The sequence below is a fragment of the Urtica dioica genome, chromosome 12 (genome assembly GCF_054948205.1).
Source record: "Urtica dioica subsp. dioica isolate 48M chromosome 12, U.dioica_male_clone48M_v1_H2, whole genome shotgun sequence".
In the NCBI taxonomy this organism is placed as follows: domain Eukaryota; kingdom Viridiplantae; phylum Streptophyta; class Magnoliopsida; order Rosales; family Urticaceae; genus Urtica; species Urtica dioica.
The window spans coordinates 16,675,313-16,747,401 of record NC_142767.1 but is presented as its reverse complement, the minus strand read 5'-3'; the positions used below and the strand labels follow the sequence as shown (position 1 = coordinate 16,747,401).

The window sequence follows — 72,089 nt, the reverse complement described above, 5'->3', positions numbered from 1 at the left end:
CTCACGGGTGCTGAAAACAACGAGCACTTTACCTCCCAAGAGATAACGGTGGAATGAGAAGAGTTTTGTACCAACAGAATTTCTCCGGTGAACCAAGACTGTAATAGAACCGACTACAAAAAAAAAACACAAGGCAATTTCGGAGAGGAAAGTTGAGAGAGGAATTCGTTTATGTGTTCGGAATGGGAGCTAAAGCCTTCTATTTATAGCCCCAAGGTCTGAATCGTTACAACATTTGAACCACCCAAAATTGTCCAGTCATTATGACTTTTAGACGCATTAAAGCTCATTAGTACGTAGTGATTAACCCATGCAGACGTTCATAAAGTTTTAACATTTAAATGTAAATCGCATCATTAAATTTGCACGGTTACAACACCCTTTGTTTTAATCTCCAAAGTAACTGAAGAGTCATTTGTGGAATAAAACCTTTCAGAAGTGATTTGTGCAATAAAAAGTAAAGGAACGCCACAAACAAGCCCAAGCTCAGCTTGGCACGGTCGATCGGAAGGCGGCGGCGTGCACGCGTGGTGGACTTGGGCTTCCCTAAGCCACTGCCCCTCTACAAAATTGGGTCACCCTTGGAAACTCAAACCCTTTTGCACAAATAGCTATATAAGATCACACATTTGTTCATTCTCACTCCATGTGATACTCTTGCATTTCACTTTCTACATACAACTAATATGTTTACATAATCAATGTGTTTCTTTAAGTATACTTTGAGTATCGATTTTTCATACATTGTAGCACCGATTTTGCCACATATATACTCAATATTATACCCATTTTCGCAAGGAATAATAATACGCTATAGAATTAAACAATTCCGTTAAGTGGACACCACTCAAATCTTTTCCAAAAATCAGTAGTTCACATGGATAATAAATACTCGCTAATATCTATAATCCACAATTTATTCTAACAATCTCCCACATGAATGAAATTGCATGATGACAAAAAAAAGACTCGACACGATTCAATATGGTGATATGTTCTACGTCGATACCAGTATATGATAGGTAGGCAAAAAACTTAACTTTCCCTCGTGAAAATATGTCATGTTTACCGACGACTTAGTATGCGATGTCCTTTAACTGTTAGCCGTTTGTACATAAACGATAATTATATATCTCACTGATATCTTCCAACCACAGGCTTAGTCTTGTAGTTATGTTCATTTCGACCATGAACATTTGCCTAGTTTTGCAAGATGTTCTAGAGAATTAAGGTCCATTAATTCTCTTTTGAAGCGGCCCCACTTCTCTCTCACATAGGTGATTCTCTTCACCAAAGAGTAATCCTGCATAACTCATCCGAAATCTCAAGGATCCGATTTCACATTATAATTAAAAATACAATGCTTAGCCTCGTACGGATGTCACTGCTTTATCATATGAATATGACCGAGTTTTTCCCCACAGTGACTTCATTTCGTCTCAGCAATTAAGTTGTCCATTTGAACAAAGTTCTTGAGATCTCCAGTCATCATGGTTGGATTTCCTTATCAAAACTTTATTTCATGGGCTTTAGTCACATTCTTATTTACATCTTATCTACATGATCCTTATTTAATTTTTTTATTAGCGGATCCGCAATATTATCTTTGGACCGTACATAGTCAATACTAATGACTCCATAAAAGATAAATTGTCTGATGGTATTATGTCGTCGACGTACATGTCTAGACTTATCATTGTATATAACACTTTGTGCTCCATCAATTACAAATTGGTTATCACGATATATACATTTTGCAGCCACAAGCTTTTGTCCAGTTTGGAATATCCTCTATGAAGTTTCTCAGCCATTCAGTCCATTCGCCACATTTATCCAAGGCAACAATTTCGTTGAGTAAACTATACTAAAATCTTTTCAAAAAATCAGCAGCTCACACGGATAATAAATACTTTTTTATTATCCCTAATCTCCACTTTATTCCAACCAACTCTATACATTTAACAAATCCCATATGAAAAAAAAAACAATAAAATAACTAGGTTGATATTTTCCTCAATCTAGTAGCCTACTAATATCCTCAATTTAAACTCTATTTTTTGTCCGTGTTTTAAGCTTCAATCTAATTTTGGTGCAATATTCAAAATAGGGTTTAACCATGCCATCATGTGGTGTTTTGCGATCAACCCGGCAATGCATTTGAAAAAGGCGCATATAACATTTAAAAAAATTACATTTTATGTGAGAAATTCAAGTCAACTTTTGTGTATTATGCTGTGTACGTAGTAAAATGAATGAGATACTCTAATAAACCCTAATTCTTCTCTTGGTCTATTTCTCACATAATCCATTGATATTAATTGGGGTTTCTTTTTTTAATGAAATGCAACACGGTAGATGTCACTAGTACTAAACTCTTTACATTTGTTTAATTTCCCCTAGACGCTCATTAATTTTGAGAAATTTACAACTACGAAGAATTTATGACAAATTAGAATTTGTGTTATTCCAGTACATCATTTATAGATATTTAATTTATCTTTATTTTTGTTTGAGCATGTGTTTGAATCAAGATTTATAAATTATGAAAAATCGACATTTCAATAAAACAAAACAAGTGTGGAAAATAAAAAAGATATATTTTGATGGTAAAAGAATTTTTCGATGGAAAACCACTGATGAAAATTATGCCCGAAAAAATGTTATAGAATATATATGTGTGTATATATAATATTAATTTTTAAAGATAGAAGTTAACGATTTTTCATAAATTTTATAAAAAAAATTGTCAAAAAATTTGGAGCAGAAACAAAAAAAAAAATGTCTTTCTGATAACAATTTTTCAATAGAAAAATAGAAAATTTCGTGGGTTTATTAAATCTTGATTTAAAAACATTAGTTTGAAAATAACTTTGTTTTTGTTATTATAGAAATGGACACTTGATAGATTATGTGTTATTAATTTTTAGATTCGTAGAAGGACTAGTTGAGCTAATAGTAATATGCACAATTTTTTTTACCGTAGTCAGAAACGCGACACGTGTGGGACTGCAATCAAACGGTCCCATTTTAGTGGCACAATATCTCGTGCAAAAGGGACGCTAGATATGGTTATGTCATGCGTGTGCAAATTGCACATTATTGCATGTAAATAAAGAGAGCACCACAAAAAACAAAAAAGACTTCCAAGTTGGTATTTTATTTTTACTTTATTTTTATGTAGAATAATAATTTATGTAACAGTAACACACTTAAATTAAGGAAAATCAGTTTTATTTCCATTGCAATTAATTTTAACTGAGTGAATCGGGAACTGAAATTTAGTCGACGATACCGTCAATAAATCTTTAGTTTTTGGACGGAACCAGAATGGAAATTCCATTACAATACTGTTAAAATAATAATTAAAAAATAGCCAAAAAAAATAAAACCAAAAAAAAAATTACATTATGGTATCGATCCTGGAACGAAAAATTCCATTTAGATTTCTAGCGATCAAAACATAACTTCTGGTTTCGTCTCATTCTGATTACTCAAATTTATTGTCAACTATTGACTACAATACGCATACAAGTGAATCGAAGTACGGGAAAAGCCATTAAAATAATTATTCTGTTTGACATAACTTTATTTTAAAAAAAAATGTTTTTAAATTCAATTTTTGAAAAAAAATGTTTTTTTTCTTAAAATTAAGAAAATCTTGCTTTTTAATTTTTTTTTCTATATTTTGTAAAAATATTTTTTAACTTTTACTAAAAATTGTTTTTATCGAACTCTTTAAAATGGTTGGACTTTTAGAAAAAATTAAACCAAGTTTAATAAGTTAAGTGAACACGGTTACTATGTGATTAACCGTTTCTAACTTGAACTTCAGCCACTTGAAGTTGATTTTATTATAATGTTAGGCCGTTTTTGAAGAGAATGGAAATAATTTTTTTTTTTTCTGGAATGATTTAATTAGTTTCGTAGCTAACAAATATTAGAGGAGTGAGTCTTCTTCATTCAAGTTGAGCAGTCCGATTTTGGCATACAGAAAATTTTTGCCTACCCAACCGCTAAAGAGGCATATATTCTTTGTCCCACCAAAATAGTGACAGAAATAAAAACAATATGAAATTTATATACCAAATAAAACACGCAAAAAGTAAACATTCGACAGGGAAAGGGAAAGGAAAAGTGCCAAGCATTTGGGATTTGGAGATCTATAGCTTGCGTTTCGAATCTTCATTTATTTATTTATTATTTATATCATTTGCTATTTAATTGTGTGCGCTCAAGATGGAAACACATGCCACTATAGAGCTACCATGGAATCTTTTATTTTCTTTTCCTTTCTAACATACCACATACAAATATATGTTTTTCTTTCTGCATTTTATTCTCTCCCTTTCTTATATCCATTTTTATGCATTCTCAAAAGTTACAAAATCCTCTTTATTTATATCAAAATAATATTAATGTATCCCCAAGTTTCAACATTGATAAATTATATCAAAAAAATCTCCAATGTGTTATAGTAAAATTATATATATATATATATATATATATATATATATATATATATATCTCATCAAATGAAAATAGAATTTCTTACAAAATAGTTCTCAAAAGTTTTACATAGAGTTGAAAATGAAATTGGATCAATTCTTTCAGTGTTGGACATTTTTTTATATCCTAATCCGAATTTGCGTTTTAAAAACTTCGGTCAAATAACCGATTCAATTTAGTCCGAAATCGAAATTCAATTATTCAAATATTCGATTATCTAATTTCTTAAATTTAAATATCTAGTTTTAATACCCGATTTTGAAAAAGATTTTTTGTATGAATTAGTAATTTCAAACTTATAATGTAAAAATACTTATATACGCTTAATTATTTTCAAAATAATTAATCTAAGTTTCTAAAATTTTTGTGACGACCCGACTTTTCGGACCGTCTTACTTCTACTTGTTTTCTAAACTTTAATAAATTCTTATAGAAAAATTGGAGGAATTTTTTTTTTTTTAAAACACATCATACAAAGGTGAACCAAAATTTTAAAGATTTTAAAAAGAAACAAAAGCATTAAAGAAACATATAGATTGCATTTCAAAATATCTTGAGAAGTACTTAACGAAAACAGAAAATATGAGATACCGATTTTAAACCAAAGATAGTAGCAAAGTAAAACGTAATCCATAAAATAACTTTCAACGAACTAGAAAACCGTAACTTGTAGCGGAAAACATATTTCTTAATAAAGAAAACAAAACCATCAAATTTATTTCTTAATAACTTATAGCGGAAGACTTATTTCGTGAATGGAAACCATGACCCGCCCTCTCGCTATCGACGCCGCTAGTCCACCCTACTCAGTTCTTTGCGAGTTGTTTACCTACAACACAGACGCATATTTTTTTCAAAAAGATGAGCTTACGCTCAGCGAGAATAATATAAAGCTCACAAAATAAAGTAATGCAATGCATGAACCGTTTATTAGTATTTTGAAACTAATTGATGACTTGATCTTTCTTTTATTGATTCTATCAACTTTTAGTTCGGGGTGCCCCTAGGTAGTCGTACCAATTTCAGTGTACACTTTAGATACGAAGACGTGGGGGTTAGAAAGTCCCAGACTTCGTTCTATCTTTTAAACTTATTAGGGCCTCGGCCCGAGAAATTTCTCCATTAGAGCCTCGGCCCGGGAAACTTGACTAAAAAAATATAAACCATGTATATTCTCAAAAATCTACTTTAACTTAACGCTTCATAGTTGACCAAACATAAATCTAACTACTACAATCAATCACACAATAAAAAAGAAAAACATACTCCAACATATAAAGCTTTAAACAAACTATAAAATGAATTACAAATCATCATATTTATTTTTGAACTAATCTGTGTTGTAGTGAGATTATTCTCACCTGGATATCGGGAGTTACGATCGTAGATCGTCGAAGGAATTGTACGCTCTAAGAGAATTGGAACCTAATCGGAATAAACGACTATTGGGATCAACTGAGAAAAGTATTCAAGACATATTTTAGATTCTGGAAATTTTCATAAACGAGATTAGACGTGAAATTACTAAAATACCCTTGGCTATTAGGGTTTCGGGGGAAAAAAACTAACATTCTGGAAAATTCTGAAAAGATTCTAGAAAATCTGAAATAATATTTTAAAAATAAAACTCTGAATCGATAAAATTCAGAATTAGTTTTTAAATTTGAGAAAAGACAAAAATAACGAAATACTAAAAATATTATGATTTACTTTGGAAAATTACAAATTCATTGGTATTTCGGTGGATTGAGAAAAAGGATTAGGGAAAATAATAAGAAAGTAAAGCTAGGGTTTGAGATATATATACTATGCTGATAAAAACATCAATTCTAATTTTTCTTTTTCTTTTATCGACTAAAAAAAAAAAGCAAAAGAATCGGTCAACAGATTATATAAAATTTGTACGTGTATATTCTAACTGATTCTTTCTCCCTTTTTATTATTATTTTTTTCTTTTCTTAACAGATTATTATAATATATCTCTTCCTATATACATGTCTATGAAAAAATATCTAATATATATATATATATATATATATATATATATATATATATATATATATAAACAAGCAAACAAGCACTGTACTATGCGTCACATATGCATGTATAAATAATAATAACTAAAGTTTTATATACATATTTACCCACCAATTATACTAAAACACACATCCTACGTAAACACACACTTTAAACTTGAAATTTTATATATGATTATGAAATATCTAAAAAATTTAATAAGCTAGTTTTCGGGGTTTCACAATTTTAATCCACTGCACTTTCTGTATTAATCCACTATTCGATAAACCAGAAGAAGAAGATGTCAAAAAATTTAATCATTCTTTCAAAATATTTAATCAGCTCCGAAAACCAGAAGTATAAAAAGAAGAAATAGAAAAAGAAAATGTCAAAAAATTTAATCATGCTTTTAAAACATTTAATTCACTCTTCGATAAACCATAAGAAGAAGAAAAAGAAGATGTCAAAAAATTTAATCCTGCTTTCAAAAAATTTAATCCACTCTTCGATGAACCAAAAGAAGAAAAAGAAGAAGATTTACGACAACGAATATAAGCATCTTAGGGGCTTCATCAGAGAATTAGGGTTTAGGGTTGGTTTGTTTGGGTTGAGAAAAGAAATGGCAATGGTGTTACAAAGGTTGTTTTGGTATTTTTAAATTTTCGGGCTATTTTGTCTCAATTTTGCAAAGTTTAGTATACTTATAAATAGCTAGATAGTCGCATCACCCTTTCAAAATTTGGTTATCCGGTTGTTTAAAATCCGGATCTAGTTTTAAAATCAGTTTAAATTAAATAAACCAATGATCTAATTCTTAAAATTCATAACCACTTTTAAACTACTTTTTAAATTCACACATGGTTATCAAATCATAACAATGATAGAAATCTGAGTAAAAATGAGTCATACAATCCTAGCGTTATTTATTTGTATATAAAAAATTATCGATTAAATATCCGATATCCGATTTTATCAAAATTAAAATGGGCGTTATAGATTTGTAGTCAAAACTAAACTATAAAATTGGGATGTAGCCAACGTTTGCAAACGTTTAGGAAAATAACCAATGACAATTATATTTGACTTAAATATCCTTATATTAAACATGTTATAATTAAAAAAAATGTAAATAATTTAAAAAATTTGATAATTAATGACAATTAATGTACCAATGGTGACCTTCGGCGGAATTTTACAGTAGTAAATAGGATTTTTCATCCAATGCAATCTTTTTTTTGAAGCTCTTCTCGCCACGAATTCGTATGATTTGGAATCACTTAATTTTGAGTTCATATGAGGAAGATATGAATTTTTGAAATTTTGATGAGGAAAAAAAACTGTATGAGAGAAAAAGAGTGACGAATCACTGTAGCAAAAAAACAAAAATGCTGGATTGACAAAATGGAAAATTTAAATAGCTTATTCAAGTGTTATCTCATATGTTTGACTATTTTTTAATTATTTTTCAAACGTTGAATATATCTCAAACGTGATGTTTGAAATGTCATATTAAGTTACAAATTTCAATTGAACCAATTTTCTAAATTAGATCGGTTATCCGAATTCGATATTCGGACACAAATTTTTATTTTGGATTTGTTCGGTTATCGATTTATCCAATTTTTTATTTATTTTTGTGCAGCCTAATTTTACATCACAGTTTGAGTTAATTTTATTTTTACTTTTATCTTCTCTTACTAAATTATATTGCTTGGAGAAATTTGAACATGAATTTAATAAGTGGCATCATTAAATTACCTCACGCTATGATTTATCTTGAAGAACAAAATTAAAATACAATATCGTGGAAACTATGCGATATTTCAACGTTCTTCTCGACTGTGAAGTTGAAATTTTGTGGGTATTGTTGCACCACTTTCTGAATAAGCTTTTCACAAAAAGATATCGATGGGTTTTGACTTCAGTTTTTTTAATGGGCCATCAACTTTTCGTCCTTCAATTATTTTATACAAACTCCTCTATTATATATTAAATTATTTGTTCCACATATTCGCACTCTCGTCATAAAAAGTAAGTTATATTCCTTGGTGGATATATCACTATTCGGCTGAGATTAGACCATGTTCACATTCAAAGACTCATCATATGAATATTTGCTTGCAAATTGCAAGTGAATACACTTTTAAGTGATCAACAGTGTTTTTCCTACAATGTTTCTAGGAAATAATCGCCAATTTCTTTTCTAATAAAAATAGAAGCAAAATAAAAAAAGTTCCCTATATGATGAAAACGAGAGAAGACCGTATATTATGACTTTCCTGTTTTTGAAGTGCACATAAAACAAAATCTTTCAAAGAAATCCCTAACTAAAAAGCTTTAGATTTTAAATAGATAACTTAATTACAAAGACCTAAAAATTTACTATTTTTATTTATTTTAAAAAAACAAGATTTTACTATATAGTAGTCGTAGGGTTCTAAATCTCGATGACGACACTATTATATAGATACTTCTAGCTAAAATCAATGTAGGAATCGTTAATGCATTTTTTTATCAATATTCACGAGACACGTGTTGGAGTGCGAGCTTGCAGCGTGTATCGATTATGAGTTGCGGACGTCAATTCTCTTATGGATCTGAATAGATTGTAGCGGGTCGGGAATATCTCGTGGCGTTACAACCGTGATGGAGACCTTCGAGAACTCATCTGAGTGGTGTGGTTCGCCGTGATCTTCCTGTTTTGTTAGTTGAAAGAAAAAATGCAAATGGTGATATACAATGGAATGTTCCTCTTTCTAAGTGAAGAACATGAGAATTAGATTTCTCATGTTGTTGGACACCTTTTTAGAGGGAATGTAATGTGGCATAATTTCAGCATTTGTTTGTGAAAAGAAATATGAGAGAGAGAGAGAGAATAATTATTCTTCAATTATAGAGAGAAATGAAGTATATCATTCCTGTTTTGTGTTTTTCTAAATCAAATGTGAGAGATGTGGAGTAATTCTTGCATTATTTTGCGGGTATTGTTGAGTGAATTTTGAGAGAGAGAGGTTGTAGTAATTTGTTTCTCTTAGAATGGTCGTTCCTTTCTTCCAAAGTGTATGTAGTATTTATAGGAAGTTTGATTCTTGGGCTTAGCCTTGAGAGCCATTTTGTGGCTCAGCCCTCAGAGCCGTTTCGTGACTCGGCCCTTTGACCGTTGTGTGATTCAGCCTTCAAAACCGTTTTGTGACTCAGTCTTTAGAGTCAGGTTGTGGCTCAGCCTTCGGAGCCGTTCAGGGACTTACCATTCACAGCCGTTTGTGGCTTAGCCTTAAGAGCCGTTTTTGTAGTTCAGCCTTAATAGTTGTTTGCTTGTCTTTTTTTTATTAGAAGTGTCTTTTTTCACTTTTGAAAAATAACAGCATAACAGAAATCACAAGAGTCTATATGGCCTCTTTCACTTTGTAAAAGTATAAATTTTACTCATAAGTCATAACAACCTAATATTATATATATATATTTTCAGCCCTTTATTCACTAGCTAGAATTTTGACGAAGTAATATGCTCTTTATAAACTCGACAAAAGTCTAAAAGAGTAACGAGTATAGGATCATCTTTACAAGAAAGAAAATAACGCACCTTAAAAGATGATCGACATATAGCTTAAGTATTCGCTTGACGTTAATGACTAACTGTTTTTTAGAGCATAATTGCCAGTTGTCAGTGGTGATATATCCAAGACCCACGTTAGAATTAAGAATAAGTAAGGTGTCAATTTAGGTGATTGTGTTATGTTTTCCAAATAAGCAACGACTCTTGATAGAAGGCGATAGATATATTTTTTATAAAAAAAAAATAAGAAGAGAAAAAAAAGAGGTAGATGATGTAAAGATGAGAGAATCGAACTTGATTATGTGTCCCTTTGTTTCCACTAATCTCATTTCTATTTCAAAAAAGAAAGAAAGTCATATTAGTTTTTGTTTCCTCTATAATTAAACGACACAATGTGATTGAAACTGAATTAAGTGGAGACCCATACCTTCTTTTCATTTGTATATGAATTGGAGAGGAAGGTTGTGCCAAAAGCTTTTAATATTTTTTTTAGAAGTCACATTATTGGTTAAGACATGATATAAAAACAGTACAAGCGCATGTGGCACTTTGACCAAGACTACATGATTTAAGAAAAATCTTAAAGGGACATGCATTTTTACAGGCCATAGAGCCTGAATCCAAAACCTCTCAGACGAGATATGTGTGAGATTACCACTCGACCTAGCTAACTACTACCCAAAAGCTTTTAATTGGACAGGAAATTCTCAGTTAAGATATCTGTTAGACTAATAAAAATTATAACAACCATCCTGCGAATGAATTGGTAACTTTGTTTAAAAAAGAAAGCGGATTTGAAAGAACGGTTAACTGATGTTGAACATGTAATTTTTTTAGATTAATAAAAAGAAAAATATAAATATATAAGATAATAAAAAGATAAAGACTAAAGTACTCTTATATTATAATAATAATTTTAACGTCTTCCCGCAAACTCACGATGTTACAATGGTATGCAGCGAGAGTTTGACAATGAAAAACGAACGGAAGTATGGATTAGAGCGAGGAATCTTTGTAAAATCTCCAAATGAATCTTCAAAACCAATTTGAATCTCCAAACAAATAATGCAAAATTCTCAAACAACCAATGTGAATCTCCAAAAGTAAAGTTAAATTTTCAAACAATCAATGAGAGAAATCTCAAAAAGTAATGCGAAATTCTGAACAACCAATGTGAATCTCCAAAACTAATGTAAAATCTCCAAACAATCAATGCAGAAAATATCTAAAAGCAATGCGAAAATCTATATATGTCATAAGCTTTTTGTTGAGATTTGAAGACGATCCAACAGTTGACGGAGGCGTAAATTCAATTTAGGCGGTGTTGGTCGGAGTTGTTGTAAAAAGAAATTCGCAATTCATCTCTTTACTTGATATACCATCTTAGAATGCCCAAAACAGTATCTCCACCGTTCAAAATGGACGACTATGTATCATGAATATTATGTTCAAATTTCGTGACGATCAAATAGTGAACGAAACCAAAAATTTAATTTTAGGGCTTTGATATCATATGATAGCTTTGCATAAAAAGAAAAGGAGTTTTGAGAGAACGTAAAAGAGATGTTGAATACTTTAGAGTTCCATTATGAAGTCTTTTGAGAATTATACATCAAAAAATAATATAAATATTCAAAATAATAAAGAGCTAAAGATCAAAATACCATTACATTATAATAATTATACTAATATATATGGATAAGAACAAAGTACCGAACACAAACAAAACGAGCACAATGAATATTTTAGGCGAGATTGTATATGAATAAAGACATGTACTAAGTTAGGGGAGTGGTTTTGGGGGAGATTGTATATGATATGCCTACTTCTCGATGTCCACATATAATAAAAGAGAGAAACGTAAGTGTTGAAGGTGTTGAGTTAATCGAAAAAATAGTTAATGAGCTTCCTATTTTCTTTTCTTTTTTAGTTTGTCTGTCATAAGTTTAATTTTTTTTTTCGCTTGTATGTTGATCAAACTTAAATTCAATTATTAGCAAGTGGTAATCGTTGTGATTAGTATTGCTCTGATTCGTCATCATCTTATAATGATATATATGCTTTCTCCAACATGTATAGTTGAATTATGAGGTCATTGAAATGGACCACTAACGAGTCCACAAAGAAGAACAACAACTAGAAGAAAAAATAGAAATTACGCTAAAATACCCAAGACAAGACATCAATATCTTAAATTTCCACAACTCAAAACCAACTAACCAAAAAAAAAAAACACAAAGAGACCATAAAATCTCTTAAGGCCAAGGTTTGAGTTATTATTTACCGGTGTTGTTCCAGAACACAGATTTTATAGGTATATCCTTTCCCGCATGGGTTTACCATGGACATCTCGGGAGAAAAAAAAGTAATTCGTACCGATGGATAAACCGATCCCGCATGGATATACCGCAAAAATACCAGTTTCACTGATGAATTTTCAATGAGAAATAAATATCTAAAAAAACTTGTTTTCATACATATACACATAATAAAAATACATAACATAATATAAACTAAAATTTCAAAATAAAACATCCATTACATGAATTTCATGAACATAACGTAGTAGAAATATAAACTAAATAAAACATTTCAACATAAACATAACATAACATAGACGTTCATTGAAAACAAATAGAACAGTTCAAAATAAAGTACGAGAAGAATCAAATGACTACGCTTGATAATACTGAGGTTGATCGTTGAGAGATTGACAATACTAATACCAAGTCATGTGATGGGCATATGTCGTTAAGTACCTATCCAAATGGTTGTTGTAGTTTCATTGATCGATGCCAACATGGATAGAGTAAATGGGAAAACCTGATCGTTCATGGATGGCGACGGGGATGGCGACGTAAGCTTGTGGAGGTGGTGGATAGTAATCGTTGTAAGAATAAGAAGACTCACAATATTCTGAAACATCAGGGGTAATTGTAGTCGCACCAAACATTTGTGACAAATGATCAATGTCATTGCTCGACGAAATTGACATGGCATCATTCATAGCTCTTGGTGCGCGTTCAAATGCTGTCTAAAAAAAGCAGGATGCAGACGATTGTAGTCTTCGTCTGAATGTGGTACATATATCCACTCTCGTCGCCACTACCTTTACCACAAGACGCACTTGAACCGGCGTATCAACCGCCCCCACCACCAGAGGCACCTCATCTACAACATGCACGACCATGACCATAGTCATCACCACCACTTATAATTTCAGTAAATTTAATTGAATGTAAATGAAATTGAATACTAGGTTGAAATTTATAAGCATCACTCACTTTCAGTATCACCTCCCGAATCCAATATGAGGTGTGAGGAAACTCTGGACGGGGGAAGACTTCTTCGTTCACGACATCAATGGGATCAACTCCAAAATTAGAGCGGAACTTGCTAATATATGATCAATATGTTGTTTTCATCGTCAAAGTGAACAGGATTAATCCAGTGAAACATATCATCGTCTCCTTCAGTGTGGCTACCCGACCGATCAAAAGCTATTTCGATGACATTCAAAGGATCCATCTGATCGATCGAGTTGTTGTTCTTCATTGTCAATTCTTTGAGTTGCGATTTCATGTTGTATGAGAAGAACACAAGTTTCTCGAGTCTCTTGTATGCTATATGATTCCTCTGTTTGGTGTGGATAAGTGTGAACGTACTCTAATTTCTCTCGCATGCAGACGACGATACATTTTGTGACAAGATTCGGATGACTAACTTATGCAATGTCGGGGTCGAGTTTCTGTAAAGCTCCCACCACTCCGCTGAAATCGTATGACATATATTTAATAACGATGATTTCTTATAACTCAATACCATTACAAAAGTTCAACACCGACACACAATGTCCTATTTGTTGACATTGCACTTCTTTGTGAAAATTCACCCATAGAATTCGAAATGCGATCAACTATAAAATATGGTAACTGGAGATTAGTCACATTGAATAATTCTTTCATGTTTTGCATACCAAATAAGAAAGTAGGAGTATGTCTTTTCCAAGTGTGGACGATTCTAAATTGGGATGCAAAGTATCGAACACTTTTGTGAGAACCGCCATATGTGTGTTATTTTTACGAATTTCATAATTATATTGGAGTTTTGGGTTAAGGAAGAAAGCTTCGATTTGAGTTAGTGTTATCAATTGATTACTAAAAAAATATATATGAAAATAAAATGGTTACCTGCTATATGTAACAGATGACACATTTAGCTATTCCATCTATTATCCACGATGTCGACAACCCATTTTTTTCCACTTGAGATGCTTCCAACTTCTTCTTCATCTCGTGAAACACATAATATAAAAATCTCATCGTCGGATGCACTTCAGTGTCCACCAATCGAAGAGTGCTGTACATGAGCTAAAAAAATATAGCAGATTTCATCGATAGATTGCCAAAATCTATTGTTCAATATGTGCTCAGAGGTTAACTGACTTAATGCTTTCAAGTTTAGTGTGTTGTTTTCTCACCATTGGTTGCTCCCAATATCTTCAAACATTAGTTCTACGCAATATGCAGCGCAAGGCGTTTAATACAAGTTGTAATGCCGCATCAATTTCTTACTAGCTGCCTTATAGTTTGGTCTATTGTCTTTCACAAGTTGTACTACATTGTGTTTACCAATGTCTTTCACCACCTCCTTCAGAATATCATAGATGTAGTCCTTTGTCTTCGTGTGTTTGGATGCATCAATGGACTTCAAAAAAGCAGTCGCACGACCACAATAGACCATGATGTTGATGATACTCAATATTGTCGGTCTCGTCCAACCATTAGTCAGTATGGTGCATCTGTACTTCTCTCATCGCTTCTTTTGCTCATTCACATACTTTTCTGTATCTACAACTTCTGCATCAAGATGCGTGTTGTGAATCTCCCACAGTGAAGGCATGGGAACTCCAGTTCATGCAATCAAGATAAGTTAATAATTTCTATAAAAAAAACGATACACAAGTTAAACATTTTTAATATATAAACGAAATTAATTTACCTAAATTTTGAGCGGTCGTAATCATGTTCTTGAAGTAATGGGAGTCCGCCTTATTCGCATCAACATATTCATTAATAAAGAATCTGCTTACTTGTCCTCTAGTTCTTCTATTGGACGTCGGGTCGACTATAACATCAATTTTATTTTGGTGTGCACTGGAAGACTTATACAATGACGGGGCTGAAGATGCACCACTTCCAAATTAAGGTTGACTTGAGACGCCACCAGTACCCTCAGGAATTTGTTAATGATGTCATTCTCTCGCGGCTGCTTGTTGTCGTCACCTCTTCATCGCGGCATGCAAATTGACCTCATAATATGGATCTTCTTCTGAATCATCCCTGCCAAAACTTTTGTTATAGGCCGCACGAATAGTCGCATTCAAACTATGTTTATGCTTTTTTTTGTCGAAGTTTCCCTTCAATAAGGACCGCATCTCCTGCTTTACCTCAGGAGGAACTCTATCACACATTTTCATGTTTTTTTCGCATCCACATAATTGTAAAGTGATTTTTCACTTTGGTAATACCTTCTCCTCCCATCACATGACCACAAAAAATGCAAGAATATGCGTTAGGCTTTCCCCCAACGGTCATACAATACTTTCTAGCTGGATCAACCATTTTTCAAATCTGTAACATTCACATCATGAGTCATAACACATTAGTTTCATAAAAAAAAATCGCCGGAGTTTCATCTGTTTTTCTACAAACTTTAGATAACAAAATTATGAATTTAAACAATTTCAATCTCACAATTACATAATTAAACTCACAATTTCATATTTTAAACTAAAGCTTAAGTAAAATTGGTGTACCAAATGCATGTCCGATTATATTATAAAATAAGCTATGTCTAATAAGAAGAAAAAAAAAAGTAGACTATCTGAAAGTAAAATAATAAGCACATACACTATTAATTCAGCGGAAATTCAACAAAAAGATAAAAGAAAGTCAAATAAATTAACAGAAAGGCAAAATGAATCAATTAATTTGACATGAAACTTCATCACTACCATCAAAACGACATCAATTGTACAATAATAAAGTAATAAACCATTAAACATATTTCTACAAACCAAAAAAATTAAATTATATATAAAAAAAATTCCTAATCCTCTCAGGTTCTCAGGGCTAGCCCGCAGAAAAGATGGTTCATATCAGATTCAGATAAAAAATAAAAAAAAAAAAAAAAAAAAATGAAGGAAGCCATAAGTTTTCAATTCTCTGTGGCCGCAAAGCTGCGGGAACCTCCTGAAATCGCCGATTTTTCAATGAGTTTTGAACAGTCCAAAGTCGAGATTTTGAGACCTAGTTCTCGATCCCTTTTGAATTTTTAGGGAGAATTTTTTAGTTACCCGAGTTCACATATTTTTTACACTGTTTTGGACCGGATTAGGGTTGACGAGAATCGTACCACTTACCTATCCGATTTTCTCGGTTTTGACAGAACGAACCCAATTTTGTATGAATCGTTACCAGGAGTTGGCGATTCCCGGTTTTCCATGCGAGAATCGACTGGTTACCCCGGTAACTAAAACTTTGCTTAGGGCTAATCAAATTTTCTCCACCGTTCAAAAATCCGACTATGTGTCATGAATATTATGATCAAATTTCGTGACGATGTAATAGTGAACGAAACCAAAAATTTAATTTTAGGGCTCCGAGACAATGATGACTTTGCATGAAAAGAAAGATAATTTTGAGAAAACGTAAAAGAGATGTTGAATACTTTAGAGTTACATTGTGAAGCCTTTGGGAATAATACATCAAAGAAGAATAAAAATATGCAAGATAAAAAGAGCTAAAGATCAAACTATCCTTACATTATAATAATTATACTAATATATATGGATAAGAACAAAGTACCAAGCACAAGCAAAGCGAGCACAATAAATATTTTAGGCGATATTATATATGAATAAGGATATGGACTGATCTAGTGAGTGGTTTAGGGGGAGATTATATATGATAAGCTTTCTTTTCGCTGCCCACATATAGGGATAGAGCCACCTTGGACCCAAGAGGGACAAATGCCACCCCTGAACATTTAGAAATTGTAATTTTTACTCTAAATTTTTTAATATTTTATATTTTTGGCCCAAATTTATACATTTTTTTCAAATTTGTCCCCCTTGAATTTTTTTTCAAATGTGCTCGACTGCTTGAATTTTTGGCTCTGCCACTACCCACATATAATAAAAGAGAGAAAAATAATTGTTGAAGGTGTTGAGTTAATAGAAAAAATAATTGATGAACGTTTTACTTTCTTTTGTTTGAGTTTGTCTTTCATAAGTTTAACTTTTTTTTTTCGTTTGTATGTTGATCAAATTTAAGATCAATTATTAGCAAGTAATAATCGTTGTGATTAGTATTGTTTCAATTTATCATTATCTTATAATGATATATAAGCTTTCTCCAACATGTATAGTCGAATTATGAGGACATTGAAATGGGGCATTAATGAGTCCACAAAGAAGAAGAAGAAGTAGAAATTATGTTAAAAGACCCAAGATAAGACATCAATATCTTAAATTTGCACATCCCAACACCAACTAACCAAAATATAAAATTAAAAAAAAAAAAAAACACAAAGAGACCATGAAATCTCTCGGGGCTAATCAAATTTTCTTCTTTTTTCAATTTGCTTTGAATCATAATGACTTTAATGGACACTCCAAATGACCACTCTACAATTGCCTTTAAGCACAATCCCACTTAGCTAAAATCTAATTTATAGTAATAAAGTCAAACAACTCACCTTTCCCTTATTCTTTTCTCTTTCCCTTTAGAGGTTTTTTTAAAGATGATTTTACTAAATTTAGACGCGTTATATGATTCACTTGACATAATGAAATGTTTGAATATAATGTCCGTTACTTGATTCCTATTCCATGGTAGGAGATGCGTGTGAGAGCATATCAAAGGACACAAACATTGTATGACATATGAACACAACAAAGTGACGTGTAAATGATATCCAGGAACTGTGGAAAAAGAATCTGAATTATTATTTTCATGGCAAAGTTGAAATAAAGGTGATGTGGATTGGTAGAAGAGAAAAAAGTGAGACATAAAAAATAAAATAAAATAAAAATAAAAATAAAAATAGAAAAAGGGTGAGAGGTGAGTTGGTGGGTGGCTGAGTGGCCTACTTGATGTTTGGATTTTTCCATAAATAGCATTTTGCGTCCATGCAAATGCATAGCTAGTGGAGAACCTTGTTCCTTATTATACCCTCCATTTACTTTTTCATTTACCAAAACTAAAATATTTTTTTGAACTCCTTGTGGCATATAATCTAAAAGGGTTTACATTTACGATCTGGATCCCAATATATCATTAAAAAAAAAAAAGAAAAAAAAAAAGAAGACGATAGTTTTGGAATCTTTGACAAAAATATCACGTATGTACAGTGTACTCTCAATCGGTATTATTTTTTTAAATAAGAAAATGGACATGAATAATTTTGTCTTTAATATTTTTAACCAAGAACATAAATTCAAAGTGAATATTGATTTATGACACATTCGTCACAAAATCATAAAATACACCTTTATGAGGATTTTTTTTTAATAAAAAGTATTAGTTTTGACAGAAAAAAAAAACACTGTTTTCAACTTTTTTTTTTTTTTAATTGAGTTGAATATTATTTGTCATTTTTCATATATCCATTTTTTTTAATCATGCTGGTTAAGCCTTTCTAATTTTGAACTAATGAGAAAATTCTCTAACTCTATAAAAGCTTGAGTATTGGGGTCCTCATTGGCACTAATACACGTATGGCCTTTACAAGCGAATTTATATTACAAGCAGAAATATTCGCTTGTAAAAAGACTGTTCTGCCCTAGTGTCAGCCTTACTCTATTCATTCTCAATCAATGTAACAATATATTGATTCTCTATGGTTTGTCATATTTTTCAGGTAAATTTTAGCATAACCACCGTAAATTCAAAGGAGATTGGTTGCTATACGTACAAATCTATTGATCCCATTGTTAATGCTCGTTTGGATATATATATATATATATATATATATATATATATATATATATATATATGTTGGAATGAAGAGGTCCACCAACTTCTCTTGGGCCAAGCCCATACGGCAAGCAAGAGTTGAAGAGCTGGAGAAGAGGAAAAACGACATCAAGTGCTGATAAGTGAAGCTATGAGTTTGGGCTTTGTCTTGGCTCAGCTGAAGCAATATATAAGCCTCCAAACCCTAGTTTTAGGATATAACACTCATACACTTTCTCTCACTACCTCACAGCCTCTCTCTCTACAATATTCATCCAAGAAATTAGAAATCCTATCTGCTTCTTCTCTTTTCTTTAGGGTTGTCCGAATTCCTTGCCCAAGGAGTAAAACCTGACTGTGTTCTTCGTGATTGTGGTGATTGTGACCAAGTGGACGGCGTTTCCAGTTTTGTGGCTCTCGGATTGAGTCACGGCGAGAACTAGGGTTTGATTTTGGAGGTTTTCGTTCTTGTATCGTTATTGATCTGTGTCTTTGGATTTCTGGTGAATATTGTGTATCTTGTATTGTAACCGAGACTGATTATAGTGCACGAGCTTATCTGTCGAGCTCAACGTGGAGTAGGCAATTTGGACGCCGAACCACGATAAATCCTCTGTGTTGATTTACTTTTCTGCACTTTTATTTCTCTGTTCAATCATCTGCATTGTTTGGCTTATTTCTAATTGCTTTAATTCGGTGTTTTTGGTTCTCTGATAAAATATTGAATCGTAGAGTAATTAGGGCTGTTTGTTTATGTTTATGTGAGAAAGGCATTTGCCGATTCAAAACTGGGTGAAAACGGGCATTAAATCTCTACAGTGGTATCAGAGCTCTCGGTTTATCCGATCTTGCACTCAGTTTTCTTGAATCTTGGTAGAGCTAGGGTTTCTGTTCTTGTGTGTGTTTTCTAGGGCTTTTTGACAGATTTTGCTATATCTGTTTTCGTGTGCCTTGGATCTGCTTGTCGAACGGGTCACGGATCAGTCGAGTTTTCTGATTCGTGGTTGTCAGTTCGAGGTGGAGGAAACCCTAGTTGTGTCTTTGTGAGTGTTTTCAGTGTGTGAGAGTCCAGTCGAGTTTTCTGGGTCTCTCAAATCAACAACCCAACTTTTTTTTTAGAATTGTTTTTCAATAATTTTTCTGAAGAATTTTGATACTGTTGTTGTTGTGCTGTGTTCTGTTTGCAGGTGATACGTGAGAAGGAAACTGAAATTCTGTGAGACTGTGAATAACTTCAAGAACGGAGGACATTTCATAACAAATGGGGTTTATTGTTGTGATATATAAATCCCGGGGTTATTCTGTGTTGTGCCTCTGTTTAAAGCTTTCTTGGTTGTTATTTGTGTTTGTCTCTGGTTGTACATCTTTAATTGTTGTACGGTTTCAGTTGCTATTTTTTTTCTCAGTTAATCTGCGTATCAGTTCTGTTCATGTGTCATTTTGTTACTCAGTTTGTTTTTCCTGAGTGTTGTCTTTTAAAGCTTGGTTGTTGAATCTTGATATTGATAATATAAGTGATCTGTTTCTCATACTGTCAATATTTACCGATCTGTTTAAATCTTTTGTTTAGTGCCTGTTACTGTTGGAATTGATCTAGGGTTTAAGAAAAAGATTAAACGCTTCGGGAAGCGGCGGAATTTTAAAAAATTTCTTTTCAAGTAAAAACAGTTTTTACTAACCTAGACAAAGAGCAAGTACATGTAATTAAAAACTATTATGAGTATAGAAGTTTACTAACCTTTCTTGAAGCTTGAACTTTGTAGAAGCTTTTGGAAAGTTTGCAACGCTCGTCTCCTCGCAGCACGTCTCTCTTTCTTTCCTCGGCACCTCGAGCAACCACGATAGTTTCTATCACTAAATCACTCGAAATAAAAGGAATCAGTGAGTGGGCACTTTTAAACACTACGACTTAAGAACAAGTTTTGAAGTCGCAGAGCTAAACACTAGGTCGAGTGAGGACCTAGAGAGAGAGAGAGGAGTTTCGGCCACAATGTCTAGAGAGAGAGTCTCTCAATCTCTAACTTGTGTGGAATGAGAAAAATGAGAAGAATGAGGCTCCTATTTATAGGAGAGGTCTTACCTTCAATAAGGTAGTTTCTTTTTCTATAGAATATCACATATTCATGAGCCAATTTCCCTTTTTCTTTAATGAGGCACACGGCCAAGACTTGCCAAGCAAGTTCTTGGATTTGTTTCATCTTTTATTTGCTTCTCTCTTGACCCTTATGGCCGAAATTCCCTTATGCCATGCATAGGAAATTTGTTTCATCTTTTTCTTTTGGCAAGTATCTAAATACATTTATGCACAAATAAACTCTCTTTCCTCTTGGGTAGTAGGCGCCCAAATCTTCTAGAAAGGCTTCTAGAATTTTCTTCACTTGTTCATGACAACATAAGAAAATGCCCATTTAGAATTTTCAATAAAATTCTTATGAAATGAAATTAATCTACAAGGCCCAATTAATCTTATTATGGCCGAATGTTACTTGTCATCAAATGACCATGTCAAAAAAATTTATTGACATTCATTTCATCATATGTCTCAAAAGACAAAAATACCCTTTTGACAATTTTCGTTCTTGTTTTGACTTAGCTTCCAGTTTAACTGTTCCTATCGATGTGATTCGTGACAGTGACCTCATGGACCCAAATGAACAAAGCTTGAGCTAAATACTTGGACTCAAAAGTTCACAAACATTTTCCAAGTTTAGCTTAATGCCAACTGACTCCACTAAAGAGCTGACACTGAAAATCTCTCGGTTCAAATGAATTTATTTTCTACTCAAGAATTCGACCTAATTATGATGAGCGGATCCACTGAATATTATCTATGTTTACCCTTCATGAATGTCATCAGCTAGTCGGGATTTACTAAATTACCATTTTACCCTTCTAGTTGTTATTTCCTCAACTCCTTTGTCGCTTGTGAATAAGTTAGAAACAATGTATTGACGAGGAGCTAACAAGTCACATTGTTTCATCCAAAAGGGTCAGGACTCAATTTGGACACTGGCCAGTTCATTTATTCACACTCCAAGGAACAAAGCATGAGGTGACATACATTGCATTTCAGCAATCTTGTACATGAATTCCATATCTATGAGAACTTCACAAAGTTACTCATGACATACTCACAACTTAGTACTTCACCAATAGGCCCTGTTCGGAATCACATAGTGAGTCCGAACTCTGACTTTCTCAAATGAGAATACTAAGGTGTGAAATGACATGTCTCATTTCAGAATTAAGGTAAGCATGATGCAATTCATACATAGTGACTTCGAGACATAAGAGGTTAAATGGTTTGTTCTTATCTTGTCTCTAGAAGTGCACTGGTCAATTCAGTACCTTCAGAAGATACCTAGAAGAACTATAGAGTCTCCAACTCTCAATGCCTCATAACCAGACATCATAGATTCTTCTAACAACCATACTGAGGTCAATAATCCTTTGACCCTAAGATTGCGAATATATCGTTTTAAGCAAACTACGAAGAGTTTGTTCATGCAAATCTACATTTGTCTCTTCGTAAGTTGTTTAGTTTGTTTATGGACTAAAAGACTAAGGTTTTATCATAAAGCTTCAGACAAGGAAGATTGAATGAACGTTTCAACTTTTTATTAATGAATAAGCAATTACAAGCAAGAGTCTTCATGAGACTATATTACATCAAATGTACACAAATAGACACTACTACTCTTCTTGTGGGTACCATTGACAACAGTTACTTTTCTGAAGTTTTTTATAGATCTGTTTTGACTGCTGTCTGATCTTTATATTGGTTAATAATATTCAAGATCATATTCTCGGTTGTGTTACAAGTCTGAAACCTCAAGTTTGTACATAGCTTGTTGTGTTTCAGTTTGTAATCTTGTTTATAATCTTTGTGCAAGTTACTTCTTCTATAAGTTTCTTGTACTCTTAAGATTTTTCACTTCTTTTCATCTTTTCTTCTGTCAAGGTACAATGTCTTCGACACGTCTTGATGTGGCGGTGTTCGATGGCAAGAGCGACTTTGATATATGGAAGAAGAAGATGAGAGTTCTCCTTTCTCACCACAAAGCGCATTGGGCTCTAGAGAAAGAATTGGAGAAGTGGCCGGAAGCATTAAAGGCAAAGAAATCGGAGGTCGATGAACAAGCGTACAACTTGCTGTTCATGAACCTCTCCGACACGGTTATCAGAAAGGTCGATGGTGCTGATACGGCACTCAAGTTCTGGGTAAAACTCGAGTCGATATATTCTAACAAATCTGCCCCTAGTCTTGCTTTTCTGAAAGGTTCTTTGTTCTCTTGGAAAATGGATCCTCAAAAATCCATTGATGAGAACATTGATGAATTTCTGAAAATCACTTTATTGTTGAAAGGGACAGATCAAGCTTTAGATGAAACCAGCATGTCTATGATTATTTTGAACTCTATTCCTGAATCTTTTCAAGTTGTTAAGGACATATTTCAGTATTCTACCTCTTTGCCTAGTTTTGATCAGATTTGTTCTGCCCTCAAAACTAGGGAACTTGAGCTAAAGAATCGAATAGGTCTAGTTCTGGATCTGGTTTATATGTGAATAATAAGACTGCGAGTAGTACTAACAAATCTTCGAAGAAAAAGAAGATGTTTGATTCTGATACAGGTGAACGAGAACCAAGGAAGTGTTACCATTGTGGTAAGGCAGGACATGTAAAGAAGAATTGCTATGCTTGGAAGAAGTCGAAGGGGAGCGAGACTAACGAGACGAACGTGGCTACCGCGAGTGTAGCGGACGTTGAGACTAGTGAGGTCTTGAACGTGTGTCGTATTTCTCGCCACGATCAGTGGATCCTCGACTCGGGCTGCGATTTCCACATGTGTCCGAATAAGGAGTGGTTGAAGATTTCCAAGAAGTTGTAGAGGAGGATGTTTACTTGGGAGATGACCGTCCTTGTGAAGTCCTTGATGTCGGTTCCGTGAAGTTCGTATTGGAAAGTGGTAAGCGGGTCACTTTGACTCGGGTGAGGTACATTCCTAGTCTTAAGAGGAATTTGATTTCTCTTGGTGTGTTAGATGATCTAGGATGTGTATATGAAGTGTCTAGTGGAAAAATGAATGTGTTTAGGAATGAGAACCTTGTTTTGAGTGGTACTAAGTTTTCGAACTTGTATGTTTTGGATGGTTCTCGTGATTCCGCTTCTAGATACACTTGTCTTTTAGATACTAACCATGCAGCGAAGACAAATCGGCAAGAGAGCCGTGGAGTGCTTTATGCCGTGATCGACAATGGCGTCGAGATTAAGGTGGAGCCACCGAAGGAATTCGTGGCTGTCCCTATTGAGGTGGAGCCTCAAGAAGTTGCTGAAAACCCGGAGAATGACATCTTAGAGCCTTCACAAGACCTTGGCTCAAATCTGATCGTTGGCCTGGAGCGTGATGCTTGCGGTGGTCAAACGGACAGAATTGATCTAGGAGTTCCGGCGGACGAGCGAGTGTTCCGAGACGGAGAAATAGAGGCTGCAAGTGCTTCGGTGAAACTTCTTTCATCCCCTCTCATCTTTACCGCTCCTCTTCCCGAGCCAAAGGTGGTCGTAGAACCACGTAAGGGTAAGAAGAGATTTTTCCATGACATGTTGGAGGATCTCAGGGTCATGGGTAAACCCGAAAAGGTTATTGGTTTGCAAGGGTAAAGGAGTATCGTTCTAATCATTTTAACCTATTGTGAATTGTTGAAATTTGTTGATTTCAAGTTTCGTTTCATTTCGAATATGCTTCCTATTGATATGATTAAATTGTTTCAGGTTCCTTGGGAAGCAAACTATGGGAGTGATGGATCCGAAAGAGCGACGGACGTCGAGTTTAACTTCGGTTTAAACTCGTGGCACGTCGAGTAATTATCGGACCGGGATGAGAGCAATGACACGGATGAAAGTAAGTGCACTATGTCAGATCGGGTATGGGTCGGTGTTGGACCTAGGTGGAGATTGTTGGAATGAAGAGGTCCACCAACTTCTCTTGGACCAAGCCCATACGGCAAGCAAGAGTTGAAGAGCTGGAGAAGAGGAAAAACGACATCAAGTGCTGATAAGTGAAGCTATGAGTTTGGGCTTTGTCTTGGCTCAGCTGAAGCAATATATAAGCCTCCAAACCCTAGTTTTAGGATATAACACTCATACACTTTCTCTCACTACCTCACAGCCTCTCTCTCTACAATATTCATCCAAGAAATTAGAAATCCTATCTGCTTCTTCTCTTTTCTTTAGGGTTGTCCGAATTCCTTGCCCAAGGAGTAAAACCTGACTGTGTTCTTCGTGATTGTGGTGATTGTGACCAAGTGGACGGCGTTTCCAGTTTTGTGGCTCTCGGATTGAGTCACGGCGAGAACTAGGGTTTGATTTTGGGGGTTTTCGTTCTTGTATCGTTATTGATCTGTGTCTTTGGATTTCTGGTGAATATTGTGTATCTTGTATTGTAACCGAGACTGATTATAGTGCACGAGCTTATCTGTCGAGCTCAACGTGGAGTAGGCAATTTGGACGCCGAACCACGATAAATCCTCTGTGTTGATTTACTTTTCTGCACTTTTATTTCTCTGTTCAATCATCTGCATTGTTTGGCTTGTTTCTAATTGCTTTAATTCGGTGTTTTTGGTTCTCTGATAAAATATTGAATCGTAGAGTAATTAGACCTGTTTGTTTATGTTTATGTGAGAAAGGCATTTGCCGATTCAAAACCGGGTGAAAACGGGCATTAATTCTCCCTCTATATATATATATATATAGAGGGAGAATTATGTGATAGGATGAGGCTCTTCATCACTTTGACGGTTAAAGATTAAATATCTAATTGGGCTTTTAACGAAATTTCTCGGTTAACAATACCGATTTCATTTTTACCATCTAAGCAATTGTACCTAACAAAATTGTTACAAGTTTTTAATAATCGATTGGAGTAAAAAAAAATGACTTTTACAATGTTTAAATAATAAACGGTAGATAAAAAAAAAAAAAAACATTTTTCAGGTTTCGATGGAGCCACATGCTGTCTATATTACAATTGGGTGAGAATATACAAAATTATTGATAATTAACTACTATTAGTTGTGTATATTTTATTGTAGACTCAAATTTTACTGTATACTATTTACAATGCGTTGTACACTACAAACTTCCACAAATTCAATAATAGTGGAAGTTACATGTACTCTTTCCAAATTTCATCTCTCTATTAGTCTATTTAGGTTTTTTTAATCAATCTATTAGTCTATTTAGGTTTTTTTAATCAATCTCTCTATTTTCTATTCTACAAATATCTTATATTTCATATTATATTTTTGTTGTTTATAATTTTATTTGACTTTATTTTTTGTTTACATTTCTGTTTTCTTTCATCTTTATAGTTTTATTTAGAATAAGGGAAAAATTGTATGAAATTCAAATCACGAGGTGTTTTTTAAATACTTGAAAATATGAAGATTTTATGAATTATGATTTTATGGAATTTCCCCGTATCAATATAATAACATATAATAATTCGTTTACCCTCGAGGACGTGGTTCAGATGACACTATGAGGTCTGCTTTTGTTTTGTGCTAAAAATTTTAAGGGCATTGAAGCATAATAGCCATTTCAATTTTGGACTATCGCAATATGATCATAATTTCAATACTCGTAAGTAAATAGCCGCTTACCTAGTCAAGTATGGATAAGATGACTAATTTACCTTTCCTTCGATTAAATTAAAAAAAAATATACATTCAGATTAGTTATACATAAAAAAAATAAAAAAAAAATTGTATTTATTACACCTTAAATTAGAGATTTGTGGAATTAACTATCAACATTTGATTGGCCTATTAAATATGGTACATTAACAAACACTCTTTTGGTTTTCCAGAAGACACGGTAATAAAGTCAGTGATATACGCAATTGTTGTTTATTTTTAAAATCACCTAAAACAAAAAAAAAAAATAGAAACTTAAAATCAATTTCAATTTCAAGGTGAATCAATTAACTCATTCTCTCCTTTTTATTATTATTGTTCATTGTATTACCATTTTTTATAACTTTGTGTTTATAAGAAAATGGACGATACTATTTTATATTCATATTGAAAAAACAAACTTGGGTATTTTGTTGTTGATGTTAGATTTCGGTTGCTTCCTTTTTTTTTTTTTTTTTTTTTTTGCATAAGTGATAAAATGAACGATTTTGATGTTTTGGTTGTTTGTGAATAATCGGAAGTTTGAGTTGTGTTGTATTCTTCATTGTTTGTTAATTTTTAAAAGAGGCAATTGGCGGCATAAATACCTCAACTCTTCGGATTTATACACTTTAGTACCACATCTATTTTTTTCGCGGCTAAAATACCTAACGTTGGTTATTAGCACCATCGTTAAGTTTAAAACGTGAACTGCTGACGTGGACTCTCAAAAACAATTAAATCGACAGAAAAAACTGAATAAAAATTTGAACAAGAAAAATTTGCGTTGCCCGGATCCTCGCCGCCTGGGTCCCCGGCGTCGAGACCGCCATGCTCGGGAGAAACGTGGCGATCTCGAGCAACTACAATATCCTCTTCGGAACCTCCATGGCCTGCCCTCACATCTTCGGAGTCGCGGAGATGCTGAAATCGGCTCACCCTGATTGGAGCCCCGCGGCGGTGAAGTCCGCCATTATGACCACCGCGAACCCGCTCGACAACACAGGGAAGCCCATCATCGACAACTTGCTCGACCGCCCGGCTTCGCCTCTGGCAATGGGGTCCGGCCACGTGGACCCCAACAGGGCCGTCGATCCCGGCTTGGTCTACGATGCGGCCCCGCAGGACTACGTGGACTTCATGTGCGCTCTCAACTTCACCGCCGACCAAATCGCGGCCGTCACGAGGACGAAAGCCAATAATTGTTCGAGGGCTTCCTTGGATCTGAACTACCCGTCTTTCGTGGCGGCCTGCGAGACCGCGGACAAGTCTGGGGTCGTGAAGTTCAAGAGGGTCGTGACCAACGTTGGGGACGGTCCCGCCATACGGTGTCAAGGTGAAAACTCCGGCGAGTTCCACGGTGAAGGTTTCGGTGCTGGGGATTCGGTGCTCTGTGCGTATTTTATCACCGTAGGTCCGTCTTTTGGGTTGATCACCATACCGGGGAACGCGAATTTTTCTTGTTCAAATTTTTATTCAGTTTTTTCTGTCGATTTAATTGTTTTTTAGAGTCCACGTCAGCAGTTCACGTTTTAAACTTAACGATGGTGCTAATAACCAACGTTAGGTATTTTAGCCGCGAAAAAAAAAGATGTGGTATTAAAGTGTATAAACCCGAAGAGTTGAGGTATTTATGCCGCCAATTGCCCTTTAAAAAATATATTTTTTTTTTATGAATTTGTTTGTTTATAAACAAAGTATTTGCTTCGTCTCTAAATTATCTTTTTTTTTTCATTTATTTATTAAAAAATAGAATGTTTTACATTGGCTGATATTCATACGTTTGTTGTTCATTTCTCATCATGTTGAACTTCTGTTTGGATATTAACATTAGATATGTTTGTTAAATTCTAAGAGATATCATATTGAACTCGTTTATTTGTATTTTCTTTTTTCATTGACAAAGATATATGTTTGTTTGCATATTTGTTTATATATTGACAATTTTATGTTTGTTAATAAACTGCGTCACAATTGTGGTCTAAATATGTATTTGTAAATTGCAATTTGGTTCTCTTATCAACAAGGATAAATCATTTTCTTATTTGTTGGACTAAAAATCATAGTTGGAATCGCCACCAAATTTTGAACGTTCAATAGGGGAATTTTTTTGAAGAAAGATTTGAAAAAGAGCAACGTCAATTAATTATGGCGTCTATGAAAGGATCATATTTGAGTCTATATTAGCTAAAAAAGGAAAAACTAATATCTTCTTTGGTAGTATGTTCAATTTATTTTTAAATAACGTTTATAAAGATAAGGGTAGTGTAGCGAAATAGCCAAAATGAAACTATGAAATTTGTTTTTAGCATATGTTTCACAATTTTTAGGGAAATAGCCAACAAATTTATGTGGCAATAATTAAATTCTGATTTACCCTTATTTATTAAGAAATTCGTCACTTTCTCTCTCTTACTTTTTTCTACATTTTTTTTACATAAAAACTTCAAAAAACCATATCTATGTCATATGAACTCGAAATTGAGTGATTCCAAATCCTACGGATTCGTGACGCCGAGATCTTCAAAAATAGATCCATTGTGTTTGATGAAAAATCATGTTTAATATCATAGATGTAGAAAAATCACGTTACTACATTAAATATGGAAATAACTGGCAATTTTTTAAATTATAAAAAAAATGGAAACGTAACTATGATGCATTAAACATAATTTTTCATCAAACACAATGGGTCTATTTTTGAAGATCTCGACGCCACGAATTTGTAGGATCTGAAATCACTCAATTTCGAGTTCATATGAGAAAGATACGAATTTTTGAAGTTTTGATGTAAAAAAATTATTTGAAAAAAAATAGGAGAGAGAAAGTGACGAATTTGTTAATAAATAAGGGCAAATCAGACCTTAATTATTGCCACATAAGCCACTTGGTTATATCCCTAAAAATTGTCAAACATAGACTAGATCCAAAATTACACGTGACCTAGTTACTTATAAATCTCTAAAGATAAAGACATGTAAATTAGGAAATTCAATACTAATAAAAGCTGCCTAAATAAATCTGGGTCAACACCAATAAAGTGAAGAAAAAAACTAAAAAGAGAAAGAACGGAAATTTGTATTTAGTTAATCTAAAGATCGACAATTAAAAAAAAAAAGTACCTAAAAATCAACTCAATTAAATTACAAAAAAGATAACAACTTAATTTAAAATTAGCATAAAAATAGAAAACATTTATTTTAGTGAAAAAAAATTAAAAATTATAGTCACTTAAATATGAGAATTTAAAAAAATTAAAACATATGAAGAGTATAACAGTAAAATCAGACGTAAATTAATGCAAGATCTAAGGAATATGGCTATTTAGTTAAGAGATCCAAAACCAAAAGTATGGCTATTTTTTAAGTGAGGTATAACTTAGTGGCCTATAATGTATAATTTCTCAATATTTAATGGTAACTACGATCATTTAAAAAAATTTCTTTACCAAAATTCACTAATTGCTTATAATTCCAAAATTATGATGAAATTTATCAATAAATACATATTTTGTTGACATGTTTGTCGATAAATACAATTATTTATTGACAAATACGTCAATAAATAATTATAATTTTGGAAATATAAGTAATTAATGGATTTTGGTCAACAAAAATTTAAATGGTCATCATTTTAACATAATCCTAATGAAGAATTATATATAAAAAAATAAAATAAAAAATCATTTCTTCTTTGCAACTAGGCTTAACTACATGAGACCCGAAAATTTAATCATCGTATTATAACAGCCCAAATTCTTCTTCAGTTTGGGACCATATTACTTAAACAGTTGGGGTCCCTAAACAGTTTAAACAACTTTTTAGAAAAAAAACAAGATACTACCTTCGATTACTCAAACAACCATGGTTTTGAAAAGAATGGTTAAACATCACACAAAAAGATAAATGGAAAAAGTTAACTCTGCTTATGCATAAATAATAGTACGTAGTAGAGGAGAAACTATAATTACAATAACTATTCTTGGACGTATCATAATTTTCAATCAATTGATTATCATTCTGAATTGTTTTAACTTTTAACTAAAACATTGTTATTGTCATCTTTTTTATTAATATTTAATATCTCACGTGATTCGATTTAGGGACAGACTTTATGATAGTATATAAGACCAAAGGTGGCAGATTCTTCAAATTTGATTGTCGGTCAAGGTCATCAAAAATTGATATGCATCCTCCGCCACCATAAAAGAGAAGCAAATGAATAAGAGGGGCGCGACGCGATTGCACTCGACGCACTTTCAGACTCTAGGCTCTTGTCTAGAGAGAGAGAGAGAGAGAGAGATCATATCGTCATAATTCTTGAAGGTGGGAGAACTTACATGACACTTTGGTTGAATGGGATATTTATAACGCCAATAAACTCGAGGAGGAGCAAGAGACTTTGAAACTAGAGTGCGGGGCGGTGTCGGGTTTTCCCTTCTTCTTTGTGTTGTGTTTAGGTTAGCTTTAGGGCCTCAAGCTTGAATTGGCAATTGGAGTTGGCCTTGAGTTTTGGTTTGTCTTTCAGATTTGGGCCTTGAGGTCCTTGTTTTATGGGTTGGGCCACATCTTATCTTTTAGTCGGACGGAAAAACGGCCCTATGACAAAAACATCTACGTAACTACATTCCCATTATATTATGCTTAGTTCACAAGTTCCGTGTAAAACCAAATGATCACTGAGATTAGGAACATCAATGAGAAGAAATATCTGATGATTTTCTTATTGCAAATCCAAACATAATTGAATCTCAATAAAATTGCGGTTCGTACTTCAAAGAACGGAATAATGTTTCTTGATATCTTACATAGTGAAATGAAAATACATTTTTGCCCAAAGCATTAAAAATTAGAGCCAGTCCCACTCCTTGAAAGAAGGGATAAGGTACAACGCTTCTACATTAAAGCATCTCGACGCATAAAATATGCTTGATTTTCTTGACACTTTATTTGAGAGATTAAGTAGGTTTGTCATCACCTAATATTCGTTTCTTGATATAAAATAATTATCTTGCAAATCAATGTTGATTTTTTTAATGACACGAAGAACCTACTCTCCGTCTCTTCATCTGTCTATATCTTAAACCCCAAACTTTATTTTATAAAATTGGTAGTTTTATATGTTTATAATAAATTGTTTTATTAAATAAAATACATAAACATAATCATGATAATTGTCAACGGATACTTTCTTTTAAGATAATTATATCTCGATAATCTTAGATAAACTCAAGACAATTAATTTTTATAAACTAACTAACCCAAGTTAAAACGAATTATATACATATATATATATATACACACATACACACACATTAATAGTGGGTTAAAACTTTTATATTTAAATTCATTATAATTAAAAATTTACGTGAGTATAATATAAATAATGTGCATATATTATATGTTGGTAATAAATATTATGTATTACAATATATAATATTATATTAATAACATTTGTAATATTAATATATTACATTATCATTCATATTTATATATGTTATAATCACAAACAATCATGTTATTACTTCATTCCATCCAACTAAACACGTCATTCCTACACAGAGCTCGAAACAACAATGTCTAGGATCTCACTTAATTTAAATAAGGATTAATTTTACTTTTGCCCCCTGAACTTATTGACAAACCACATACTTTATCCCGTTTTTTGTTTTGTAACAATCATTACCTTCAACTTTATTAATTTTTTCAAAACTAATCATTCCGTCAAATATTTAACGGATCTAACTAAAATATTGGGTAAAATCGTAAAAAAAAAGACATTTTTAATTTTTTTAACATTTAATATTAGCATTTACTCTCTCTCTCTCTCTCTCTCTCTCTCTCTCTCTCTCTCTCTCTCTCGTTTTAAGTAACATTGAAGTCGCTGTCACCGGGGGAAGGAAGGACGGAGAGCTGTCTGGCGAGGTCTTCGAGGAGAGGCGTCGGTTTTTTGTCGGAGAGGTTGAGGTATTTTTTGTTGAGAGAGAGCCATAGAGTGGCCGCGAATCGGGATTCGGGGTCATCGGCTTCTCTGTGTGTGTGTGTGTGTGTGAGGCCATGCTCTGTTTTTTTTTTTTTTTTTTTTTTTGTTCTTTGATTTGGTCTCTGTTCTTGGATTCGCAGGCCAGCAAAATACGTATTCGAGGACGCCGGTGCAGCGATTTGTGCTATAATGAAAAAGAAGATAATATATAGATATATATATATATATATTAAGAAAATTAATATATATTTGGCTTTTGTTGTTGTTGCCTTTCAGCCAACGCCCAAAATTTAAGGGTATATTGGTAAATTTATGTTTAAACTCATTTATACAATGACAAGTGTCAAATTCTGTTAGAAACATTAACGGAAGGATGAGTTTTGAAAAAGGTAAAAGAGTTGATGGTAATCGGTTGTTACGAAACAAAAAGCGGGACAAAGTCTGTGATTCATCAAAAAGTTCAAGGGGCAAAAATGAAATTAATCCTTTAAATAAATACATAATTAGTTTGTGCTGTTGAGTCATATATAGATTGAATTTGAATAGATAACATTAAAAATTGAATAAATTACTAGAATGCCCCTGAACTATGACCCGAGTCCACAATTGCCCCCTCATAAAAAAAGTGATCGTCTGTTTACTTTTAATTCTTATTTTATGTCGAAAACAGTCATTCCGTCTAATTTTCTCTCATTCTGTTATGTTTTTGCTCGGATTTTTTTCCACGTGAGCTTATTTCTTGGTGTAATGTCTAAAATGTTCTTAATGAACTTATCATGAATGAAAAAGAACTTACTGAATACAACAAAGAACTTTTTATTCCCATTTACATTATGATAAACAATCAAATGATCAATCAAATGATCAATCAAATAAATTAAATAATAATACAATGATCAACGTCATTGTCATCGCTCAGGAAGAAGAAGAAGAAGAGGGCTGAGCGAGAGAGAGAGAAAGGCCAAGAGAGAAAGAGAGCGAGCGGCTGAGAAATAGAGAGCGAGAGAGTGAGCGACTGAGGAAGAGGAAGCTCGGCCGACAGCAAGCCACCGAGACCGAGCACCACCCGCGCGCGCTCCGCCGAGGAAAAGAGCCGCCGCCGCGCGCCGCCGAGGACCCCGGACCGAGAGATCGCCGGGAAGAGAGGAAGAGAGTGCCGAGGAAGCTGTGTTCCGCAGAACATAGAACATAGGTGAGAAACCGATTTACCCTAAAATTGAAATTCGATTTCTAGGGTTTGATTTGAGGGTTTTCGATTTTGAGCGGATTTGTTGGTTTTGTTATGGGTTGGAGTGACTTTGGTGCGAGTTATGTTGAGAAATTGGTTCGATTTTGTATTTTGATGGATTTGTTTCTGAACTTGTATTCTGGTTGTGTGTTTTGATGGGTCTTTGTTAATTAAAATTTTTACCTCCTAATTGACACTTGGGTCTGGATGATTAAGTGCGGATTGATGGATTTCTTGTTAAGTTTGGTTGACGTTGTGTATCGTTGAAAATCAATGGTTGACGTTCAGCCCTCTTCTTCTTCGCCACAATCCACAGTCCGACGCGCACCTCGCCAGCCTGGCAGCGACGATCCGTGTAGCGGTGTGTCTCAACAAATCTAATGAGGATTTACCCCCTGGACTCGTACCTCGATTTCATTTCACCCCATGCACTCGGAATTGTTGTAGAACTAATCTCAGAACTTATACACGTGTTACAACTTGCCACTTCCGTCAGTATTTGGACGTTAAATTTAACTTTTTGATGACGTGACAATATTTTTAAATGATATAATACTATTTTCTATTATTTTAAATACTTTTAATATTTAAATAGATTAAATAATTAAATATTTTTTTATTATCTCTCCTCTCTCTCTCTCTCTCTTTCTTTTCTTCTTCCTCTCCTGGTTTTCCCCCACACCCACACCTGCTCGGCGACGAAATCCCGATTTTGGATTTGATAAGCGGTGCAAATGTATCTTCCTTGGGCCTCAGGCTTCTCGTACGCCATCAGAAGCGCTCCGACCACATCGCGCACATCCACGATCGACCTAAGCTTGTTCTCCAGCGTCTCGTAACCCTCTGCAACATCAACAAATAATCGTATATTCGCTCTTGCTTTTGGCTTTGAAATAATCGTCGCGCATTACCTTTGAAAAGCTTGAGAAGAACCAGAGTGGTTGCGTTGATGTTGGATTGAAGAACGGGTCCCAGAATCAGGGTCGGGCACACGGACACGACATCGAGCCCGGTCTTTTTCGAGAATTCGAACGCCTCGCTCTCTGCTTGGGTCTTAGAAAGGCAATACCAGTTCTGAATCACACGTGTTTTGAGGCATGTCCATGATTAGTTATGTGTTATGAAGCGCACAAACTAACAGCAATACTCAACTGTTTCTTTATTACCTTGGTAGCCCTGCAGAATTCTTGGTCGGACCAGCAAGTTTCGTCCATGGCCTTGTGCTTTGGCCAGTTTGGGTTCAGACCCACAGCGGCGCCGGAAGACACGTAGACGAGACGCTTGACTTTGGCCTCAAGACCCCCACTCGAAGACCTCATCGGCCTTGACTCCCTCGTGGATGAGCAGCGTGGCGTCGCCTCCGTCGTCGACGATCAGATCCGGTCCGCCGCCGGGACCCTAGTCCAAAGCCCTCTCCGTGCACCACCAGTACTCCTGGAGAGTCTCTCCCTTCCAGGCGAACACGGCGGCGGAGTCTCGGGCGATCGCCGCGGCGGCGTGGTACTGAGTCGAGAAGATGTTGCAGGTGTGCATGTGGGGGAGAACCAGGAGAGGAAGAAGAAAAGAAAGAGAGAGAGAGATGAGAGATAATAAAAAAATATTTAATTATTTAATCTGTTTAAATATTAAAAGTATTTAAAATAATAGAAAATAATATTATATCATTTAAAATATTGACACGTCATCAAAAAGTTAAATTTAACGTCCAAATACTGACGGAAGTGGCAAGTTGTAACACGTGTCTAAGTTCTAAGATTAGTTCTGCAACAATTCCGAGTCCAGGGGGTGAAATGAAATCGAGGTACGAGTCCAGGGGGTAAAAAAGGAATTAATTCATCTAATGAAAATAAAATAAAGAAATGAAATCACTACATTTACTATATTACCCTCAAAACATAACAGAATGAGAGAAAATTCGACAAAATGACTGTTTTCGATATAAAATAAGAATTAAAGGTAAACAGACGATCACTTTTTTTATGAGGGGGCAGTTGTGGACTCGGGTCATAGTTCAGGGGGCATTCCAGTAATTTATTCTTAAAAATTTCAATCTCATGTCTTGCCCTTTCAACTTAAATTCTCATAATCTCGAATGAATTTCCCACATAATTTGTGTTTGTTGTTGATTTTACATAGTTCGGAACAACAACAGTCTCCAACTACAAATTGGATCATGGAAATGAGTGCTTTTTATTTATTTATTTATTTATTTATAAACACTTTTGAACATTGTCACATTTGAGTATCGAGTAAGAATCATAAGCCATAGATTGGATGGACTCTTACCGGACGGACATGCAACTATATTTATATATGTTATAATCACAAACAATCATAATCATGTTATATAACCATTTGACTTATAGCATTTTATATAATAGTTAACTTTTTGTAAATTACCTGTAAATAGCAACCTCAATTTATTTACGGCACTCAAAAAGACAAAAAAAACTCAAAATAGACGGGAATGTTTTTTGGTATTTTTATTTTTTTAGTGCCGTAAATAAATTGAGATTGCTATTTACAAAAAAATATATAAAATGTTGGTTATTTAGCAATTCTTAGACTTTCGGTGGTTTTTTTTTTACTAATTCATTGAATTTTTCATTATCTAATTGATTTTCATAAACAAACATATAAATATGTGTTGGGCATTGCAACGGCCGACATCGTCAAGACGTTCTACAAAAAGGAGTTCGATGCGGGGATCAAATTATCGGTCCAACATTTGTTGACTTCTGCAAGATGGGTAGTGTCAAAAGAGCTTTGAAATTCATACGAGATGATGGGATAATATTATATATTGGTAATAAATATCATGTATTACAATATATAATATTATATTAATGTAATATTAATATATTACATTATCATTCATATTTATATATGTTATTGTATTATTACTTCATTCCATCCAACTAAAAATATCATCTTACTCATAGCTCGAACTCGAAACAGCAATGTGTAGGATCTCATTTAATTTAAATAAATACATAATTAGTTTGTGCTGCTAAGTCATATAGTGATTGGCTTTGAATATATAACATTAAAAATTTAAATCTCACGTCTCAACCTTTCAAGCTAAATTCCCATCATTGAAACAATTTTTGGCGTGTAGTGCATCTTATGACAAGTTCAAAAAAGAAGCTGGCCAGAAGATAGCTTAGGCTTATAAATTCAAAAATTTCAAAATCCAAAACAAACACAAAAACCCTACCATACAAAAGGTTAATAATATAAAGGCACACAGGAAAGAATAGCAACAATACACAAAAAAGAAAAGGAAAGGAAAAGAAAAGAAAAGAAAAAGAAAGGAAGTGTGGGTCTCTTTATAACAAAGATTAAAGAACAAAAAAGAGAAGTTAGAACATGGTTTGAAGGAACAAAATTATTATATGTGCGGTGGGTCGTATTAATCATTCAATGACCCCATGAAAAGTAGATCTTACCCGTTATATATTTCAACCTCAATTCAACCACATGTCAGTGAAATAATTAACTGTAACAAATTGAACCAACCCTAAGATTGTAACGTCTTTAATCTATTTCTACGTTAAATATTATGTTCATTATTTCTGTTGTCTCTCTCTTTGTTGTACAGCTTTGTCAGTCACCAAATCTAATCATAAACCACCGGAAAGAAGAGTAATCTTTAAAATATTGTATAAAGCTTAAATAAAGTTTTATTTTTTTTTATTTTTTTTTTATTTGAGAAAGACTCAATTGAAGTTTTGAGTCCGTGTGCAAATTTGGCATTCAAACCCTATTATAATAAATATGCTAACCTTAATATATTGATAATATATATATATATATATATATAATAATAATAATATATCTCATTAAGTCACTTTAAAAAAAAAAAAAAATTGTTGTATCGAAAATCACGATTCATGGAAAACAATGATTAAAACTATTTGTGTCTGTAATGTGCGGAGAACTTACGATTTTATTATTATTTTTTTTTTTTAATGAAGCTTTGTTGCTGCTGCGGTGGAGATTGAACCCACGACCACCACACAGGAGGTGGTGTGGTACGATTTTATTATTCATGATAATGAAATTTCACGAAACGTAGCAGTTTATTAGTTATGAATTTTTTTCCATTCTATTTTTTTTTATAGTAAGTCCATAAGATCTATTTTTCTAAATTAATTTCCGTTAAACAGTTTAAAGATATAGATTTTGTATCATTCAAAACAACTTCGGCCTTTAAAAAAAGAAAAGTTCGGCCAAACGTTTGAAAATTTAGAGCTAGAAGATATATTCGTATCAGTTGATATATTTAATATTAACTATATATGGAAATGACTTTTAACAGAGCTGACGAAAAATATGAAATAATGTCTCTGGGTCATACAACTAAACGTAACCTATGGGTCTAGTAATATAGTCAAAGTGATGTGACGACAGTCATAAGATACACTAGTTACACTTACGCGCTTTCATATCATGTAATATGAAAAATAAAATAGAAATATAAATGTTTTCATTGGCTTTGAAATTATTCTTAAAAAAAGTGTTCTTAACGGTAAATAGAGAAAGGACATTCGAAGCAAAATAAAATAAAATAAAAAAATAGAGAAGGCACATTGATTACGGAAAACAAGTGGTCCCAGAGCACATGTTTGACTTTCTACCATACTAATAGAACATAGGTGATTTAATTTTTTTTGTAATTTTGTAGTGTGGCTCAAAATCTTGGGTGATTTTTGGCGTACAAGTTATATCGTCATATTTTTGTAAAATAAGACTCTCCAACTAATTTGCATTAGGTTTTACTTGTTAAGCTGGTAATCCTATACAATTGTTATACCTGAAACGATTTGGATCTTTCTAGTTCATTTTTTTAAATTTTTTTAGTACACGAAAAAAAATCATTAAAAAACTCTCACTCAAGTGACAAAAGAATAATGTGATTACAAAATAGCTTTTTGGTCCACTAAAACCTCATTCATAGTGCAAAATAGGACAATCCCTGACCAATGTACAGCTGAACCCACTCTAAGCACAAATCGGACCAAATTGTCAGCTACAACATTATAAGAACGGAGAAAAAAGCAAAAATTAGAATACAAAAAATTTAAATACAATACCTTAATGTCTTCCAAAATCGTTCCCAACTATGTTGTAGGAGTATCACCACAATTAATTTCTCAAACCACCGCAAGACAATCTGATTGGATCACTACTCGGTCAACCCCGAGAGTCAAGACCAACCGGACTTCCCGTTGCCTCCGAGGCAATGACAAAGCCCCTATGATCGTGAAGAACACACTCGGTACCAAACCGACCTTCCCATCCGTCAATTGTCACATCGACACACCGAGGTGACTCATCGTTGGCGGCGACCACCTTGGGACCTCGTCCTTGCTGCTCTTCGGGTCGAGTGGCCGTGTTAGCCATTCTATAGTCATCAAGGAAGCCTTCAGAGACCACTTGTGTTTCCCGATCATCACCTTGTTCTTATGGTTCCAAATTTCTCACACCAAGATAACCAATAATTCAAATTTACATACTTCAATGGTGTTCAAGACGTTGATGAATATGCTAATGGCGTTCTCTCCCCAAATATCTTTACCCACGTCTCCGAAGCCCGCGAGTTTTCACACCTTTCGGGTCCAACGACACCCGAAAACACATGAGTCACGGTTTTCGGACTTCCAAGACATAAAGGGCAGCGGTCAAGTTTGGTACGCACCGGAATCCACCATTTGCACACTCTTCACGCGAAAAAGTTTCACCTTCGGAGGAATAGGTAATCTCCAAAAGTTTTCCCACCACGAGACAGTGATTGAACGGACAATATCTTTCTTGAATATATGAATATCTTTCACAATATTTCTAATTTTTAAATATCTCATAAATATCTATCTTTATTTATCATTATAAATAAAATCGTAAACAACTAAATTTAAGATTAAATGAAAATATAAAGAACAAAAAAAAATTCAAACAAGGAAAGTATGTAAAAATATATATTTTCATATTTAAAATAAGAAATAAAATAATCTTGATTTTTTTTTAATACATATGATAGTTCAAATAATTTTAAGAATTGCTCATGAACACTTGTATGAGAAATGAGTACATGTTGAAAAGAGCAAGAATACAAGTCGTTTTTTACTCTTGACAATTAAAAAAAAAGGTCGTTGAAAAAGAATAATGAGTCTCTCCCAAAAATAAATTAGAGCGTGTGTGATTTATACATATTTATTTAAGTTGAATTCTCGAATAAGTTGATTTTTTTTTGCAAGGATATTGTTTTCGTTTATATTTAAAATTTATCGGATTCATGAGATGCTCAATTAGGGTCATAGAAATGGATTTATGTTAGTTAGCTAGTGATGATGAAATCGTCGAGTCTAAAGTCATGTTCTCATGTGTTTGATTTATTAGTGAATTTTTTTCTTCACAGAACAAGATCAAGTGATATTTACCAAACTATAATACCACATTATGTGTTTTTTTTTTAATTACTGTTTAGTTATGTTATTCTCATCTCTTACTTTACAATTATTTGTAGAAATTGTCGCAATATATTCCAAGACACTCTCCGGAAATTGAAGTAAATTAATACTCCTTAAATCTCTAGTAAAAACCTGTCTCACCGATCCATAGTAAACATAAAAAAAAAAAAAAAAATCGTATCAAGCAGAAACTCAACAACGATGAGGGTGTAAATGCTTTATTATGCTAGAATTTAAGTATATAGGACCTAAATACAAAAAAAAAAAAAAAGGAAAGAGAACTAACAGTTAATTTAATTACCTACCACAAAAGGAATAGAAATAAAAATCACCGTCGGTGAGCAAAAAAAAAGACAAAAAAAGCAAAATATAAAAGTCATAAAAGCACGGTCCCACAATCCCACGTGTAATAGAACGAAAATTCCAATCGAAGAATGACGACGATTCTATCTCATTTTGGGACCCACAAAACCTAAAAACCCCGAAAAAACCCCCCCGGAGAGAGAGAGAGAAATAGAAAGCGAAAAAGAAAGAGAGAGAGAGAGAGAGAGCTCTCAAATTTTCAGTTGGTAAGACACGACCTCTGTCTCTGCTCTCCAAGCATGCAAGCACCGAACCATGACTTATTTACCGAGTTTGCCACTCAGACCTCTCTACTTCTCTCCTCTCGCCTAGTCCTATTCTCCGACCTTCTCCGTCAATGGCGGTCTCAGCCTCCGAGGTCGATTCAGTGCTGCGATTCCTGAGGACCAACGGCCTGGCCGACTCCGAGTCCGCTCTCAGGGCAGAAATGGCCGAAAACTTCAGCGAAGCCGATCTAGGCTGCTCCAATTACGAGAAGTTCGTTTTCCCGATGATTCCTCCTCCGCCGCCGGTGAGAATTCCGGCGATTCCGCGGCGGTCTGCTGAGGTTCCCGTCGCCTGTGAAGGATTCTCTGGATCCAGCTCGGTGAGTTCTTCGGAGGATGAGTTCGTTAGCTTGGGCTCTTCCACTTCGGATATTTGCTCTTCAGGTCAATTTAGAAAAATTTCTGTTGTGATGTTTTTGAATTCTGTTTTTGGTTTGTTTTCATGGAAAAAAGAAGAGGAAACGAGATTTCTTAGTCGGAAAGTACTAAAAAGTCTTAATGCTCGTCGATATTTCACACCGCTCACGCTGATCAGTTCAGAACTTTTAAATTTAAATTGAAGATACAAAGTTTCTGATTCTGATACCTTACGGAGATAAAGAGCTTACCTGACTTGTGATGATTATCCATTATTGATGAAATAAATATATATATTTGAGTTTTGTTTTTTAATAATTCTGTTTGAAATTAAGACAAAAGAGCAATTTTTTCATCTTCTTTCCAGATTTCACGAATCCGTACGGTATTAAATTGACTAGTCGAAGATATTTAGAGTGTTCTTCGGACGACATGTCGCAATTTGACACAGCACGCGATTATCACGATTTCGATATGCAAAACGATCTGTTTTGGTACAACGAGAAAGACGGCGGAAATTTCGTGACTCCCTCGTTTGAAGGACCCGAGTTCTTGGGTTGTCCCACAGAGGACAAGTTCATCATGACCCTCGATCTACTACACAACCAGAGTGATCTAAATCATCATCCATCAGAATTGTTAAGTCCTGATTATTTGGACAAGACATGTGATTTTAGTACTGTTACCGCGAACCGAGAACCCGGCTCGGACTATCATCACTTTGGCCAAAGAAAGAAGCATGAAGAAGAAGAACATAAATACTCGAGTGTGAAACGGAGTTCGTTGGAGAATTTCGATGTTGGGGATTCTAATACTTATAATTGGTGGAACGAAAGATTCGAAGTTTCTGAGAAAAATTCAGTGTTGAAGGGTATTGACACGACGTTCGAATTGGGAGATCGGGACGCCAAGGATGAAGAGATCGTGAACGAGCCCGAGGATGGGACGAACAAGGACGGAGATGATGAGGCCGGCAATGAGGTTTCACTTTATTCAGCTTGCGAGGAAGAACACGAAGTGTTTGAGCTCAGAATTGTTCACCGAAAAAACAGGTTCGTTTTGAAATCAGAGAGGAAAATAGTTCCAGATAAAGAGTTGATACTTGCTAGTATATTGGTGTTTTTGACATAGCCCGTTGTGTTAGATTCCGTGAGCCAAATTCCTTTTGGCCCGGCTCGAAAGTCTCGCAGTGCAAACCAAAAAGTGATTACTTTTCCAGGATTTAATAGGATTGCTCGTTCCTTTCTTTCAACCTGTTTATTTTTCGAACAATAATTTGTATTTAATAGAAGCATAGGCTTGGTTGAGGCTTTTTCAACCTGTTTAAATTTTCCCACAATCTTTGTTTTCAGGGTTTTCTCTATTGTACCAATTTTCAGTACAGAGAATTCTTCCCTGTTCACGTAGATTTTTTTTTTTTTTCGTCAAGAGTTTTCCACGTCAAATCTGTTTGTTCATGCTTTATCATTAGTTGGTTATATAACAGTTTGAAATAGATTGTTATTTGCGATACGGTGTCTACAGGACTGGGTTTGAAGCGAGCAAGGATTTTGAAATCGTGATAAATACGGTCATTGCCGGTAGATATTATGTGACGGAGTACATAGGCTCTGCTGCTTTTAGCAAGGTGGTTCAGGCGCGCGACCTTCACACCGGTGTCAATGTTTGCTTGAAGATCATAAAGAACGACAAAGAGTTCTTTGATCAAAGCTTGGATGAGATCAAGCTTCTCAAGCTCGTCAACAAGCACGACCCGGCCGATGAGCGGCACATTTTGCGGCTCTACGATTACTTCTATTATCAGGTATATATCAGTCGAAACTCATTCTCGGTTTGGTTTCTACTTTTTGGATTTCGGATAAATCGCTGCTCTAATGCTCTCTTGTCGATCAAATTTCGTAGGAGCATCTCTTCATCGTTTGCGAGCTCCTCCGGTCAAACTTGTACGAGTTTCAGCAATTCAATCAAGAATCTGGCGGAGAAGCCTACTTTACGTTGAGAAGATTGCAGGTGTGAAAATTAGTAATTCCTTCTACTTCTGTTTGTGCATGTCTGAGTGTTTTAAGTCATGGTCTCAGACTGGCCTCTAAATCGGACTGGACTATTATTAACTGTTTAGAAAATTGAGACCGTAACCGACCAAATAAGAAAATAAATCAAACCGGACTAAAGCATATTAGGCTGGTTTGGTCTTGTTTCAGACCTTTTTTCATATGTTTTTATTTTTTCAAATTTAACCAGAAAAGTAGCTTAAAAAATGAATTATCGTATGTTTTAATATAGGGTCCATTAGGAAAATAGCCGACTTAAACGCTTGATATTGCTAAATAGCCAACGTTTGGTAAATCTTAGGTAAATAGTCATTTTCATGTATTTACAGACGTAAATCGTAGATAAATAGCCACCTCCATATATTAGGCAACGCCATTATTTACGGCTATTTACCAAACGTTGGCTATTTAGCAATGTCAAATGTTTAATTTGGCTATTTTCCTAATTTTTTGTTTATTATAACATGCTAACAGTTAACATGTTAAGTCATACTTAGTCTGGCCTAAACCACGATTTCAATATTGGAAACCGGACTGGACGTTTTGAAACTGGTTTAAAAAAAAAATTGGACAAAACGTAATTAGAAAAGGCCACTTAAGACCTAACCCGCGGTTTAAACGACCTCCGGTATGGTCAGGTTTACCTTTTTTTTTTTGGCACACTGCACAACACAGATTTTCTAGCGCTGAGAGTTTGCAAGGCATTTTTGATGGTCTTGTTTTTCATTTAAGTTAAAAAAGTTGAATTGCCTTTCCGACAGATTGTGACACGGCAGTGTTTGGAGGCGCTAGAATTCCTGCACGGATTGGGAATTCTTCACTGCGATCTGAAGCCCGAGAATATCCTGATAAAAAGTTACAGTAGATGCGAAATAAAAGTCATCGATCTCGGAAGTAGTTGCTTTGTGTCGGACAACCTGTGCATGTACGTACAATCTCGCTCATATAGAGCCCCCGAAGTCATCCTAGGCCTACCATATGACCAGAAGATTGACATGTGGTCTCTTGGCTGTGTTTTGGCCGAGCTGTGCTCCGGGGAAGTATGTTCTCTTTCTCCTTTGGTTCATAAGAGAAGCCGATTTTATAGATTTCTATAGATATTCTTTTCACGATGAAACAGGTGCTATTTCCAAATGAAGGGGTTGTTACGATTCTTTCTCGGATGATTGGAATGTTTGGTCCGATCGATGTGGACATGTTGGAGAGAGGGCAAGAGACAAGCAAGTACTTCACTGAAGAGTTCGATCTCTATCACGTGAACGAGGTTAGTTTCCGCTTGGCTGTTTGGAAAATACGGTGTCGACATTTTGACCCCTGTTCCTTCTTTTCTCGGAAGTTTCCTCCCTGAACTTATATTTTTGGCACTTTCTTTACAAATTAAAATAGATATATACACTTTTCGTTCGATATTTTTCTTAAAAACTTGTGTTTGATCAATAAGATAGGCAATGACATATCTTAAAATTACATGTTTCGAAATCGAATTTTGAAGTTGCAGAAAATACATGCTCATGAAAAGAGAGAGAAAAAAAACAGAAAATTAGGAAAATAGCAAACTTAAATGTTTGGTATATGGAAGTGGCTATTTACGTCTGAAAGTTGTTATTTACCTAAGATTTACAAAACGTAGACTATTTAGCAATATCAAACGTTTAAGTTGACTATTTTCTTAATGGACAAAAAAAAAAAAAAAACCCAAATAATTCCATATCAAAAGCCATTAAAAAAAAAAAAATCATTTTCATGACTCTCTCTCTCCAAATCCCATGATGACCCTCTAAACTAGATCTTAATGGGAATGTGGAATACTTGAGAATTCTACTTTCATAGCGCTCTCCAAGGTGTGGACTTTGATGATTAAATTTACATGCAAATATGGACATTATTATAATAATCAGGAGACAGACCAACTGGAACGCATAATTCCAGAAGAAAGTTCGTTTGAGGATCACCTTGGAGTCATCGATATCGGGTTCATTGACTTTGTTAGAAGCTTACTAGAGATAAACCCCCAGAATCGTCTAACAGCCAAAGAAGCATTACAACATCCATGGCTTTCTCATATTTACTGGTCCAATCCATGCTGAGATATCCTACACCTTCAATTTTGGTTTTTGTACACATCATTACTACAATACACACACACGACTGCCATGTTCTTTTTTTTTTTTTTTTTTTTTTGTGTATTATCATTATATATTTTCAAGCTGTTATTAATAAAAATTATTTTTTCCTCGTTCTGTAAACCCTGAGAATTTTGTACATTACCAAGTTATTATGCAATGGAAGAAAATAGTATTAAAAAATATATATATATATCTATGATGAGAGGTGACTGAATCTAAACGATTATTTAGTGAACTGAATCAGAAGTCGTTAAATTCGTTACATTGGAGTTGGACTCGAAGAACTCTTCTCTCGTTCTCACTGTTGATGTTTTTGGGATTGTGGGAAAAAAAAAAGAGCTAAGCCTAAAACCCCACGTGCGTACTCACAATAGAAAATGTCAAATCAGATAAATTGTGAACTTAAAATAGAAGCGGAATGTACATGTACGTGATAATTAGTATGTGGATTTCAGTTCCTTCTGGATATTTTCCTTTTTCGGCGAGTCAGCGAAAACGGCAACTAATGATCAGCAGCGCTAGCCGTATACCCAGCTCTATATTTGACCAGGAAAAATAAAAAAAGGTTTTTAATTTTTTTTTTACTTCTGTTGATTCTGTCCAATAGAATATGTTAATAATGTTGACTTGAATAATTTACTTAATTGTTTGTGAAATGCGAATAAATGTTAATACAATAAATTTTCTGAGAGAAATGTTATACAATTTTTTTTTATAAATGTTATACAATTATGAAGCATTCACTCACTGTCAATATAATACTTTAATAAATAGTATAATAATGTCATATGTAGACATTTTTTTTTTTTTTTTAAGTACGTTCGTGATAAGCATCAAAACGTTGATCAAGTTAAAGCCTATTCAAGATTACGTGTCTAATGATTTCTCAAAAAAAAAAAAAAAAGATTACGTGTCTAATGACTACAAGTTTTCAACTTCTTCTTCTTTTTTTTTTAGGAAAAATTATACAAAATATCCCTTTGAAACTTGTTAATTAGCAAAATAGTTAAAGTTTCAACTTTTCAACAAAATACTAAATTTACATTTCAAAACTTTTTTTGACAGCCAGGATTAAAATTTTTTACGATTATTATAAGCAGTTTATCTCTTTCAAAAAAATTAATCTTAGGGTAAAAAAAATTTTGAAACCAAATTGCTGCACATTTTAACTATTTTAAACTTTGACTATTTTGTAAATTCATAAAGTTATTTAACAACATCTATCTTTTTTTTTTAATGAATATGATATTTCCAACCCTATTACATAAGCCACCAAAAAAAAATTATATAATATTCTACGATAATTTATTTATTTATTTACCGTATATTTTTATTTCAATCATTTTCGCAGGTGATTTAACGGAAGAGAATAGAATTAGTAGGGCAAAAATAACAGGAAGAAGAAGAAAGAGAATAGGACAAAGATGTTAGAGTCATTTTTTAACAGACAGACAGAGAGCCCAAAGGTTGTCTCTTTCTATTGGCCTCAGGCCTATCACGAGTCACGATTCACTCCCTACTTTTCTCCGCCACCCATTCTTCTCCCCACACGCGCTCCTTCCTCGCGTGAACTTCACGTTTATTTTCTTTCCACTCATAAACCCTTTCACTCGCATCCTATGCGCGTGTCCCACTTCTCTCTCTCTCTCTAGACTTCTTCGAATCGCCATTGCCGAGAGAGAGAGAGAGTTTTGTTCGATTGGTTTTCGATCAAAATCTATAGATATACGTATTTATAAATATATATAGGTTAGCGGAGTCTACACGTTAACAGCGAGGCGAGCTTGAGAAACAGAGGTCGTTAATGGCTGCGACGGAGCTGGGCCAAAGCGACGTCGTGTACTCGCCGAGAGGCGTGGAGGCTTGGAGAGCTTTGGTGAACTGGCTCGGCTTCTTCTTCCAGATCTTTCATCAGATCCTCAGAGCTCTCGGTCATCTTCCTCTTCTTTCATCTTCTTCTTCGGCTTCTTCCTCTTCTTCCTTCAAGCCCTTGTCGGTAATCGAGTTGCCGGAGCACGAACTTCCGGCGGAATCCGCCCTGCTGATCGCCTCGCCTCGTGATTCCCACGACCGCCACGAGAAATTCACGGTCAAACTCATTATTTTCCCTTTTTTCTAGGGTTTTAGCTTCGTTAGTGTTCTTTTATGCAGAGAAATGTTTTTGCGATTCCGATTGAGATAGAGTTCGCCGAAGTAAAACGTTCTGGTCTTCTAAGATTTTTCCAGGCATTTGGGGACTTTGTTTGGTCGAAATTCGAAACTTATGGAGTACAAGTAGTTAGTTCACAACAGGAATTTGATGTTACTTTAAGAAATGGAAAAGCAAAAAGAAAAGAAAGATGCGATTATTCTTTGTTTCGCTGATGTTTGTGCTGAGAAAAGAGTGCTTTTTTGGCAGATTGTTCTTGACTTGGACGAGACTCTGATTTGTGCCTATGAGTCGTCTAGTTTGCCTCCTGGTGTCCGGAACCAAGCTACTGAAGCCGGCTTAAACTGGTTCGAGCTCGAATGTATATCTTCTGATAAGGTATCTTTCTCTTTTCACTCTGGTTTTTCATTTTACTAATCTAGTATTTGAGTTCAATGGTGGCAGAAGATTATTTGTCTGAGCTTTTATGTTTGTGGGGTTTGAAGGAGAGTGAAGGCAGGCCAAAGGTCAATTACGTCACAGTCTTTGAGCGCCCAGGATTGCACGAGTTCCTGAAGAAAATCAGGGAATTCGCCGATCTCGTGCTATTTACTGCTGGTCTTGAAGGTTTTGCTTGTTTCCCATCAAAATATCAACTTTGCTGAGACTTCCTTTTTTTTCTTCTTCTTATATCTCCATTATTGTTGTTGGACATGACCACAGGTTATGCCAGACCACTTGTTGATAGGATAGACAAGGGGAATTTGTTCAGCCATCGGCTTTATCGGCCTTCCACGTGCAGCACGTAAGTACTGGTTCACAGTTTTTCAGTTTTCGTTGTTTGTATGGGAATTAATTGGTCTCCGAATTTTCGTTTGCGATAAAACTGTTCTGTGTGTGATACAATGTCCAGAATTCCATATGAGAAGGACTTGTATCTCGAAATCCATTGTCAGTCTTTTCTCTTATGCGTTCTGGTCAAAATATTTTTTTTTTTCGAATTTGCTCTTGCTCTTATCAGTTTTGCACCACACAAGGCGATGGTAACAAATCATATGAGGAAAATAACATCAACATGATTGTTTCAACTTTGCATCCCGATTTTTTATTTTTATTTTTTGTTTTGTTAACAGGGAGTATCGCGAGCACGTCAAGGATCTGAGCTGCGTTTCGAAGAACATGTCCCGAATGGTAATCGTCGACAACAACCCATTCAGCTTCTTATTGCAACCCGTCAATGGAATCCCATGCATTCCGTTTTCTCCCGGGTCGCCACACGACACACAGGTCTTTTTATAACCCTGAACTTTTTCCCGATTTCCTAACACACCCCTCTGATCTATCGGATTTATCTTTCTTTATTTTTTTGGAATTTCCGTTGATCAGCTAATGGACGTTCTTCTTCCACTGCTCGAAGAGCTATCTCTCCAGAAAGACGTAAGGCCTATGCTCTACGAGAAGTTCCACATGCCCGAATGGTTTCAAAAGCAAGGAATCCCTTCAAAGTGTTGGACTTCGGTAGAAGGAGGATGGAACGACTGAGAAATCTCTCGCTCTTCCATGCGGATCTTTAGCCGATCAACGCGGTGTCTCATTCCCAACATCAACGGAAAGGTATTTTGATGAATTACGAAAATCGCCGCGTCATTATTGTTGTATAGTGTTGTGCCGTCATTTGTCTTGTGTACATTTTCTTAGAAGATTAAAATAATCTGATTCTTGCACAACTTTGTTTATAGGCTTGCTTTTTCGTTCGCTTGGTTTTTGTTTTTAGTGGTGGAACTTCTGTAATTGTTATCAATAATTATTAGTTGTTCCTTCTTCTCATTTAGCTCCTTGATTGTTCTGCAATCTTAAGCAAAGACACTGAAAAATATGTATTAGTTGCCGAATGAATTCTCTCTGTCTAAATGCTTTTATTCGTGATTCTCGACGCTAAAGTAATTTAACATATAAAAGCATTTTCTACTTTATTCATAAAATATTATAAAATAAAAAAAACTTTTTATACTTTGTCCTTGTATCGTTGGATGTGGGAGTTATAAATCATTGGGGTCCCTTGTTAGAACTTAGAACTCAAATGATTTATATCCTTTACATTCCAACAATGTCAACTATTTGAAGCTTGTGACCATTTTTGTTTTGTGAATTGTGGATAAGCTATGTGTGCTCTAGAAATCACCATAAAAACAAATAATAAAAATTCGATATAGCTTATCATCGCGGACGTTAGTTTCAAGAGTTATAACAACAACGCGAATAGTAACTTCATAAAATGTAAAAGTAGGTTGTACACAAGAAAATGTCGTAATAAACCAATAATCGAATTCATCCTAATTCAAAATCCGGTGCCACGTGAAAATCTATTTTGTTATTCGGATGTAACTGAAGTGAAGTAAATTATTATATACTCACTAGTAAGAAAACAACAATATATTTTGGCTCATGGAAAAGTAAGTTGGGCTTGCCTTCGACATTCCAGTTCGAAACCAGATTTCCTCCCATTAATTTTTAATTCACATGTACCTTCATTGAAAAAAATTGTTTGGAGTTTGTGGTCAAATCCAAATATGAGGCACTGATGGAGAAATAGGAACGGATTTCCGTTGTGCTATTGTCCTTGTTGCGAAGTAATTTGATTTAAAGAATACATTTAATTAAAAATTGGTTTTAAAAAATGGATATTAGTTTTGGTGAACTGAATGCCAAATTTTAGGTTTGGATTAGCTCGATCTGATCACTGGTCCAAAATTATATGAACCGATAATTTGAATTCTACTAAAAAAAAAAAACACGAACCGAATTGATTCAGTTTCACCTATAATAAAAAAAAAATACATAAATATGTAAAGATAACTAAAAATTGACCGGTCCATTTTGCAGTTTCACGCATTCCTCTATAGTCTATACTGCCGTAATATTAACCGCTAGTTGATTTTATACATAAAAATAACAAAATAAAGCGACGTGACAGTAAATATTAAGCGGTAGTGTGATAAATATATTACTGATAATGGACAAATGTTAACGAGAAGCTTTAATTTTTCTATTAAAGAAAAGCTTTACTTTAATTGCATAAAAAAAATGAGCTATTCTTCAGCCTCTCGGAAGCAGACCGACAAAGTGTTAGAAGTAATGGTATCAAGAGTGACCCTTTACAGCTTTGCATGTACCTAATCAAAGCTGGTTTTGCAAACATTAACAGCTCAACTGACTTCGTTTTCAATCCACCATTAGTTCTATGTTTTATTTATTTATTTTATTTTATTTATGAATATTCTTGATATTTCATTTTTTAAGGGTGATAGACCCACCTTAATTTCGAATAGCATGCTAAATTGAAACATTCCAGGTTTTCATAACGCTATTCAATCCATAAACTAGTTCTCTTTATTGTCTTTGTCTTGTCATGTATTATTTCTAACTTCCAAATAAAAACAATTAAGTTGAAGTACAAGATCACCATAACTTTGTACTACCTGTCTCAAGTTATGTATTTCTGCAAAATAATAATAATGGTGATAATAATATTTACAAAAAAATGTCTACACAAGCCACATAAACGCTAACAATTGTGTTTTAACCAACATTTCGTTAATAATATGTAAATAGCCAAGATGCTTACGTGTCATCTCATTAATTAACTTTGTTTTACACCTTTGCCCTTATTAATTCGGTCACTAATTATAATTTAGGCAGTGTTTTTTTTTTAATTTTGAATCAAACCGATTAGGAAAGTAGTTAACGTGTTTTTTTTTTAATTTTTGGACGTGTGGATTTGGAAAATTTTAGCGGTTGACTTTAGCTAATTAGTTTTTATTTTCGTGACAAAACATTAAATACAATCTGTAAATATATTATTCATTTATTGATATTATTTTGTTTTCATTTTGGCGATAATTATGATCCTTGTTTGGCCGCCAATTGTATTTCAAATTTTACAATTATTTGGTGTTTCATAAAACAGTAATTTGAACGTCCATTTTTTTTTCTCACTGTTCATACCCCGACGCTACACCATGGATGATGGTTCTTCATTTTCGCTCACAGAGTCTGGTAAGTTTTTTATTTTATTTTTCAATAATAGCACCCTTTTGCATTCTGCCGACTAATTTTTTTTCTTTTTTTTTTCAGTGAAATTATTTGAGCAACAATGTCATCAATCAACGACAGAATTGTTGCCTAATTGTAGTGAAGAAGTTTCTGCTCCATAAATTGTTTTGTATGATGAACCCGATTTGAGGAATTTTTCTATGAATTTTGAAATTAATGTCAATAATGTATTTAGACGCAAAGATGTTCTTCAAACGGCCATTAGTATGACTGCTATTCGCAATAATTTTGAATTCAAGGTGTTTAGATAAAGTAAAACGTATTATTGCATTGGTTTTCGAATGTTCAGTGTTCTTGGAAGATGAATGCGTCGGTTTGCAAGAAATCTGGATTGTGGGTCATAAGGTCATATTTAAAGATCATACGTGCTATGGACAATCAATTGTGCACAAGAATAAATACGTGTCTTCTGTTTTATTAGCAAATGTATCAAATATGATTTCAAAATCCCTATAGCCATGTGACTATATACCTATATAACCCCTAATATTAATCATTTGTCAAAATATGCTTTAAACAAACGGCGGGTATTTTTTTTTTTTTTTTTAAATTGACCATGATTCACAATATATATAAACATAATATATCGTAAGTCTACGACACTGTTACACAAACAAACACCAAATCAAACTAAAAAATTAAAACAATAGCTGAAAACTTAAAAAAAACTAAAAATTTCGAGAACTCCCCAGTATACAACTTGTACCTAACCATTTTCTTTAAAAAAATATGCAGAGCTTCCATTGAACTTAGTCTTTGGCATTTCTCTAAGTTGGGCAGTAAAGTATAAAATTTACACTTCAAGTCTCGATTTCTTTCGAATAGTTTATGATTGAGATACCATATTATTAATTTATTGACAATCGCCATCGCAAATCAACCGTTTTACCCTCGACGTGTGGCCGGTCACATTGAGCCCTTTGACATTGAAATCTTTCAAAGCGGTCACTTGATGATATCGGGGCCCTTTTGACGTGCTCACGATACGTTGTGTATTTTTCGGAATACCTCTGTAAGAGAAACAAAGGGGGCTCGACTAAATCAGGGACCTTGGGCGAGAGGGAAAAAAATGTGTTTTTGTAAATATATAATAAAATGAAAAACTACATGCATGACAATAAAAAAAAAATTCCTTTTTTATTTGCTACTTTTTTTTCTTCGCTATCTAATCACGGGTTTTTTTTTTATTTTTTAAATGTTTTTTTACTTCTTTTTTTCTAACTTGTAATCAATTTTTTTTAATATCGCAAAATCACTTGTAAAAAGTATACACCAGTGAACGAAATTTGTAAAACAAGCAGGGCCATCTCTTATGCTAAGCCAAGTAAGCAATCGCTTAAGGCCCATTTATTTTCGAGGAAAATTAAACCTCAATTTAAGTCTCAAATTTTGGTAAAACAAAGTCCAGATTTTTGTATTAATCCAACAATATATTAGGAAACACAAATAGGTCGGATTTTTTTATTTATTTCCTTTTGTAATCAATATGCTTGTAATGAGTAAGCCCATAATTAGGATTTCAATGGTTTTAGCCATCGTTCACACAAGCCAATTTAGGTTTTTATAATCAGCCATATTATACAATGATTTTTTTTTTTTTTTTTGCATCTCATTCATGCTCTAATAATCTTGAAGGCAAGTTTTGAAAGAAAAAATAATTCATGGACGCTTATAGTTGTAAGGTAAGATTTGAGTTTGATGTATATTTATTTTTATATTTTACTTTCTTTTGTTTATTTGCTTTTTAGTACATCAATCAATTATGACCACTAGCAAATATGTTTCGAGGTTATGAGTAGTAGAAGAAGAAGAAGTGGTTAAGTTTCAAAATTAGACCTTGAAAAATTTGTTAAAAAATGATTTAGTAATCAACATAAGTGAAGAAAATATAAGAAGCGAGTGAGTATCAAAATGATGATAATACATTTTATTTTATATTTTATAAAAGCTACGTATTTTTTAATATTTATTAAAAATAACGGTCAAAGGTTATACTTTTCTTATCAATTTGTTAGATCATTATTGATGGGTCGTGCCTGAAGAGAAATAAACTTCCTTCTAGTATATTATATGGCCTACCGATTTTTCTAACTTAACTCGTCTAATATTTACCAGTTTCTCCCAATCCCATAAAATATGCTAATTCTGCATTTTTTATATTTCTTGATGTAAAAAATATTGTTTGACTTATTTTTCTTGATGTTTACAATATTTTTACTGTTTATCATTTAACCTTTTATTTTGTTTACAATTTTATTTAGAAGAAAAGTTTACGCTTTTAGTTTTAAAAATGGTTTTAAAAAAGGCTGTTTAAAATCAATATTCATCGAATGAAATAACACAGTACCAGGAACGTTGAGATGTGGACCACTTTGAGATTTATAAAAGAATGGAAAAAAAAAAGTATAGATATGGTATTTTGAAAGTGCAACATTTTTAATGTAATGGGTGTTATAAATCCTTAACAAATAGTTATTTTTCAAATACATGAAACTCTAAATAATAAACAAAGTTAAATGAAGCAAAAAAAAAAAAAAAAAAAAAAAAAAAAAGCGGTAAACATAAAAAAAAATGTTTATAACTTAAGAAGGGTTATTTTTGCGATAAAAATGTATACATGTGATTAGTGTTGAAAAAGCACTACAACGTGCGAAAAGAATAGAAACATCCAAGTTGAAACATAGGTTTTGGGCTTTGTTTCGAGAAAAGGGAAAAAGCCCATCCACGCCTAGAAGATTACACTAATAGAAAGAAATAAATGATACTTTCAGAAAAGTACGTACGACTAATGTTGCCAAAAAAAATGTTTTTAGGATTTAATCAAATCAGTATATATTATTTAACCACGGAGGTAAGTGCGCTTTGACTTAAGAGACCAAAAAATAGTGGGGGTAATCAGATATAAAACTGCCAGAAGAAGCCATTCAAGACCGATTTACAGCTGAAAACATTTATTTTATTTTTTTATGGATTGTTCTTCAGACAAATTCTGCGTTTATAAAGTCTTGACTCTTATTTTACCAGAGAACTATATACAAAACATGTATAAAAGTTTAACATAAAAAAGGGTCTAATTATAATAAAAATTCCCTGTATTCAAGGGATTTCAAAAGATTGTGTATACCTCGTCTTCAACACTCTTCTGAGATATCATTCCTTATTAAAAAAATTAGAGAATTATATATGAATGGCATGTTTCACTAATGTTCTAATATTGCACAACAGTTATGATTACAACCACCAAGTTTGTTTGGAGTTGGACTATTGCTTTCTTTGAGCAATATGAAATGAAGATTAAATTGGGACAAACAAAAAAAGTATTCTTAATATACATTATAACTTTGAATATTTAGGATATATACTGCAAATAGTCTTTGAACTTTTATGATTGTGCTAATTTAGCACCTAACTATTTTTTTGGGTAGCATTTTGGTCTACTGTACTAACCTATTGATTTCGTTGCTGTTTTGGACCCTATAAAAATAATAACTATTTAAAATAAAATTCAAAACTTAAACAGCGTAAAATACATATATAAACTATAATAAACATGTTTATAGTTTTGAAAAGCATAATTTAGATAAAAATAATGCTACAAATATATAAAATTGTGTAACTTTTATTTAGTGTTTTTAAGATAAAAAAAATAATTTTGTAACAGCCAGTTTATTTAAGATCAACAAAGATATTTTAGTAAGTAAATACGTTTTAAGTAGCTTGTGTGTTAAATTTATGAAAAAATTGTACAAAATAGTCATTTGAAACTAATTGATCAGCAAAATAGCCAAAGTTTCAAATTTTCAGCAAAATAGACAAAATTACGTTATCAAATATTTTTTGACACTAAGATCAATATTTTTTTACAATTATTATAAGCAATTTATCACTTTTAAAAATATTAATCCTAAGATTATTTTTATTTTTGAAACTTGATTACTGAACATTTTGGTTATTCTTCTAATCTTAGGTAAACCTTGGCTATTTTACAAATCTTTATCGTTAAATCGCCTATTTAGTCAAATCACCCTAAATTTATTAGCACAAACTAATTTTCTTTTCTTCACAAAGGGATCAAAAAGCTACTAAATTAAATGGTAAAAAAAAAAAGCTATAAAAAAAGTTAAGGACTAAAATAACACAATCACAATATTCAGAAGTTATGCTATAAAGCCGAATATTTATTTATTCTTTATAGTTTGTTAACTTATTTGCTGTTTGTTGTGTTTTTATATTATATGCATACATGCAAACACGTATACTTTTTTATGTATTAATGTTCTTGCCTTGTCCTACTAATTTAATATTATAACTGTGCCCACTAATATATCCTATATTTGACCAGTGATGCAACATCAATATTTGTTCACACCTTCTTTTGAGCTGTAGACAGTTTGAATTATGCGACAAAAAGCAATATGTGAGTCCTAATTGTATACATTTTAGATATTACTAATAATACGTACGCATGCCTATCTATATTAATTTACAAATATATATTTGATCTTTCTCAAATATAATATAATTTTGTAACATAGGGGGGCATCTGCATTATTTTCTTAATTGTCCCGTGGCTGTGTAACTAAGAGCTCAATTTGAATATATATAATACTAGATTTTTTAGCATGATAGGCTAGGTATTTAGCCAAAATAGCCCATATTTTAAAATTATAGTCCAACTATTAACATATTTAGAAAAGTAACACATTTATACCTTGTGTTTTAGTGAAATATCGAGTTTAACCATCGGTTTTCAAAAATGTCGAGTTCATACCCTCTGTTCAACTAAAATGACGAAATTATACCATTTGTTTAACTAAAATGATGAAATTATACCCTGAAATGAATAACAGCGTCACAAATCTCCATTTCATTGATATGAACTCTTATATAAGAAAAACCGAATCAAATCTAAATCAGTACCTTAAATTCCAAATTCTCAATTTTGAAATAAAAATAACCTTAAATTGAATTGAAATAATAAAACTCATACGTCCTAAGAAATGACTTCATTCCGTGTTCGAATTGTAACTCTAAATCCTGGATTCTCTGTTCGAATATACGATTTTGATGACTATCAACTATCGATGTTTACCCTTTTGCATCTTTCTGTGTTCTTCACGATTAAGAGACTGTTGTTTATTTTTTAGTTTTTAAATAAATTACATATATGGCGCGAATGAATAAAGATAATTGGTGTTTATATATAAATATTATAGTCAACGTCAATGAAAAATCAATAAAAAGAATATTCGTGACACTGTTGTTTATTACAGGGTATAATTTTGTCATTTTAGTTAAACAGATGGTATAATTTCGTCATTCTAGTTAAACAGAGGGTATGAACTCGACATTTTTGAAAACCGAGGGTTAAACTCGATATTTTACTAAAACACAAGGTATAAATGTGTTATTTTCCCTTCCAATATTCCAATAATACCCTTAAGAATTGTTATTATTAACTGTCAGAGGAAATAATATTGACGGTAATAAGAAAAATAGTAAATTTCATCACCCGTAACAAGAACAACAGTAAATCTTATTAACTGTAACAAGAACAACAATAAAGCTTATTAACTTTCATCTCCGCCGTCTCCGACGCCGGAATCCGAGTTTTCATCAAAGTTTCAAACGATGAAATCTCAACCTTACCTTCAAACGGTCGGATCTGTGCTGCCGCAGGACTCGCTGATGTTCGAGATCGTTTCAGGAGGAGGATCGTCACAGTTAATCGAATTAACCTTCACAGTTAATCCAATTGACTATCACAGTTAATATGCATAACTGAACTTGCGACCTTCGAACGACCGGATCGGCGCAACTGCGAGACTCGCCGATGTTCGAAATCGTTTTCGGAAGAGGTTCGTCAATTAATCAAACTAACTGTGACAGACAGTTAATCGGATTAACTGTGAGAGACCATTTAACTGTCGAACGAAAAACCCTAGAATCTGAAATCGCACCTCCACCGCCGCGTGCGCCCGCCCCGCCTCCGCCACCTTCGAGTTCGACACGCGATTTAACCCGCAATTCGGCGACCTAAGCGACAACCACGTTGGAATCAACCTCAGAACCACCGGCGAGGAGAACCAGTGCGAGCTTCTCCGGAAGGGACACGAGGCGGTGGCGATTGAGTCTGAAGCTCCTTTTTCGGCGCCGGCGACGGCGAGTCTCCGGCGAAGATCCCGTGGATTGCATAGAAAGATTGTGGTGTGGTGTTTGGATGTTTGAGTGTGGTGTTTGGGTGTGAGAGAGAATTGTATTTTTGAGACTTTAATCAATGTTGATAGTTTGACTATTATTTTAATCTCCTTTCTTAATAGAGGTTAGATACTAATAAATCTCTATCTCTTTAACTTTATGTATACACACAAAGGCTGTTTACTATTTTTATAATGTCCCTTTTCTTATTAAATTGTGCTAATATTATGAACCACAATTAATGCAAAGTTTAATTCTTCTTCTTTTTTAAGTAAATAGATTAACGACAAACTTAGATAATTACAAACGATCAGCATATAGTGAGATCTTAAAATGTCACGGCCAATGAAGGTTCATCTCATTTTCTTTCAATCATTAAAGTTTATTTTACTATCAATTATTAAAGTATTCGAGTCATGGATCAACCATGTTAATATTATAATTGTAATAGGACAAAGAAGAGATGAATAGAATATGCGTAAACATAATTATGTGCGTTACAATTATTGGTCAAGTCCAACACTTCATTAGCCAACCCAAGCCTGGAATTAGAGTGTTCATTCATGTTCAAATTACGTAAATATCACTTCATATACATGCGCGTGTATATAAAATTGCAATGTTTTCTTTATATGGAAATATATCTATATTCTCTTTAAAACCAACATTTTCGAGTCTTCTCTATATTTTCTAATAAAAAGCTTAATATCAAACTAATAAATAAAAAGCTTAATGTCAAACTAAAATAAGCAACAATATAAATAATATTTTGTAAGGAACAATAACTAGGGATGGCAACGGGTACGGGTAAAGCCGGGTACACCTATTCCGTTACCCGTACCCGCTATAATTTTTTACCCGTTACCCGGACCCGTTTACCCGGATTTAGAGACGGGCCGGGTAACGGGGATACCCGCCGGGTAAGCGGGTTATAAATATTGGACCCGTTACCCGTTTACCCGGCTTAAAAAAAGGGTAGCGGGTCGGGTAGACCCGATTACCCGTTTATAAAATAAAATTCCATCAACAATATAAATTTTAAAAATAATAAAATTTAGGTGAAAATATCAAAATGCTATTACAATATGAAGAACATTAAAATTCAAAATAAATAAATAAAAAATACAAGAGAAGTCTTCATTGCAAATTGATCATCTTCATTGCAACATATAAAAATTTATTATCTTTTTAAATACTTAAAAGTTAACGGGTCGGGTCCCGGGTAACCGGGTACGGGATGACTATTCTGTTACCCGTACCCGGACCCGTTAAAACCTTAACGGGTATTATCCGCTTACCCGTTTACCCAAAAAGAACGGGTATTACCCGACCCGAATAAATCGGATAACGGGCCAGAGCGCGGGTAACGGATCAAATTGTCATCCCTAACAATAACATGTAAAACCAACTCTAAAGCTTGAGGCTCACATCAAGATGTGTGACACTATTTGAATTGCTTATTTGTTCCTCATCATCATCATGACAATTAATGAGAGTTCTTGATTGTATGATCCAAAAAGGCATTAAGGAAGTTATAAATTTCTGGACGAGGACTTCTATGAGGAATCCATGTTTTTGTGAGTGTTGCGATAATTCTGTACGTAAGTGCACGTAGTCGATCAAATAATAAAGCTCATAAGTACGAGTTGATTCCACGAGGACGTTGTTTAGCAAAAAATCATATAAGCTCCCAACGAATTGAACTTAAAGAAAACAAGGAGATTATTATCTAAATTGTAAAAAAATAAATAAAAATACAAATTAAACACGAGTGAATGGATTGGTAGAGAGCAAGAGCAACGGTTTCGCAAAACTCTCCTATAGTCGAGATTTCTAGAACTACACGATTTTTTGGTTCTCTCTCTTCACTAATGACACTCACATAATATTATTATTAAATCTCTCGTGCATCTAACAACATATGTCAATACCGGATTTTTATCTCTCGAAAACTATTTTTAGGGACATTTTTGTCAAATATTGTCAGTTAATAAAAACAAATTGGCTAATTTAAAAAAAAAAAAAAAATCCAAAGCGTTAGCTAATCTGATAATCTTAATTTGGTTACTTTATTAGAGCGCATTATATTTTGATGCGTAAACTTTTATCATAGTCAATGTAAAAAAAACAAATAAAGGAAAAGTCAATTAACAGTAATTAAAAACCACTATTTGACCGTCATAATATAATAGAGTCAGACAAGAAACAGATCCAATTATATTTCTCATTATATTATAAAGTAATTAAATAATAAATTTAAAATATAAAATTTCACTGTTTACAAAACTCTAATAGAGTGAGTATTTATGATATTAAATTATTTTTATTCACTTTAAAAGAACTCTAAAATTATTTTAAATTTACTAGGAAGAAATTTGTTTATCAACATATTTTGTCCGTTTCCAGAAAAATTGAAATCTACACGCCATCGAAAACTCCTACCCCATTTTTTCATGTTCCAACTTCCAAACAATGTACTGAAGACAACACTAGCCAAACAAATTGTTAAATCTGGCCACATGGAATATGAGTTGATGTATGATAAAAACCCATAACGCGTCATTTAATTGCAGTAAAAAAATATGACCACCGGGTCTCTAATCTCTATCCCTTTTAAGATTGTTGAAGGGTTTTTTTTTTTTTTTTTTTTGAGGTAAAAGAATACATAGTTCAGCATTAGAAACAAAAAAAAAATTGAAGGCATTAAAACTTAAATAAGACGTTTTGGTGGACATATCAGTATAACATCGCCAAACATGTAAATTTCGTAAGACACTTCATTCCATTTATGTCTCCTTTAGACGCGTTTGACCCAAAAAAAGCTATAAGTTGTATTAGACTAAACTTTCTCTTTGACTCTCTATTTTCCATTTCTTTTCGTCACTTAACTGTTTTTTCCTTGTTTATTATGTTTGTATGAGACCTTCCTTTTATTTGATCTTATCTCGCTTTTCCTCTGACTAAAATAGCCTATTCCGAACTAATTATATTTGACTATGTCTTAGGCTCTTGTATTAAACTAAATACAAATAAATATTGGTTTGCGGAAGAATCTCTAGGCTATTGGTCAACAATTCTATCTTAGTAAGAAACAAAAAAAAAAAAACTTTATATTTCTTTTCCGATAGGAAATTTAAAAAATGAATTGTCATGTCATGTGGTTGCTTTTTAGTCAAAAACATGCCAGCTGTCTTTCGCTTCCTGCTGACGTGGACGTACTTGCTATGATGTTTGCACGTGCTTCTTTACTTATGGCGCGTAACACATGAAATTCTGCGCCGTACTGTGAAACGTGTAAGCTTTAGAGTTGAGATTCTAAATCATACAGAGTGTTCCAAAAACATTAAACAAAAACTATTATTCCTTGATTTGTAAAAATGAAAAAAAAAACAATTATCACTTGTTTCACTTTCACCAACAAACGTTAAAGTAATATACAAGCCATGTTTAGTAAATTGAGTTTGGGTGGTTTTGCACGGTTAAATATTGTTGATTCAGTATATTTTATTTTTGTTTGTAATATGTTAGGTTAATGGTTAAACTTAAACCATTAACCTAATGAATTAGTATCTGCACGCATCAAGAATGTCAAAATCATAACTTTAGGAGGTTAAATTAGGTTTAACTGTTTTAATTTCTTAAATTTAAATTACAAAATTAAAATTAATTAAGCCCCTTGAAACATAATACCATTTTTTTAAAATGTAACCAAATAACCATTCTCATAACGTGATAAACTCTTCCTATTTTATATTGATTGTAGCGCTAATTATGTGTACACGTTTTAGTTTCTCATTTTAAATAAAATATATTGATTTTATTTTTATTATTAATGCTCATTTCTTTGATTTCTTCCAAATTTTTAGGGATTAGCTATTTTATTAACTTAATTACATAAAAAAATCAAATTTAATTTTGTGTTTTGGCCAGCTGCGTTCAGCTCCTATTTCTTTGATCGATTCCAAATTCGTCTCAAACAAAATTTTCAATTATATTTTTAGCACTTTAAAAATTTTCCATATTTCAAGTTAAAGTTAATTGTTATATACATTTATTAGCTAGGCTATGTTACTTGGTTTTACAATCAAGATTTTTGAGCATCAGTGTTTTGCATGTTTACTTGAAAAAGTAATCGTATTGTTTTCGTGATCTCTTATGATGTTATAACAAGTAAAATAACACCAAACAATTTATCAGATTAGAGAAACTAAATAAATTGTAAATAATGAGACATGCAAATGATAACTTAGTTCGGTCAATTATGCCTAATTTTGAAGGGATGATACTCTCAGTGGAAAAAGAACTTCACTAAACGGTAGATTAAGTGTAACAACGTACAACCATAGATGATCAACTTCTGATTTCCTAAACTTCAAAACTACCCAAGTGAATCTGATTTGTCACAAGCTCGCCTTGAGTTTGACATCCCATTTTCCATTCAATACACTCACCAAGTGTTTGAACACGTTTATAACAATGCGTGCTTTACAATACTAGAAATACACAAACCAACTTTGTAACACATGCACCAACAATGGCAGTCAAGAACAACGTAGTAACATCACATAAAGGACAAAGTTTTACGGGGATGGCAACTCTCTCAAAACCCTATATGTGCAACCCTATCAAAGATGAAAAACATTCATTTTATATGATACATTTTCAGGTGTGTGTCATTTGCTAGAGTTTTCCAATGCACTTGGAGAAATCTCATTGGACGATAAAAAAAAGCGCGGAAGCATATCAGACAAAAAACATACTGCATAAATTCCACGTCACCGATCCCGACGTGGAATAAGACACTAGATGTCATAGCACATATGTTCCCAATATCATAGAGAACAACAATTTTGCCAATAACAAAACAGTCAATTAATAGTAATAACACTACTAGTTTTGTTCATTTTTGAGCGAGTTGTTTTGAAGCACCAGATTTCTAAGCAGTTTTTTGGGTTTTTCAATCAAAATTAAAGTATTCATGGATTTTATTTTCAGCACTTGCGAAGTTTTTTTTTTTTTTTTTTTTTTTTTTTTTTGCAAAGAGTATTCAATGTACAAAGTGTGTTGGGTTGTTCGATTTCAATGAATTTATGATTATATTGTTAACATATACAAGTTTATTAGGTTTTGTTGAAAATGTTTGCTTTCATTCTCGGGGAGTTGGGTTTGAGTTATTTTGACCAATATAACGAGTTATGAATACGAGAATAAAATTTATAAAAATCATAATAAACACATATTTAATAATAATTATTATATTTTATCGTTTATAAAAAACATAAAATAATACTTGGGCTGCAAATTTAGGAAAAAAGTGAGAAAAATAGTAGATTACAAGAATAACGCAAAAGAAATTCAAATTTTTTATATAAAGTGCTCGTGAAAGTGATATATTAATAAAAGTCAAAGAATTAGATTACAAGAATAACGCAAAAGAAATTCAAATTTTTTTAGAAAAAAATGAAAAATTGACCACAAACAATCATAAATACAACAATAACCTTTGGACTACCCATCTATGATAATAACCAGTCATTATCAAATTACTACACGAATCACGAGACAATAAACTATATCTTAGATCTGAGATTCAGAGCTGAAGACATATTCAATACCACTCCGCATAAAGATCAGGCAGTATGAAAATCAGATTTTATAAGTCTTGATTATTGAAACATAATAAAAAAAACATGAAAAGTAATAAAAATAAAAAGTACATTATCCTAGATCGAAAGTGGTTTATTGGTTGAGATTATCGAAGTATTCATGTCTCAGAGGAGACAACGACACTGAAGATTGAAAGTTCAAGTCTTGATTTTTTAGGAGAGAAAACACGGCGGCTAGGATTTGATGCTTCTTTTTTCATTTTTTGACTAACCAATGTTTTTGGGGTGTGTGTGTGGGGTAATTTTGGTGATGGTTCAAATTTCTCTTTTATTATCTTAAAATAAGAAGAATCATATATAAATGAAAAAGAAAGGCTGATCTCCATCTAAATCTAGTAACACTCGACTATTTTGATGTATAACATAGGAATTATCTCCGGAGAGGAGAAGGACTATATGGCTAATGGTCGTATTTGACTACATTAAATAACACTTCCAAAATATTGTGAAAAAAAATTAACCTTTTTATTAGCAAAACGTTGAAATTGATAAATGGGGACATAAAATTAATACTAATTCCGTTGCCATCATTAGTCATCAAACATAGGCCATACCAAAACCCGAGCGTTTCATTTCATAAAATAAATCCTTTATTATTTCTCTCTATCTCTCTCTTTTTTTTTTTTTTTTTTTTTTTTTTTTGGCTTGAAATTCTCTGTTTTCTTTGAAACCAAAGAACTTACTATTGAAAAAAAAAAACTGGTTTCAAAATGATCGCTACAGGTTCTGCGAGCTCCCGTAGGCTGTAACGAGATAGTCAGCAGATTTATTATTAAAAACAAAACATGTGATTCAGATTTGTTTCTCATCCAAATTTTAATAGATTTAGCAACATATAGGAATCTGATTTTTCCTCGATAGATCTAGTCATGCACGCACATATAATATTATCTCCTTCAAATCTAAACTAAAATCATACTTATTTCGCTTCTTAAAATAGAAAATTAAATAAATTTGCTACGTTACAACATAAAGAGAAAAAGAAATTGCCACTAGGACGGCACAGATTATAAATAACAAATACCATCTATAATATAGGCATTAAAAAAAATAAAATACAAACCCGCCTAATATAAAGCACACAAATAAACAAAACAAACAAGCAGACACGGCACAGACATTTCAATTTTCAATAATTATTTATCATTTCACTCTCTGAAACCTTGGAAAATATTTAAACCCGAAAAGAAATGAGGCGATAAAATAAAGAAAATCAAAACGAGAACAGGAGAGTCTTCGGAGACTTCATATCTCTCTCTCTCCCATGAAAATCTCGCACTCTCTATTTCAAATGAAGCAGCAAAAGAGAGAACTCTCCAAATGACGAAATTACCCCTCCCTCTCTCCGCCGTCATTTCCACAGTCGTTTCTCTCCTCCTTCTCTTCTTCTCCGCCGATGCCGATGCTCTCAGCGCCGGCGATACAATCGCCGCGACCTCCTCCGCCATCTGCGGCCTCGCCACCGACCCCTCCCAAACAATCACCTGCCACGTCACCGCTCTCCCGAACCAGCAACCACTCCGCCTCTTCTCCAACGTAACATTCGCCGCCGTCTCCGGCGGCGATTCCTTCCTCTGCGGCCTCCGATCCGGCGGCGACTCCGTCATCTGCTGGGACAACCTCTCTTCTCCGAACTCCACGCTCGCCGTGAAGCCGCACCGGCTTTATCCGAGCACGAACTCCTCCCCGAAGCTCCGGTCGATCTCCGTCGGTGAGAGCCACGTCTGTGCAATCCGAGCCGACACCTCCGCCGTCACTTGCTGGCCGCGATACGGCAGAGCCTTCTCTTTCCCCGCGGCTTCAGAGGAATTCGAATCGATCTCTTCCGGCTCGGGATTCACCTGCGGGATCTTGAAGTCCACGTCACTGGTCAAATGCTGGGGCTACAACCCGATCCGAACCACAATCGAGTCCGGATTCGGTAACGCCACCGTGTTGAGTCTCGTCTCCGGTGCTTCCCACGCTTGCGGAATCACTACCGAAGGCTTGATTCTCTGTAAAGGAGCGAACGAGTCCGGTCAATTGAATGCTCCGATTGGGACGCCCTTCGAGTTCAATCAGCTATCTCTCGGCGACGATCATGGATGCGCGATTCGGTCAGAGAACGGCTCAGTTGTGTGCTGGGGAGGCGCCGGAGAATTCTCCTCCGGCAACGTCTCGTTCGAGCTCGTCGTCTCGGGAAAGAATTTCTCCTGCGGACTGACCACTCTGAACTTCTCCGTCGTGTGCTGGGGTCCGAGGTTTTCTCTCTCCGCCGTCGAGCTGGTTCCGATTCCTCTGCCGGAGATTCTCCCCGGACAGTGCATATCCGCGACCTCGTGCGGAAACTGCACGACCTTTCCGAACTCTCTAAGCCTCTGCTCCGGCGAAGGAATGAGAATCTGCAAGCCCTGCTTCAACCGCGGGAACTCGAATCTCCCATCGCCGCCTCCGCAGAATCTCGTCCCGGTTCCGGTGCCGGTCCCGGCGCCGGCGGCGGAGAAGAAGGGGCTGAGGAGAGGCTTGCTCGCCTTCGCCATAGTCGGCTCGGTCGGAGGACTCGCCGGGATAATCACCGCCATGTACTGTCTCTACACCGGAGTCTGCTTCGGAAAAAAAAAGATCCACAGCTCCGTACAGCCAACCATAACCCGAGCCCCGAGCTCCACCACCACCTCCGGCAGCCCGCCGCCGTCCCTAATCCGGCGAAACGGCTCGAGGATCATGAGACGCCAGCGAAGCGGAACTTCCTCGAAACACGCGGACCGCGCCGAGGAATTCACCCTCGCCGAGCTCGCCTCCGCCACCGCCGATTTCTCCCCCGAGAATCGCATCGGCTCCGGAAGCTTCGGAGTGGTCTACCGCGGGAAACTCCCCGACGGCCGCCAGGTGGCGATCAAGCGCGGCGACCCCCAGAAGAAGCAGCAACGCCACCGCGAGAAAGAGAGCGCTTTCGAGTCCGAGCTCTCGTTCCTCTCCCGGCTCCACCACAAGCACCTCGTCCGACTCATCGGCTTCTGCGACGAAGACGAAGAGCGCCTTTTAGTCTACGAGTACATGAAAAACGGAGCCCTCTTCGACCACCTCCACGGAAACAACGACGACGTGGCGCTCAACGATTGGAAGATGAGGATCAAGGTGGCGCTAGACGCGGCGCGGGGGATCGAGTACCTCCACACGTACGCGGTCCCGCCGATAATCCACCGCGACATCAAGTCCTCGAACATCCTTCTCGACGCCACGTGGACGGCCAAAGTCTCGGATTTCGGGCTCTCCATGATGGGCCCGGGGTCGGGCTCGGACCAAGAATCATCGGCCATAAGACCCGCTGCGAAAGCGGCCGGGACGGTTGGGTATATAGACCCGGAATATTACGGGCTCAACGTTCTGACGGCGAAGAGCGACGTGTACGGGCTCGGGGTCGTGCTCTTGGAGCTTCTGACGGGGAAGCGGGCGATATTCAAAGACGGCGAAGGGATTGCCACGAGCGTGGTGGACTATGCCGTTCCGGCGATAATGGCCGGTGAGATTGGGAAGGTTTTGGATTCGCGGCCGGGACCGCCGGAGCTGAACGAAGGAGAGGCTGTGGAGCTCGTGGCTTATACGGCGATGCATTGCGTGAACTTGGAAGGGAGAGAGAGGCCAACGATGACGGACATTGTGGCTAACTTGGAGAGGGCTTTGGGATTGTGCGATCATAGCCATGGCAGTATTTCCAGTGGTATACTCTCAATTCGTTCTGAATAGGAAACCAAAGAATGAAAGAAAGTTGACATTACATTACATTACATTCTTTTCGTTTTTATGGTGGTGAGTTTGGGATAGTGTTAGTGTAAAGTTTTAGAATGAATTTTCAGGGGATTTTGGTCTGATTTTTTTTTTTTAGTGTAGTGGTTCATGGGAAGTTGCTAACTTGGTGATTGATTACAATTTTTTTTCCTTCATATGATTGATTGATTGTTAGAATCTCACTTAATTTTTTTTTTTTTTTTTACGTTGTCTCTTTTGTTCTTTCTGTTTGTTTGAGACATAATTTTCAGAAAGCCTAGGCTTCAGTGTCTATGCAGTTCACTAGAAAGCAAAGCACACAACGAGACTCTACTAGAGTCTCTAGGGTCTGCCTCAACAACAATCCTATTTATTTTTAATATTTGTTTTGTTATTTTATAGAGAATAATAATTGGTTTGGACGCTTTTGGCGTTGAGCTAGTCAAATGAGCTAAGCGAACCAATGAAGTAGAAAAGAAAAAAGAGAAAAATCAGTGTTAGCGTGTGAACAGAAGTGCATTGGCAGTTTGGTGGTTGTTGCGGTATGGATTTAGATTTGAGTGTGCAGTGAATATTGGTCCCGCGGAACAACAGGGGTTTGTTTGTACTTTAGCCAATTCTCAATTTCTGTTTGCTCATTTTTTTTTCTTTTTCAAAAAGAAGCGGGACCCACTAGTAAACAAGAGTTCGTACAAAGAAAGATGGTCCTCCAAACTTTAGACAATTGAGTGTTTGGGTGGGGTTCTAAATTGGGGTCTGCATTGATTGGGCTGTATTTGACCTTCTACTTTTCAATGAAACAGTCAATAAGGAATAGGCCAACACAACACTGCGTTCTTGGCCTACCGCCACGTGTACGTTAACCTTTTTTATTTTTTTAATCTTTATCACTTTTAGTGTCGTTTCTTTTAAGAATTCGTATTAGAAACGATGCTCAATTGTAGTTGCGCCCCTATTTCCTTTAACGGTCCAGGGATACCAAGTTACCAACGATAGTTGTCAGAATTAAAATTATGAGTCGTCCAACTAAATATAAAAATTTATAAGATAAAGACCAAAACTCATTAAGAGTAAGAGTCTTTCTTTGAAACTAAGACCAACAAAATGGATTAACGACTTCAAAATTCATTCTAAACCACAACATAGAGCAATACTTGCTATTTTTGAAATTTTATAAGTTTGCATGAAATATTCCAGGAAATTTATCTACATTTTATTTTTCAAATATTCACGTTATACTTTATTAGAAGGAATCTAATTATAAAGAAAATATATTTGTTTACTTTTATACAATAATTACGATTTAATTTAATTATAAATGCAAGACATGTGAATTTTTGTCATTTCATATAAATTTAATCAGGATATAACAAAAATAGTGTTTTTAAAGTGCATTTTTTTTTAATATGAGTGCCTGTCTCAAATTCTGTTAAAAGATAGTATTTCAGACAGTTATTTTGTATTATTTTCTTTATAAATGAAACTATAAACATTAAACAAAAGTAAACAAAATCCAAGATAATAGACAAATTAAAAAACCGTATATATCAAGAAAAATGCTTGTTAAGAACTTGAAGAACACTATTTTGCAATAAAAACTATAGACACGATATTCTCACAATTAGTTTTAAAAAAAATTACTATATAATTTTCATATTTTCAAATAACACTAAGAATGATTTTAAAATAGTTTACGAAATACTTGTTTTTAGTCTATAACATCTTTTTTCTATAACATAATTTACATTACTTATATTAAAAAGCACGACAATGTCAAACTAATTTGAAATAAAATTTTATACGCATGTTTGGTTTTGATAAAATCTAACGATTATATTAATCCTTCCAATAGCACATTTGTGTGTGTGTATGCTCTTTATTTTGGCTGTTTAGGTAGTTTATAGTGTAATACAACTAGTAGTAACCGATTTTAAGAATGCAAGAATTTGTGGCATTAAATGAAAAATGCAGGCACAGTACATAAATGTGGGTTTTTCTATGATTAAGATTGGCCGGTGACAACCCCCTTAATTTTCTACTCTCGTATTTATTAAGATGCTTCTTTTCACACTTTTTATGTCCAAAATTAAAACTGACTACCGGACATATATTTCTCCAATTTTATCCATAAAATCATGGGGCAGGGAAATAAATGCAAATCATGTCGGATATTTAAATAATTCCTATGCGGCCTTTTTATGACAATTAATATGGGTAAAATCAATGCACTTGATAATAAAAAAAATAAAAATAAAAATACACCACCACCATGTCAACCATGAATTACGTCTCTGCTTGTTTCAAAGTATATTCATATCAACCAAATGCACGCGTATATTTATTTCTTATTAATACAATATTGGTTGCCAAGTATATTGAGAAGAGAAACATTTAAATTTTGAAATTTTGAACTATAGTAACATTCCTTATAATTCATCTCAGTTTTGAATTCCAGAACCCTTATGAATCTTCTCTTTCAGTCATTATAAATCCTCAACGTGGACGTAGGAGATCAAGAAAATGAGAGAAAGAGCAAAGAATAAACTAAAGATATGAAAAAGTGATATTGGGGTTGTTATTTATTTATTTTTTTTTTAGGGAGAGGGGTTGTTATTGAAATATAATAAAAAAAAAGGATTGCGTAAGTAACTAAGTATATGAATTCAGTCCCATCATCTTTGAAAACGTAACATAGAATAATCCCAAACTTTGACCCTCTCGTACGTAAAAAATTAAAGAATAATTACACGCTAAAATCAAACGATGAGATTGTATATCAGGCAACGTTTATAATATTTTTTTTTAATAGCCAAAATTGATGATGTGCCATTTCAACCCATTTTTTTAGTTGAAAAATGATTTTTTTTTTTGAAAAATAGAAATCTATTATTAATCACAAACGTTCTTGATTAATTACAGACTCTATCGAAGGAGGAAAATCCTCCAACCAAACGAGTTTATCATCTATATAAAGAGCGTAAGTTGCTAACTCATGAGTTGCCATGTTGGTCTCCCTATAAAAGTGAGACAACTTTACTCCTGAAAAGTTATACAATAAACTAGATACATCAGACAAAGTGGAACCAAACTCATTCTTGAAAAAAGTTTTCCTCTCCAAAGCTTGCACCACTGTCTTAGTATCTGACTCCACGAAGTGGATAGGCAGAAACACGTCCAAAGCCCAAGATAAGCCGTAGCGGAGAGCGAGAGCTTCAACTTCTTTGACCGTGAATTTGCCTGGGAGATTTTGAGCCAATGCAGCCATAACCAGTCCAGAAGTTGCGAATAACAACTCCAACTCCAGCAAAGTTATAAGTTTTTGGAATTGAGACATCAACGTTGAGCTTGTAGAGGTCGTAACTTGGGGGTACCCATCTTGCTTAAGAGCGGTCCTATTTGAGGTCAGGACCACTCGGCAAGCTAACAGAAGATGAGCGTCTGGATTGGACAGACTGAAATTCAAGAAGAAAATTTGACGTCCACGAGGCAATCTGGTAAGGGTCATTCTTAATGTTTTCAAAGATCCTTATAAGGGCCAGCCATCTTCTTAATGTTTTAGGTATAAGACCACATTTGTGTTCCTTAACTAATTGTTCATGATTTGTTCCCATGTATTGCATTAGATTCAATTGTATTGCAATTTAGGGACACGATAACACTATTCCATATTTTAGTAACTAAACCATTTATATGTTAAGATTTCAGAGTAACAAAAAACAGATAATGTGATATTTTATTTACTGACTTTTAATATTGTACAGATCTTCAAAACATTCAACAAAGGAGAATCTGAGTCAAAATAAAAATAAAATTGAACCCTTTTAAATTATGATGTATTTATGAATTGAAATTTTATTTAAAGAATTTCAAGGTGAAAGTGTGAGAGGGCGTATTGAGATGTACAAAAAACAAAGACATCGAAATTATATCATTAAACAGAATACACATGTAGTTTCAGGATAAAACTATTAAATTACAAGATTTAACTATGTACAAATAGAAGTGCTGATATGAAGTAGAGAAGTTGGGGATACAAAGGATATAAGGAAGTAAAAAACGGGAAGCTGAGAGGATAGAAGTGGCTTAAGAACTTGGAAATATGATCTTAAATTTCCAAAGGCAGGATTACGGTTTTGATCAGTGGCTTGATCCCACAGAAGCAGTTGAATTAGCTGATTGTTTTGTTGATTTCTTATTAGGAATTGGTGGATCTTTGCAGAGATATTTGAGGTCGTCTTGTTTTCCAGCATCAACCGGGTTTTTATAGCATTTTGTTCCATGATTGCTTTCCCTTTCCGTACTAGCGAGCTGTTTCGTCAGAGGTATGAGTTCCATCTGTGGTTGTTTTCTTTGAGGCAATTTAGAATAATAGTTTTTAAAAAAATGAGGTGAAGACATAAAGAAAAAAAAATAAAAATTCATATGGTAGATTGATGAAAGAATAAATACCTCAGATGTTGCCAATGTCATAGAGTTGTAATGTTCAACATGGGATTTTGGAAGGCCAACATGGGTCATAAGTGATGTGTTTGTAGTAGTACACAGACTGGGGGATTGGTTTAAATATGATGAGGTATTGCCAAAAATGGTGAGAAAATATTGTTTGAGGGGATCCTCGTCAGGGG

General features: G+C 34.2%; 4 protein-coding genes and 1 pseudogene across 5 annotated transcripts; 4 read left to right on the top strand and 1 right to left on the bottom strand.

Moving 5' to 3' along the window:
- The first annotated feature begins 27,600 nt into the window (after positions 1 to 27,600).
- LOC149379652 (subtilisin-like protease SBT3 pseudogene) lies at positions 27,601 to 28,305 on the top strand (annotated as a pseudogene).
- A 4,328-nt stretch (positions 28,306 to 32,633) lies between these two features.
- LOC149379651 (cinnamoyl-CoA reductase 1-like) lies at positions 32,634 to 35,298 on the bottom strand. Its single transcript, XM_089604048.1, has 5 exons — positions 35,146 to 35,298; positions 34,891 to 35,053; positions 34,668 to 34,822; positions 33,768 to 33,916; positions 32,634 to 32,799 (listed from the first exon to the last, which is right to left on the bottom strand). Exons 1-5 carry the CDS (start codon positions 35,296 to 35,298, stop codon positions 32,634 to 32,636), a joined length of 786 nt encoding a protein of 261 aa, XP_089460174.1.
- Positions 35,299 to 40,951: 5,653 nt separating this feature from the next.
- LOC149379650 (Protein kinase superfamily protein) lies at positions 40,952 to 45,794 on the top strand. 2 transcript variants are annotated; one of them, XM_089602484.1, is made up of 7 exons: positions 40,952 to 41,462; positions 41,803 to 42,487; positions 42,960 to 43,239; positions 43,338 to 43,445; positions 44,248 to 44,526; positions 44,607 to 44,750; positions 45,385 to 45,794. In XM_089602484.1, exons 1-7 carry the CDS (start codon positions 41,150 to 41,152, stop codon positions 45,571 to 45,573), a joined length of 1,998 nt encoding a protein of 665 aa, XP_089458610.1. In that variant the 5' UTR covers positions 40,952 to 41,149; the 3' UTR covers positions 45,574 to 45,794. The 2 variants fall into 2 exon arrangements, with proteins under 2 accessions (XP_089458610.1, XP_089458611.1); XM_089602485.1 differs by having other exon boundaries at positions 41,262 to 41,398.
- Positions 45,795 to 47,108: 1,314 nt separating this feature from the next.
- LOC149379649 (Haloacid dehalogenase-like hydrolase (HAD) superfamily protein) lies at positions 47,109 to 49,567 on the top strand. The gene is made up of 6 exons (XM_089602486.1): positions 47,109 to 47,701; positions 48,011 to 48,139; positions 48,247 to 48,367; positions 48,464 to 48,545; positions 48,874 to 49,027; positions 49,127 to 49,567. Exons 1-6 carry the CDS (start codon positions 47,417 to 47,419, stop codon positions 49,280 to 49,282), a joined length of 927 nt encoding a protein of 308 aa, XP_089458612.1. The 5' UTR covers positions 47,109 to 47,416; the 3' UTR covers positions 49,283 to 49,567.
- A 15,356-nt stretch (positions 49,568 to 64,923) lies between these two features.
- On the top strand, positions 64,924 to 68,321 carry CCR3 (CRINKLY4 related 3). The gene has a single exon (XM_089603392.1). The coding sequence runs from the start codon at positions 65,038 to 65,040 to the stop codon at positions 67,441 to 67,443; it is 2,406 nt and encodes an 801-aa protein (XP_089459518.1). The 5' UTR covers positions 64,924 to 65,037; the 3' UTR covers positions 67,444 to 68,321.
- Positions 68,322 to 72,089: the final 3,768 nt, after the last annotated feature.

Excerpts from the sequence above, each read along its gene's own strand:
- CCR3 (XM_089603392.1), top strand. The coding sequence starts at position 65,038 with ATGACGAAATTACCCCTCCCTCTCTCCGCCGTCATTTCCACAGTCGTT.
- LOC149379649 (XM_089602486.1), top strand. The coding sequence starts at position 47,417 with ATGGCTGCGACGGAGCTGGGCCAAAGCGACGTCGTGTACTCGCCGAGA. Across the intron at positions 47,702-48,010 it reads ACCGCCACGAGAAATTCACG|ATTGTTCTTGACTTGGACGA; the intron begins GTCAAACTCATT and ends CTTTTTTGGCAG. Across the intron at positions 48,368-48,463 it reads ATTTACTGCTGGTCTTGAAG|GTTATGCCAGACCACTTGTT; the intron begins GTTTTGCTTGTT and ends ACATGACCACAG.
- LOC149379651 (XM_089604048.1), bottom strand. The coding sequence starts at position 35,298 with ATGAGGTCTTCGAGTGGGGGTCTTGAGGCCAAAGTCAAGCGTCTCGTC. Across the intron at positions 33,917-34,667 it reads GGGATTTCGTCGCCGAGCAG|CTTCCTCGGCACTCTCTTCC; the intron begins GTGTGGGTGTGG and ends TGCGGAACACAG. Across the intron at positions 32,800-33,767 it reads GCCGAGCTTCCTCTTCCTCA|AGAAGCCGATGACCCCGAAT; the intron begins GTCGCTCACTCT and ends ACACACACACAG.
- LOC149379650 (XM_089602484.1), top strand. The coding sequence starts at position 41,150 with ATGGCGGTCTCAGCCTCCGAGGTCGATTCAGTGCTGCGATTCCTGAGG. Across the intron at positions 41,463-41,802 it reads TTCGGATATTTGCTCTTCAG|ATTTCACGAATCCGTACGGT; the intron begins GTCAATTTAGAA and ends TCTTCTTTCCAG. Across the intron at positions 43,446-44,247 it reads TTACGTTGAGAAGATTGCAG|ATTGTGACACGGCAGTGTTT; the intron begins GTGTGAAAATTA and ends CCTTTCCGACAG.